The sequence below is a fragment of the Pteronotus mesoamericanus genome, unplaced genomic scaffold (assembly GCF_021234165.1).
Source record: "Pteronotus mesoamericanus isolate MK-2021 breed Mesoamerican mustached bat unplaced genomic scaffold, CSHL_Meso_final contig_347, whole genome shotgun sequence".
NCBI lineage: Eukaryota > Metazoa > Chordata > Mammalia > Chiroptera > Mormoopidae > Pteronotus > Pteronotus mesoamericanus.
The window spans coordinates 3,977,779-4,049,867 of record NW_026555137.1 but is presented as its reverse complement, the minus strand read 5'-3'; the positions used below and the strand labels follow the sequence as shown (position 1 = coordinate 4,049,867).

The following is a 72,089-nucleotide window of genomic DNA, read 5'->3' as shown; positions in this document are numbered from 1 at the left end:
TGCACTTGTGCATGTTACACATGTCAGTACAGAAGTGCAGCGGCTGAGAGGAGCCCCGCAACAAGGAAGTGCTGAGGGAGAAAGGAGCCACCTGGGAGGCCTGCCTGGTGAATGGGGGGGTACAAGGCGGGGAAGGCCTGTGTCGGGAGCAGCTGGGCTGTCGAAGTCCGGGAGCTCCAGGAAGGAGCCCTGGCTGCGGGCTCCAGCACCAAAACAAAAGTGGAAAGCATGCCACCTCTAAGAAATTCCACCTAAATCCTAATTTTTCTGGGTCTCGTTTTGATCACCATAGGATCTCAAAAGGAGCAAAAATCTCCCTACACCACTGCCCCAGCTACAAGTTGCTTATTGATCATGTTTGACTTCTACACAGAGGAAACTGACAAGAAGTTGGCTGATTGGATCCAACTCCCAGAACAGGTCAAAGTGATAGCCTGGTAATGAACCTATACTCCTTTGGAATGTTCCTAGAAGGCAACGGACTCAAAGCCAGAGGTACATCTCAGACTTGTACCCACCATGACGGTAAAACCACCCTGAGTGACCACTAGCTTGTGACATAATGGTGCTTACTCGGGTAGGAGGAGCATGACTTCGTTCTAGAGAATGACATTATAAAGTAGAGAGCCAGTAGGTCTGACATCAATACTGGATTTAAAATATAAATATGTAAACAAACACAACAGCAAACCATTAGGGAAGGCATGAAGACAGTTCACGTCATCACGAGAAATAAGTAGCATGTCTTTGGAAAGGACAAGCAGGTCAGGCAACTCTGACGGATGTTTCTAGGGAAAACCGAAGCAAGCGAGTCGCTGCTGTGAACTCTTTTGATAGTAAAAACAAAGGCCATGCACTGGAATTGTGTTCCAGGTATGTCTTGCTTTTCAAACGTTGGCTTTATGAAAGACCTTCATTACTACCTGTCTCCTCTACCGGAAAGAAATTGATGATTTCCACTATTGGGGGAAAACAAGGTGGAAACAGTGAGCAGCGCCTGCTTTGCAGGGAGCCGCTGTACAGGCAGCGCACCCCCGGCAGCCAGTGTCCCCACCGAGCTCCTTCCCCAGAAACTGCGCTCAGCAGCTCCGCATCAGGCCCCGCGGCTGTGGCCTGCGCCTGTGAACTGCTCCTGTGAACGTCTGCACTTGCTCTCGACTTATTTAGTGCACCTGTTAGCGACATGCATCCTAAGACATTTCTTTGCTTTGCACTATTTCAGCATACCCAAGATTTCCCAGAATGCTCTACTTTCAAATAGCAGGAAAACCTTGAAACAGACGTTTATTGAAGTTGTTCCTTGATCTTTAAAATATACTTTCTTTTACATATTGCCTCTCCATGCTGACCTTTGCGTATCTTTGCTTCTGCATGTGATGTCCTGGGTCATATAACAGAACATTCTAGTCTAACTGCAAATAATGCATCAATGTTCTTACAGTGTAGTTTTCCATTTTTCAACCTGGGAATAAGACACTTGCTTCAGTACTTGCTACATTTTATTTGCAAAGCATAGTCAAATAGAGTCTGACATGACTGTTCTCTCTTGTTGAAATGATAAGTCATGAAGTGATCATAAATGAAAATGATTCCAGTAAGGAGGAGTATTAACAGAATGTTAATCAAAGACCTCTCCAGTACTTTCAAGAGTAACTTCGAAGATGGGCCTACTAATGGGAAATTTACTGGTGCAATGAGATGAGGGTGAATAGGTTTCTAGAATCACGAGAACCCAGTTCACTGAAGCCTGCTTTTCTTACCATCTCTTAAATTATAGAAAGAGGGTGTTGGTGTTGACTATAAGTAGATTAGAACAGTATGGGAAAAAGAAACTAGATTTTTATCTTGTTCAGTGTGCATCTACTGAGATCATTTCATTTCAGGAAATTGCAAGTCTCTTTTCTTCCCTAAAACTTATGAGTTGATTTCTTCCTTTAGAAAATAAAATCATAAGCACATCTAAAATGTTTAAACCTTTTATTCGTAAGTAACATAAAGCCAGCATCAATGTCCCCACAGACCCTCTACCTGGACATGGAAAAGGCTTTCCACATGTCTTGGTGGAAGCTTTTCAAATAAACTCTATGAACTGTAGCTGGAACAGTATTGAGTGGTTATGCTAATGTAGCGAAGTCTTTCAGAGCCTCTGCTGTACCCCACAAAGCTTTCTGGTTATATACAGGGTTCATTCTTCCATGGCTTTTATGCATGTTGAGGTCTCTACTTGGTGAACACCAATTTCTCTTCTTGCAGTGTCTTGTACTTTCCAAGGAGTGTTGATCTCAAAAGCAGAAACAGGCAGAGAATAGATTCATGTTGATTTTCTAGTAAATGCTAACAGCACTTCCAAGGCACACTTCCAGAGTTAGTCACTCCTTACACCTTCCTCTTTGGTGGCATTCTTCACTCTGGTCGCTCTCTTAAATATCCTTCTGTTCGCTACCCTGTGAACCCCTTAGGGCAGATTCCATTCATTTTCCCATTTGTAGTACTTACATCTGATACATGGTAGGCCTCCAAGTAAAGTTTGTTCAATCAAGGCATTTTGTTTCTATGGGTTAAAATTTCTGCTCATATCACTGAGTCTTATGGTATAAATATATTTTTATTAATATTTTCAAGATATAGTCTTGTGGGGAGAGGATCTGGAGAGACAATTTTCCAAAAAAGACACACAGATGGCCAACAGATATATGAAGGATGCTCAACTTCACCAGCTATAAGGGAAATGCAAATCAAAACCACAATGAGATATCACCTCACACCTGTTAGAATGGATGTTATCAATAAGACAAGAAATAACAAGTTTCGGAGAGAACATGGGGAAAAGGGAACACTTGTATGCTGCAGGGGGGTGTATAAATTGGTGCATCTTCTATGGAAAACTATATGAAGGTTCATCAGAAAAATGAAGAAGGAGCTACCATATAATCCAGTGATCCTTCTTCTGGATATCTACCCAAATAATTTGAAAACACTTATTCATAAAGATACATGCACCCTTATGTTCATTACAGCATTGTTCACCATTGCCAAGACATGAAAACAACCTAAGAGCCCTTTGACAGATGAACAGATAAAGAATATGTAGGACATACATACAAGGGAATATTACCCAGCCATAAAAAAAAGATGAATAGTGTCATTTGCAACATCACGAATAGATCTGGAGAGTAGTATGTTAAGTAAAATAAGTCATACGGAAAAGGACAAGAACCATAAGATTTCACACATATGTGGGATATAAAACAGAAAGTAACAATTTGAACAAATAACATATACAAACAAAACACAAACGCACACATGAAGACAAGCGAACGGTGACTGCCCGCGGGGACGGGCGCGAGGGGCGACGGAGAGCACAAGGGTCTAACGGCTGACGGTGGGGGGAGCACAGACCTCGGGGGACAAGCACACGAGAGCCTTCAGACGTCATGGTATAAACTGCTCCGCTTGAAATTCGATGTTACTAACCAATATCTCCCCAAGTAGTGGAATAAAAACATAAAAAATGCAAGCCAATAATGTTTTAAAAGATACAATTTTGTACTTATTATTCTCCTTTTCCCCCAAATTCCTAATGTCCACAACAAACTTTCAGCAGTACTATGAAGGCTCAACATCACGTTAGTCAATATTAATGACAAAAACATTCAAAAAGTGCTCCCTAATGGGATTCAGACAGTTGGAGGGATTGGAACCAAAATGTAAAGTCGAATCAGCAAAGATTAAAATTTTCCCCATCAAATTAATAGCCATAATCAGAAATTGTCACTGAACCGATCTCCTAGACATTTTAAAACACAGCACTGGGATTTGGGGGGCAGGGAAACTATTCCGCATGATACTATAATGGTGGACACGCGTCATTAATTATACATTTGTCAAAAGCTATAGAACGTACAACACCAAGAGTGAGTCCCCACGTAAACTAAGGACTCGGGGTGATGGCGATGCGTCAGTGCAGGTTCAACACCAGCTGCGACTAATGCCGCGCCCCGATGCGGGATGTGGATGGCAGGGAGGCTGGGGTGGGAGGCCTGCGTGGGGGCTCTCGGTACTTTCTGCTCAACTTTGACGTAAACCTAAAGACTGCTCTAAAAGTGACCGTGTATTATTTTTTTAAATAAAATGATGACACTGCGACCACATGAAGTACCCCATTTCCTTAAAATTCTCACCTGGTTCCTTGAGCGCAATTTCACAGAGGAAACACACAAACCAGGTTATGTTTCTGAGGGCCACTGTTTCTTCTATCAGCCTGTACTAAATCCTCTCCAATATCAACTGAAGCCACTGACTCTGTAAAGGGACTCTTTGATCGTTTGTCTTTTCTTAATGGATTTCACAAAGTGGAGACAGATGGGGACATTCTGCCTGCAATGGAAAGGAACCCGTTAATGCCTTGTCATGGACTCACCAACCCTTGCAAATGCGGCTCCCCCAGATTTGCCTAGCTCCCGCACAGACAGCTCTGCATGTCCCAGCAAGCAGCCTTTGCGAGGACAGCTATGTTACTGTGCCATTGAGGTGGCTTCCACAGCCAATCGTGACGCAGGAATTTCAGGCGGACCTGCTCTATACACAGTGGAATCCTCTGTTTGGGCTTGGAAGCGCGCGATGGCCATTGCCTGCGAACACTTGAGCTTGAAAGTTTATACTGAGGTAGCAAAATGCTGGAGGTCCAAAGGCATTAAGAGGTGAATGTTTCTCTCTGTGGCAGACCAGAGTTTCCCACTGTGATGTCAAAGGAGCATTGTTTCTGCAAATGGTTTTCCTGACTTAACGAGGGTTCAAGTCTCAAAAATCTTAGGAAACTGCTGCGTCGGCTATCCTCCTTTTAGACATTGACAAGTGTTCTTCACATCTGAAAGGCTCTCAGAAGACCTGCATTGATCAATGTAAGAACCCTGTTTATCTTTGACCCAACATCGCCCAAATTCGTGTGGCCACACCACCTTTGTTGCTGCGGCTGTTGCAGTCCCCATCCTGCTTGGTGACAACCAAGGGACTCACTTTGTGGAAACATACCTTGGAAATCGTCAGTGTGCATGGATGATAATAATCATAGTGGACCATTCCAAATAAACAGTAAATCATTTCTCCTCTACCATACCCACAATTATCTAGAGGAATGAGAAGCTGCTAGATAAATAATCATGAACAATGCTCAAGATTTTAATAACAAAAGTTAAGTATGGACTGAACCATGAGACATACACAAACAAGCTCTTTATGTCAATGTCTTTGAGCACCATCAGTTCTGTCTGGACCACGACGTGGCCAGCTCACCTCGCCAGTTGCCTGTCTCCATGCATCACGATGTTACCTGTCAAACATCAAATCACACTTGCTGCATGCAATATATATCCATGGCTGTGAAGGAGGTGAGTGTTGAGAGAGCATGAACGTGATTCCTTTACGTATTTTCTATCCTGATGATAGAGCCAAGTTAGGAAGAGAAAAGCTCTCCTGACTTCTGTCAGCTTTGCCCAGTACCAGCAGACACCTCTCTACGGCAAACCCATTCTGTCTTTTCATGGGCAAAGCCCAAAGGGGATTTAAGTTAAACTGGGCATGTTCCGAGTAAACCGCAGTCTGTATATAGGCTCTGTAAGAGCTCACAGAGCCCTCTACCCTGATCAGTGATTAGTCACCTAATTCCTTAGGATTAAAAAAAAAAATCCTTACTCTTAATAAAAGCTGGACTTTAATCTCCAGAGACACTGCCCAAATTTGGAAGATGTATACATCATTGGCCTGTCCAAATACACTCTTGTCTTACCATGAGGAGTTTTTCCTCTGATATGATGCAATTCTTTACTATCAACATATTTACATATTACATCATATTTTTGTGTTAACTTTTACTTGTTTACAGTTTTTTAAACTTTACTTTATTCTTATCCTAAGCAGAAATTACAAAAAAGTATGATAGGTTATTTATATTCCTTATAAATATGAAAATTTAGGTAGCTCTTAAAATCATCTTGTGTATCACCAGCAGAAAGTCTAGCTCACACCTGGGAAAATCCTCGCATGGAAATTTCTTGCCATGAAAGTAAGGAAGAGACTTGGAATAGGGAGAAGTTAAGTTAACCTCTCATAACTTTTTTTCTGCCAGATACATGCACAAATAATCAAACAAGAAAAGATTTGTTTACTTTACAGTGCTTCCTGAAAGAAAGAAAGAAAGAAAACAAGAACTCTTTTTAAACTCCTGTGATCAGACGAATTTTATGGTCAAGAACCTGCCAAAGCATTGGGGGAATACATTCCCACTATTGAGTTGCTATGTGATTAACAATAAAGATACTGAGGGAGACATTTTACTGAAATATGCAGTTTTTATGAAGACACCAGCATCCCCCAGAACCAAATACAGATGCTGCTAAAGCTTTAGACGTGTGGTCTCTGTGTTTCATTTTCTTTCTTTCTAATCAAGCCAACTAGTCTCACTTGGTTAAGTTTCAACCACAAAACATCACTGTATGCTTTTTTTTTTCAAGCTAACACGTCACAGCCAGGCGCGAAAGGGGAACTTCCCGTGTCTGTGGCAACATCACTTGACAAACACTCACTGAGCAGCGCGAGCCTGCCTGCCGTCACCATATAAAGCAGCAGGCCGGTGACGGGCAGACATTCGCCCTGCGGGGACCATGAGAGGAACAGCTGTCTCCATGCCACGGTTAGACAAGATGCCAGGGATGCTCTTCTCTGCTACTCCCAAGGAACTGAAAGGAACTGACCGTGCGCTTCTTGATGATAAAACACAAAAAAAGAGGCCAAAGACCTTGTAAGTTCCTTCAGTGCCTCACTGGGTCTGTTCTGACTGAGATTATCTTTTGTGGCAGAAGGAGAGAGAGTAAACGGGACAAAACATAAGCGCTTAGTTTAGCTAGACTGGAACAATTACCTGTGGGCAGTTCTATGTGTATTCTGCTGCATTTTAACAAAGGTGAATCAAAAGCAGGCAGTAAATGGGGTGGGAATTTTTCCAGACTCAAATTGGCTCGATCTTCATATAGCATAGTTGCATTCGCTGTATTTATTATTGCCTTGTGCCTTGGAGGAGTTTATTTCAGGCTCTTCTTTATTTCATTTCATTTTTTTTTTTACCAATGACATGCATTCTACTGAGGAAGTAGAAATACTCACTGTTGTGTCTTTTGCAGCGGAATGGATGTGAAAGCATACTTGAAGTCCATGATCCCACATCTGGAATCTGGAATGAAGACTTCTAAGTCCAAGGACATGTACGTACACTAATACACTGAACTATCATTATAAAATTCTAGTCTATGCATTCGCTCTGGATTCTAGTAAGAGCTTCATACTGTGCATATTGGACATCATTTATTTTGTGTAAGAAGCTTAAGGAGATTAGCACATTAGTACCAATGTAAATTAAACACAAACATGTGGGTGCATGTATCTGCTATTTATTATACTGCTGGAGCATCTGTACTTAGATTTTTTCACATTTTATTGGCAGATATTTTCATATAGCAATTCTATATGAAATTTTATTTCAGCAGTAATTCTAAGGGAAACTTTGCTTTCTTATAAATTTTAATGAAGGTTTTTAGGACTAGAGTCTTCGTTTGTAAAGTTATCAAAATAAAACAGCCATTCTGTGTTCACTTGTGCTTATGAAAAACATAGTTTACTAATTTGTGTATACCTCATCCCCTGCAGACTCTCTGCTGATGAAGTAATGCAGTGGTCTCAGTCTCTGGAAAAACTTCTTGCCACCCAAAGTGAGTACATATTAACTGCTGAAGGTGCCTGGGCTTAGCTGAATACACCAGCAGGCTGAATGGCTTCATTAAGATCCAGGGGTCTGGGCGGGACAGTGTGTGGAAAGCTTCATTCCAGCTTTCCTGCAGGGCCGGACAGTTCAGCACATTGTGCCTCACTGCCACGCAACGACAGCTTAGCGCTCAACCCTACCACGGACAGAGTTGCCAAGACAATTAGATGTGTCCACGGATGGGGCATTAGAGGAGGAAAGCTTAAACATGTGCTGGGGTTCTGAGGTTTGATGTCCTTAAAAGTAAACCAAACCTCTCCAGACGGTAGCTGCTGTTCTGGAAGCTACCTAAAGAACGCATTCTTGTGAGCAGGGGTCACTTAGTCAATGGATTACTTTATCATTCCCAAGCTCCCTTACTCGCTCCTCCAGCTGCTGGCATGCGGCGGGCATGGGAGACACACCGGGGGCTCACCATTCCTCCATGGGCCCCGAAGGCAGCTGATAAACACAGTGTATAACTGCCTCATGTGTAACATGACACAGAACAACACAGACATGATAAAAAACATTTTTAGACCCAGAGTCTTGTGGGGCATTTCTGATGAGGGAAGGTGAAGAACGCAAGCGGCTCGCCCTACCCTCCCTGCGGCCACTGCAGTTCCGTGGGACCAGGGCTTTGTCCAGAGTTGCAGATGAAAAGTTTGTCTTCAGAGTGTGAGTTCCTCCCACCCTGAAGCACCTTAAGGAGACTTGCCACAAAAGTAGTTTACAATTCAGCCAAACAAATAAACGATATAGAAATGGCCCATCTAAAAGTCTTAGTAACACTCACAAATGCATTCAGTATATCACACACAGCTCATAATATGTAGGCCTCACATTTTCTGACTAATAATAAGTTGGATGGAGAAATTATATTTGTTAGTGATTAACATGATGTTAATGTTCTTTGTCAACGTTTGCTCCCCTAAGATATTCTATAAAAGAAAAGTGATTGCTTTGTAACCAGTAGGACAGGATTTTCAATTAAGGATAAGATAGAAGCCAAGTGCAATTTTGTAGCCACCGCTAAGCAGCTAAGTGACTGCAGACAATTGTGTGTGGCCCCAGGTGAATTCTAAGTGAAGGGATCTCTAATGCCTTTCCATTTCTAAAAGCTATGACGGGGCTATTTCACAAAAGCCCCTTCTCCCCTTTGTACACAGAGAACCAACAGGATCTCCTTGCAAATGTCCCCTTCGAGTCGTGCATTTACTGGTTCAGTTAATGGAAGTGTCTCACCACCACCCCCCTTTTTTTTTCCAGCTGGTCAAGACATTTTTGGAAGTTTCCTAAAGTCTGAGTTCAGTGAGGAGAATATTGAGTTCTGGCTGGCTTGTGAAGACTATAAAAAAACAGACTCTGATCTTTTGCATTGCAAAGCAGAGAAAATATACAAAGCATTTGTGCATTCAGACGCTGCTAAGCAAGTGAGTATTAAGTCCATTTTCATCAGTTTATGTACATACATAGCAAGGTGAAGTCCTTTCTGAGTGTACGACTGCACTGCTCAATATTTGGGTGTATTCATATAGTTCAGTGCAGCGATGACCTAATTTCCTGTATCTGTGAAAAGATTGAATGAAAAATTGATTTGGCAGAACCAGCTAAAGTGATGGGGCTGGGGCAGAGAGCACTGGGCTGCTGGTCAGAACTGCATACTGGGAAGCTCCTAATGAGCTAGCTCATCTGGGATGAGGATTTAACGCACACGGATTAGTGTGATGCATACAATGCAGCAGCAAAAATATTTCCAGTTATTAGCGGCGTCCCCCTTTGAGTTAAATATTTTTGGTGCAAGCAAATATAGCTGAACAAAGTGCCCTGTCCTCCTATAAATCTTAAATGTCCACATCACTTTTTACTGATGCATGTGTTGTCTTGCACGGGCCCTTACATTTTCCACGCCTGCCTCTGTCGCATCGCCCAACTACATGATGAGCTACCCGGGCACAAAAACTGCCTTGCAATATTTCTGTTTAACTCCTCCACACCTAGAACAGGTCTGGCTTTGAACAGACATTCAAGAGAGAACTGATTTAAGGGAGGGATTAAAGGCACTATCTTGAGGTACTTCAAAAAAAAAAAAAAAAACACCCTACAATAATGTCAAAATATACAATAAATCGGAAGTGTATATTAACTAAGAAGGCTTTCCTTTTCAGATCAATATTGATTTTCGCACTCGAGAATCTACAGCTAAGAAGATTAAAGCTCCGACACCCACGTGTTTTGATGAAGCCCAAAAACTTGTATATACTCTCATGGAAAAGGACTCCTATCCCAGGTTCCTCAAGTCAAATATATATTTAAATCTTCTGAATGACCTTCAGGCGAACAGTCTAAAGTGACCATTCCCTGGCGGGAGGGAATTACAGATGGTATCAAGTACAGAAGGAATGTTCCTGGATGGCTCCCGGGGTGAGCAACTTGGCCGTTTTGGCTGAGTAGACCAGCCCAGGGAAGGAACAAAGGACTCACAGTGGATCAACATGGATGTTATCCAGGCGCAAGGCTGAAGACACTCAAAGTGACAAGTAAGAGGCAGTGGAAGGACGGAGGAACGCTGGTATGGTTCTAAAACACAGTGCACCTATGAGCTAGAAAACCCATCAGAACTGACAAGGGTACGCAGACACTGTGAATAAGTGTTTGAAACTGACCGAGACATGCTATAAGCTTCGAGGCTGGCTGACATTCATGCCGCATTTTATTATACAGGGACTGTCTTGAGCTGCTGTAATCTCTTAATTTGGTTGACTATTTGAAAAGTTTGTTGTTTTTTTGAAATCACTATTGCTATTATTGACACAACCTGTTCTTGGTGTTGTTTTGTTTGTTTGATTACTTTGGCTTGAAAGAGATGAAGAAAAGAACAATGTATTTAATTAACTTAAGCTATTGCTCTTAAAACTGGGAAGTCAGAATATATTTGTAAATTAAATTATCAAGTGCCAATAATAAATGTGAGTTTTTGTATTAAAATATACAGAAACAGTTTGTTTCATTTTCCTTGATATATTTTTAAACTGGCATTTATTCCTATGATTCAACGAAAATTCAAGCAAGGGTCTTCTACTTTCTATCATTTCTTCAACATCTAAAACTACCATCTAAGTTCATTTCTAAAATGAGACAACTCAAACAGTTCTTGAAAAACATGTGCAATCACAATTAGGAATTTGATACATTTCATTGGGTCAGTTTACCTTTGTATAACCTAAAATGTTTACTTAGTATGTGTTCAGGAAAAGTAAGAATTCATGGGCATATTAAACTACTAAGAGAACAAACTATTAACATATTTTAATATGCACATGGCTATTTTAAAGTTGCAATTAAACAGTTATTAAAAAACTAAAATAAAACTATGATCCAAATAATCCTATATTTTATGTTATGTGTATTAGACAGAATTCATTAGTTTTGTCTTTTGTCTTTGCTATCAGAATGCATAAAATCAAACAAATATAATATGCTCTCATATAAGCAGGCTTCAAACTGAAAAGAAATTGAAACCTTTGAAAAAGGAACAGAACAGTTCATTCAAGAAATAACCTAATCAACAACAGATATTTTACGGTGGCTGAAGCCACTGTAAAGCTTACAAAACCCAGATGTATTTTCTCATTTAAAGTTCATGGCGACCCTGTGAAAGCTGGGACTGAGGAAGGCTGAATCCCTACTTCCCAGATTTCTCGAACCTTCAAAATCACCTCGAACGTTGACAGAACAAAACCCCCTCTCAGGGCCCATCCCGGCCTGAGGCAGAATCTCCACGGGACCAGGGGTAATGGCTGTATTTTAAAAGAAACTCCCGGGCGACTCGGAGGGTGACAGGGTGGTCCAGGGATGGGCTGCACCAAGTCCAGGATGCCACTCTGGGCTCCTCCCGTGACGTGACACTGCCCCCCACTGACCAGAAGCAGTTCCTAAGTCACTCGAGCCTGCCACAGAGCCAGGGCCTCCTCAGCGGGAGACCCAGCCGACGACGCTGCGGGGATCGCCTACGGAGAGCAGAGAGATAACCAGGACAATGTGTCACCCAGGTCGCCTGCAGAGCGAGGACTGAACCGTCAGCCACCCACAACCGCACCGAAGGGCCCGGGGTGTCCTCAGCCAGGCTTGTTCCGCCGAAGGGCACACAGCAAGGGCAGGGCAGCATGTGGGTCTGATTTAAACAATGTTATTCTTGAGTTTCCATGGGACAGAATCCCAGCTAGCTCCGCCCGAAGCTTCCTCCAAGGCTTCGCAGGTCGTCTTGTAACAGAAGCTCAGGGAGGGAGTCCAGTGTCCTCATCGTGGTGGTTGTCGTCATCAGGTATTTTTCTCCCCCGCTCACTCCCCCCAAGTCCCCTTCCACAGCCAGTGTGGGCAGCTGACTCATCACGGTCCTTGCTGCCTATGCCTCCACCCCCAACAGAGGCTGCCATTGCTTGGCAACTCTTGGGAGTTGTTTTCCCCCTTTCCAGCCTCTTCTCTTCCATCCATCACCTTCTCCAACACTGACTTGGACGTGTCATTTCCCATGACATGCACATCTCTCCTTCTGGAACTCGAAATGCCCCCAGCAAAACCTTCAGGGTGTAAGTCCCATTACTCCCCTCTGGGTGTCCTTCCTACACCGATAGCATATTGGATTAATTACTTTTCCTCGAATGAGCCCTGGTCTTCACTATTTCCAGGCCTTCAGTTAACCTCTATCTAAAATTCTTTCCCTGCCTCTTTCCAATTTCCAGAGTCCAATTATTCCAGAGACCCAGGAAGAATAACTCTTCCATGAAGGCTTCCTGACACCTTACACCACTGTGTAGTTCTTGTCAACATATAAAGGCGGTGAACTGAGCCCATATAAACACAAGACACTCTGCTCCTATTTCTAGTACTGTTGTCACATTACATAGTCCAGGCCCTCCAGACTGCGGAGCGGGAGAAGTCCAGCACACACACGCTGGTCATAGAACGAACGCTCTGGTCTTTGTCTTGACAAAATGCCATAGTAAGAGCCATCCCATTTTTGGAGAGATGGTCAAAACAAACATTTAAGACACCTCTTCATTTCAAAAAAGAAAAAAAAAATCACCCTAGCTGCGTAGATTCAAGATATTACACAATAATACTTCAAAAGATCTATTTCTTTTCATTGGCATTGCTGGTTATGGTGTGACTGTTTTTGTAAGAAATGTGACTAGCTCTTGGGACATCTGCTGTTTGAAGACATCTGATCAAACTGCTCAAGTTGAATTCTCAGTTTTCCGGCTGTATTCTGCTGCCAGGCCAAAGCATTGGCCATTGATAATATGCACAATCAAAAACTCAGTTATAAAAATACAAAATCAATTTTACTTTTCTCAGACTTACTTTACGTTAGTTCTAATACATGTATTGTAGAAACTAGGACTCCGAGAAGGCAGAAATGAGGGTAGGGATATATCCCATGAGGTTGAACAAACAGTACACATTAACCCACTTAGCTCACACAGAATAAACTAAAGTCAACTGTTCTTCCTTCCTGCGTGAAGACATAACTTTGCCATGAACGACTGTGAGTCGTACCATCTACAGGAGCAGCCAAAGTGCCACAGTGGAGGGAGAAGCTCAGAGGCTCTTTAATTCTTCAGAAATCTAGGCCCGACCACATACTGCTAGGAAAGTGTCTAGGTTATTGATTCCTTAACACCTTCACCAACAGTGACACCCGCTATGTGCCACAGGCCGTGTCAGGTGCTAAAGAAACACACACATGAAATACAGCCGATTACTGGGACACTCGCAGTGATCTTAGAAAGAAAGGAGCAGAACGAATTGCCCCAAGATCCACCAAGCATTATGAGAGACGTGTAGGGGACAAGTAAGGTTGTCTAACAGGTGACCTCCCAGGTGGCTCTCTCCAGGTCACTGGTGAGAAGCCAGAGGGACCGGTGGCCCTTCCTCCGCTTAAATGGAAGAGGTCGTGTGGTACCCACTTTCCAAAGGCCTCCGGCGCTGGGCACCTGACCCAGTTTCTCTGGGCACTGAGTCACAGAACGTTTGTCTCCCGAGAGCAGCGTCCCTGTGTCTCTGTCATCACGGACTCTCATGGTGCTCTCGGCTCCCTTTCCGAGGTCCTAGGAACGGGAAGCCACAAGGGAAACTACCCCGGCTTCCTCCTCCTGCTCCCATGGCAGCTGTGGGGTCCACGCCAGCCCGCACGCCACTGCTGGGAACGGGGGCTCTGGGATTGCAGAAGGAAACGTGGTGCTTCCCTCCTGGCTGGAGGATGCGGCTTCAGGGACAGGAAAGTGGCACAACAAAATGTGCATTAAATTCCAAGTAACCCAGGTGATGTTTCGCATTATTCTATCACTGGACTAATTACAAGCTCTGTAACTCACAAATAAATGGAAATTCTAGCATGATTTGGCTTAGGCAAAAAAAAAACAAAAAAAAACAAAGCTGGAATAGGTCTGTCCTACTAACTACAACAATGCTTTCCTTTTCCATTTCAGGAGGCTGCGGGGGAGACAGCCTCGGGGTGCGCTGACCTCGGGCCTCCCGGGGCCGGGGCGCCTGCATTCCCCGGCGCCTCTTACAGGGAGTGGTAAGTGCGGAGCCTTCTGTGACTGTTTCCCTGCAGTCAGTGTTGACTGGGGGCTCCACAGCCCCTTTCCTGAATACGGCATTTACCGTGAAGTATCAGAGCCGCAGCAGGGCGTTTGTTCAGCGGGTGGCAGGCCCCATCCCGGAGCTGACAGTGGACTCCGCACACTGCTTGGAGCCAAGGACCCCAACACGGCAGAGCCACACAAAGCAGTCGTTGCCACACATGCTCAGAGGAGCCCGGCAGCCCAAACTGGCATTTGTGTGGGCAGGAAATCAAAGGCACTGACATCTGCGGACGGTGAGTGACAGAAACTAGGGAGTTTTGCATGCATCCTGATGAATGCAAAAGACACTGACATGTGTTTCAGTTTCCCTAAAAAAAGAAACAATTCCTTATTTCACCTCGGAAGACATATGTGGAGCCGCCCTGGCAACAACTAGGGCAGCTTCTCTGTCACAGTGCAGTGTGATTTCGCTCCCACATGGGGCCAAGGTTGTCCCCCTGCCCTTGTGACGTTCTTCCAGGTAGAGCTGCCTGGAAAAGAGGATGTAAGCTATGGTGAGAGCAGTATGTGAACAGCTTATTTCACATGTAACTTGCAATAGGAAATGCCAAAGACAGCACAGAGAAGGGAGGCGAGGGCTAGGAAGCAGGAAAAGAGTACGTGACGGAAAATTCTGCAACCGATAAAAACATTAGGTGAACGCAAGTCAGCCATGCATTTTCCCTTCACTCGCTGGGACTCAGTTTAAACCTACAGACCACAGCGATACAAATATTCCGAGGGTTAAACTGGCCAGCCACCAAGGAAACGTCAGGACTGCCGACAAACGCAGTGCAGGGTTCTGGAAGGCATGCCAGAGGCTAAGGTGGGATTCAGACAGGAAGTGTGAATTCAGGGCATACCAGGGAAGCTAGAGGGCTGAACTTGCTGGGGCCAAAGAATCGCTTGTGAAATAACTCATCCTAAAAGAAGATGGGTCCCTGGTGCACAAGCTGGCCTCACAGCGGCAGGATGGAGCGGGACCAAACAGGCTGCTGTATGTGCAGCAGGTGCCCGACACGCCGACTGCCCTTGACGTGGGCCCCAGAGAGAGAGTAATGAAAGGGGGGTAAAGGCTAAACGCACAAGCTGCCCGGGCGTTCCGTGGCCCTCTGGGAGCACACGGGGACGGTGGGTTGCTCCAGACGATGACTCACTCTGAGCCCCGACAAGCCAGCACACACTGAGCTGCAAGCAGATCACTCAGGCCCTAGAAGAAGGCCCTGGGGGCTTCCGTCAACATTCCCCGCAAGCAAGTATTCATAGCAGCCTCGTACTTCCGAGAAGGGCAATGGGCTTGAATGGGGCTCTTGAAGGGAAATAATGTCTTCCTTCCCCACTCAGGTTGTGAGCATTTGAGAAATGGAAAGATTAAAGTAGAGGCCAGGATACTGCTGGTATGGCCAGGTCAGAAAATGGAACGTTGGGAGAGAGGGAAGTGGGTCGGCTGATTCACCCCAGAAATAGCCTGCCGTCACTGACCGGACAGCACAGGGTCATCAGTCCTGGCTTTCTAACTTCATTCAAGGTGTCAACTATGAAGGGCTATTCCACCTCCAAGCTCCCTGCTAAAATCATCAGAGACCCTGACGCAACGACATCTGGTATTCGTTTAAGATTTACAATCCATCTACTTTCAGAAATGAAATGGTATCTGGTTATAAAATTAGCATATTATATAAGACAATAAATTACAATGAAGTAAGGCCAAGCAATTATTCAGAGGGGACACTCGTTCATTGCTTACAACAAATATTTGCCAAGGATATCCTGCAACTAGGGTCCGGGGTTAGGCGATCAGCCAGGCGCGTGTTCTGCCCTCTGTATGACCGCAGTTTGATCTATTCACAACGCGGCGTGAGCATAGTCGGTATAAGGTGGGGGGACGAGGACTTCTCACAAACGGTCACGACTCGAACGTCCATCATTTCACAGACTCCAGGTAGCCCTGTGAGGTGCCATAGCTCTTCCTCTTTGACAGTCGGTAAGCCAAGGTTCAGCAAGGAAAAGCAACTGAGTCGCCGAGTGGTAGCACCACCCTTTACTTTAAATGCAGTCACTCTTTCACAGTGCGGGGACGCACGTTAGTGTGGATGATGGCATTGCCCAAACAGATGAAACTTTTTCTCTGTCATCATTAGAAAGTCCCCAAGGGGCATCCATGTTATGGTATCTCACCATCTGGGAAGTCTACTTTCTCTTGCTTCCTATCCTGTATTTTTTTAAATATCTTTAAGTCTTCAATGTCTCTGGGCGACACTGGATATTATCTGTTAAAGGAATCTTTTGAGTGTCCCAGACTAGAATAAGAACTTGGTTGTTTGCTGGCTCGCCCTGCAGGCATTTCCACTGTTACGAAGTAGCTGCTCCACAGGAAGGTGTTCACTGAGTAATAATCAACTGCGAAAGTAAAGAACCGGAATTCTATTTTCAAAAGACTGGATGTTCATGGCAGGCTTTTGTCAAAGACCCCAGCAGTGGCAGATGAATCATTAAATGGAGAAGGCTTCTTTGACTTCCCAAAAGAAGGAAAAAGAGTGGAAAAAAGGAACAAAGAAAAGGGACAGGGAGAGAATTGCTACATGAACATTTGGTCAAATAACGAGTTAAAGAGCTTCTGTTGGGTGTCCGGCCGGCGGCTCTCCTGCACCCCAGCACCGGGCAGCTTCCTCTGCCCTGACCCACGCAGCAGCCGGGGACAGCCAGCGCACTGGCCGGCCACCCGCACGCTCCCCATCACCTCGCACCCTGCCGGCGCAGACGGGGCGAGGCACCCTCCTCAGCGCTGGAGAGGGCCCAACGCCACCAGCCACGGCCGCGGAGCTGCTGCCAGCAACGGTGCGCTGCCGTGGGCCGGACTGAGCGAGGACAGTTCTTTTCCCTTGCAATGACCTGTGTCACCCACATGTTCTCGGTGAAAAACCGCCCAGACCCTAGTTTTTGGCCTCTGTCTACCAAAAACACAGACTTGTCACAGCACTGGTAGCACCTATTGGTCTGATTTATTTGAATGATAGTCACTGGACTGTAATGGCTTTGATGGCAAAAATGTCTTGTTGAGTTTTGCACCTCCATTCCCTATTACTTCTGATAAATAGGCACGTTTGCTAAATGACTCTATCAGTAAGCGTAAATGACAGTGTTCACTACCATATTTTGCGACAGGAATGTCGGGGTCAGGAAGAAAATCACCACACAGCCCCTGTGGGTAGCTGAAAGAGAGAAGAAAGGGGACAAATTTTCCCCTTTGGTTCAAGAAATTTCTCCTTTGTTTCACAGAACAGGAAACAGTGCCTTTTTATCTGCATATCATAGGTTTTTCCAAGTGAAAGCCATATGTAAAGCTGCATTATTTTCATCATTTATAATAAACGTGTGCCCTTTTCACTAGGCAGCCTACTTTATGTTTAATATCTTATTGTTCTTTTTTGACAATCACAGTATATCTAACACAGAGCCAGCGTTTTTCTCAGAGGAGACTGGCACTGAAGGGCCGAGGTGTCAGAAGGCGCGCAGAGAGGAAGGATGTTCGGTGGAGGGGGTGGAGGTCGCCCCAACAGCCTTAGGAGGAAGCGGCAGCTCTGAAGCAGAAGCAAGGAGCAGGGAGGAGGGAGGAGGCCCAGGGAGCAGATGGCGCAAGGGGAGCGCAGGTAGGGAACTCGGCTCACCAAGCATCAGCCGCTTCATTTGACGTTTGACCTGTTGTGACGTAAACCCCCATTTTATCCAATTCCCCAGACAAACCTACACACGGTTGTTTTTTTTCTCCTGAGTAACATCTACTCATTTACCTAATAAATGGTTCGTGTAAACCGAAAAAACACATTTGTCCTTGCTGCTAGTGAAGCGAGGAGTCTGGGCGCATCTTTGCGGAAGTGCTGGAGAACAGGGCCTGCCAGGGACATGGAGAGAGGACACAGGACGCAGGGGGACCGTGGGGTTTGTGGGGGTCTCCAACTCCCTGTCCTCCCCAGCACTCAGAGGAAGCGTGGCGCGGTTTTGGGATTCCACTCATTATGACAAGCACATTTCAGGGACATTTTACCTAAGCCTCAAGGAGGAAAGCAAGCCCTGGGAGAAGTGTGACTTGCCCATGGTTTCTGAAAACAGATTATCTAACGTGAACTGAGATAACATTACATAGACGGTGCACAGAATTTTTCCTAAGCCACACTTGGAATTAGTCTTGACTTCAGACACTGAACCTGTATGCATCTCTGCACTGAAAGGCGATGAGAAAATGCGTCTGAGCAAAGCCCCACAGCAAAGCCCCACAGCAAAGCCCACAGCTCGGGGGCCGCTGCTGCCTGTGGGGAGCTGGCAGCAAACGGCAGGCAGAGTCCATGCACCGCGCACTCCACAGCCTGGTTTCTTAACGCACTAGCCGCTCTGCCAGGCAACACCTCCTCACCCCCGTCCCAGCGCAGAGGGGTTCCCCTTGCTTCAGGATGAACTCGAACCAACAGCTCCTCTGAAAGGAAAGATCCCCAGCGCATGATGGGCAACCCTATAAAGGGGAATTTCTATGGAAAAACTAACTATAGAGTTCAATGTAATTGCATGTAAGTAACATAAATATAAATAACAGGTATAGAGAGACTCATGGAAACCTCAGGCCACTAGGCCTGGAGGAAGGACTACATACCATCTAGGTTTCATTTCACAACAGGTTAGAAAAGCAAAACTACTTCTCCAAGGGCACTTGCTGGTGGTAGAGTGAGGACAACCCACTGGTTCAGAGGCAGGATCTCTCTACTCCTTACAACTTACCTCCGCACTTTAGGACTACTGGTCTTCACATGCTCTGCCCAAAACACTTAGACTGATTTTCTCTCTAACATAACGCAGAGCATACTAATCTCTCTGGTCACTACACGGAGGCCCTGGGGGCAGTGATAGGGTGGCCTGTCTGCCATCCCCGGACACAGATACTCTGCTAAATATTCTCCCTGTGGATTTTCATGGCATCCTCGCCCACAGCCCTTTGCAATATGTACTTTTAGGCTCGCCCTTAGCCAGGTGGGTTAACTCGGGCTTGGCCAGGCCAGGTCACTTGTACGAGGCTATACTGCTCCCTGGCGAGAAGTCAAGACTGGACGCTATTCGGCCTGATGCCAGAAGCCACAGGGATCTGGGAGTTTCTAGACACCACACTCCACCTCCTCTCTCATTCCCTAGTGGTCCGGCTTCCCTGCCAGCCCTTCATGCACTTGGACGCATTCTTCCCCTGATTCCCCAGCATGCTGCCTGCAGGTGACAGCCACCGCCTTCAAAATGAACCAGCCCAAGGCGTCATGCTGATGTAGCTGAGATGGTCCACGTCCCTCCCTCCCTCCCCTGCTTCTTGTTCCTGTAGCTGATGCAGCCGCTCGGGGTGGGGTGGGGAGCAGGACCACCCCGCAGGAGAGCCCTGTGTCCTGTTGCCCAAACAGGACCAAAAATTTCCCTGACAGCTTTTCTCATCACAAAGGAAATGGCATTACCCAAATACGCCGAAAAGGCTGCCGCCTTGACCAATTCTCTTTGCTAGTCTGGTAAGCCAGATCCCAACAGAAATGGAGGAGAGTGGGAGGGAGAGGTCTTTTCCTTCATCAAAGTTACAGCAAAGTCCACCGATGCATCTTTTACATAATGGAATTGGTTTAATTTATTTATTTTGGGGATGGACGTACCAATGGTTTACAACAGTATAAATTTCAGGTGTGTGCAACATTATACTTTAACATCGGCACACACTACATGACATTGTATACAGGACACTATGTAACACCATGAACATATAACATAAAACCCCGTATCCTGAAAAGCTTCACAAGATAATTTAGATGAAAACAAAATGACATCAGGGCTGCTGTTGGGCATGGTCTGGCAAACCATCACCTGAAGATAACAACCATTCATCTTATCGCCAAGTGACTCAACACACAGTATGACTCTTTTCTTTTTCCTGTGGTTCTTCAAGAGGTAAGAAAAAACCACCCCTTGGAAACTTCTGGGGAAAAAAAGGAAGCCAGATGAGACATTTGCTTCCTCAGGTTTATTTTAAAACCCAAGGATGGCGATCGGCTTCTGAAGGGCATTAACCACAGTCTCTCTGTCTCACTCTATTCGACTTCCACCCACTTGACACTATAACTTAGGCCACTTAGTCACAGAATGAAAGGAAGTAACCAAGACTGGTGGTTGCTCAATTGCTTCATGTGTTAAAAAAACTTTAAGTGACTTCAACAGAAACATACATTTGCAACTGAAAATTTTAATACTGCCCATAAATTTTTGGGGCTGGGCGCTATGTTAAGAGGTTCTCTCACACAATCTTGCACCTAAAGAACTGTCCTCTCTGTGAGATGCCGCGCTGAAGGCCGTTTGGCAGCACTGGAAACCAATCCCGTAAACGAGGCTCTTCTTCCTCAAGGACCTTGTTGGTCCCAGAACCTGCTCTGTTGGCTTCACTGTCCCCAGAATGTGCCCGTCACTCAAAATCCCCTAACAAGTGTTACAGAGGCTGAGAGCAGGGGATCTGGCAGAACACCATGGAGGGTCTCCCCGGAGTGCGCCTCACCCCGTCAACACTCTGCGTGTGTCTGCCTTTCTCGTCCAGCCCCACTTGACTGTCACCTGCACCGCACTATGGCCCTGTTCGCTGTCCCGTGAACGTGCCTGAAGGCAGCAGGCCCCGTTGCGGGAGCCTCGGTTCAGGATGGGAATTTACTTCTGCCCCCCCAGGCCAGAGGCCGTGTCACTAAGGACACTGTTTTCTCTTGATTCGTCCCTTTCGCCTCTGAGATGCCCTATCCGCTCCCCAACTCTCCAGAACGTTAGTGTTGAATGCACCCTGAAAAGGACTAACATTGAAGGAATGGTTGTGCTGACAATATAAAACCAGAATTTTATTTAAGCTTGCCTGTGATTTTGGAGAAAGCGGTGCCTCACTATGTCCAGCCTGGATGTGAGCTCAGTCCTGGGGACGAGACCCCAGGGGATGACCAGGGGCATGGCCATCACATCCTTCCGTGCAGAACGTGCCCCCTTCTGAACTCCCGAGTGAGGGAGGAACACAAGAGGCATCACCTGAGTGTCAAGAAGTTGAAGCTTTTTACCTATTATAGGCAGTTGGAGATTTTTTTCTCAAAACGAGGCTAGTCATTTTTCTATAAATACCCAGTCCTACTCCAGGCTCCCCCACCAGAACTCCAGAGGAGAACTGGAACTTATTCAGCATTTCCTACACTCACAGCCTTTGTCCAGTCTATTACTAAACCCTGTCATGGCATTTTTCAAAGTGTCAGTAAGATTCTTGTTTTACCTATATTCTAGGCTCAATTTATTTAATTTACTTAGCAAACACTGATTAAGATCTCACCCTGTGTCAGGTGATACATTTGGTGTTAGGAAATAATTAATTTGTGTCTCCATCTCATTCCAGAAAGTAATATAAATTAGTTATAAGGTTACAAAAGGAGGGAAAGAAGGGAGGAAAGGGAAAGAGGGGAAGAGAGAGAGAGAGAGAAAGAACAAAGGAAAGAAAGAGAGAGAGAGAGAGGGAGGGAGGAAGGGAGAGGGGGAGAGAAAGAAGAGGGGAGGGGAGGGGAGAGGAGAGGAGGAAAGAGAAAAAAAATTAAATACAGGAACAATTAGGAGAAAAATAAGACTAAGCCCATAAAATGGAATCAGGAATAAGGTTTAAAATCTATCCCAAGAGGATATACAAATTTCTTGTGGCCGAATCAGAGTTGACCTTTAATTTTTTCATAGTCAAAGCAAAGTAGAAAAACCTGATAAATTTCACAATCAAAAGTGTTCCTAACATAAAAACAGAATTGCTCCTAAGTGCCATTCTTCTTGGTCCTAAAAGCAGAAAAGTATTTTCCCTCAAGGGTCCATGTGAAAATAGAAATGACCAAGTGCCTCCCATTTTTGGAAAAAGGAAATCAATAATACCTTGAGTTCCTTTCTATCTACTTCCCTGATATTTTTCCTTTTACTTGCATTCTCTTGACTCACTTCCTATTACAGCTGCACTGAAACTTCCATCGTCGCGACTTCTTTGAAACTGCCTACAAAATTTGCTCATCCCCTCAGCCTTCCTTTTCAAGTTACCTTGCACACTCTTGATAGAACAGTTTGCGTCAAGAATACCTTGATGTGGCTGCTCCCCCGCTGAAGAAGCTACCCAGTACCGACTGCATCAACCTGGTCACTGCTCTCCAGTCTCTGAGGTGTTCGGATCCAACTTTACTTCCCATTCTCTGTCACATGTTCCCAAGTCCAGGCACAACAAACGGCACTTTGGTTCCGAATGCCTGGATCCCTCCCACCTTGGCAGCCTCCGTATCCTTACACGCACGTTCCACCCGACCTTATGGCTCTGAGCAGCCCGAGGCCTAGAACAAGAGAATGGGAGGATCCCGCTGTTCATTCGCGGGCGCCGTAGCGACTGGGCTTGCTGCTTGCCTCCTCCCTGACATGAGGGCCTTGCATCTTTTCTTCTGATCGCTAGGACCTCATGCTGACTTAGTTCACTCTGTATCGACCCCATGCACCCAGGCACTGTTACTAGACCTCCACTACTGGATCTCCACAAACTTCCTAGCTCCCTGGATTTCTGATTGTGGACTGCTGCTCCAACCTGTGTTGATAATTCACCTCTTTCCTACTTGACTTGCATGTGTTTTGGACCCTTGATTAGAGTTAACCACTTTGCTCTCTCCCAGAACTCAAACATCCTGGTTCCACACTCTGACCAGCATGCCCACTTCTCAGTGGCCTTGACTTGTCTTCTAGAGCTGACCTAGACTTGAGCTTATCGATCTGAACCCTGGCGTTCTTCCACCTGACCCATCCTGTAAACATCCTGTAAACTCAGCCTCTTCATCACAGGGTCCACAATGGTACCTATTCCACTCCCACGCAGTTTCTATGTCTCTCTCCTTTCCCCAGCTTCCATTGAGGTATAATAGAAAAATAGAAATTGCATACATTCAAGGTATATGATTGTGAAATAATTACCACAAGCTAATGAATGTACCCATTACATCACACAGTTTTTTGGGGTGTGTGAGTGTGTGTGGACAACTATGATTAACTCTCTTAGCAAATTTCAGGAAACCGCAGTCACTGCACTGTTTGAACCCTTTGACCAACATCTCCCAGTTTTCCCCACCCCCCGCCCCAGGGAACCACTACTATACTCTCTGCTTCTATGAGCCCCATGCGACTTTTATTTTTGCTGCTCCCCGTTTTTGGAATGCCATACCTCTCTTGTGCAGATCCAGATCTATCCTTCAAAGCCCACTTTGAGTTACTCGAACGAAAATATTCTAGTTTTTCACTGATATACCACCTCTGAGCTTTATATGAGTTATAATCTGTAGTATATAAAACAATGTCTTAAGCTTGTTTTTATTCCTCCAAGTGTATAACACAATTGTTGCTATTAACACTGCATTTGCATCACAAATGTTTTCTTCCTACATTAAATCACATTTCAATATTTAAAATGTTTCAGAATAGAAGTTACGTGGAATTTTTTATAAAACAAATTACAAAGTGTTGACTGTCAATTTAATACATATATAGGTGGAAAGATATATGGATGGAGGGGTGGATAGATAGATAATTTATATGGTGTCAAAGCTGTAGAAAAATTTGTCTCAAGTTTTCAATCATCTTCCAACATAAATTCCATTCTATTGTTGGTGTTTACCCAGAGAATGTATTTTAAGTAGACTAAAGACAAATTGAGACAAGTAAACTATAAACCCTATATTGTAGCAAATTTCAGATGAACTGCTTTAGGGCATGTTCTCTTTTAACAGATTATAATAATCATTCCAATATATGGTGTTGCAACTTCCTTGTGCATTAAAAAAAAGTATTTCATATCATATGACCAAACTTGCTACAAACTATATTTTAGTACTTTTGATAAATATGAACAGTTAAAATTTGTTTTTCAAGGATTAACAGAAAGGAATTATCATTACAACACAAATAAAATGGGATGGCCAAACTGGATTTCTAGGATCTAGAATCTAGAAACTAGGATTACTTTACAACTATAGGATTCTATGAAATGTTAAACCATCTGCTGACAACAGGTTCTCGGCATAACTTTCACTTCAATAATATGTAGACTGTGTGCTAAAAGCTGGGCCCGGGTAGTGTTTTCTGACGGTTTTTAAGAACAGAGCGTCGGTGATGTGATGGATGACTAGACTGCGTCTGGGCCCAGCGACAGCTACACGACCTTACACAGGCCACTCAACCTCTCCGACCTTACTCTCTCACTTATAACAGAGGGAGAATCAAAACGCTTACCCTTTCTTCCTCAAGATATTATGAAAAACATATGTGTTAGAGTGCTATGCAAATAATGAAGTTTTATATACAGTTTAATTATTATTTTATGAATGAACACACAATGTAAAAGCTAAATCTTTCAAGGTTATATTCTTTCCACTTGAAATAATTAAAATTTTGTCTTAACATCAGATGATTTCTTCCCACCTTGGTTGCTGGTGAGTGGCCAAACTTTGTTGCTGTAAATAGATGGGCACTAGGAGGTTTCTAAAAAATACATGTGGCCCAAGATTAGACTTCTTCCGCTCTGTGGTCTCACATGTCTGACCACAGCAACTATTTTTAACCATGGCCTGTGCTTTATAGTGACATTCACTCTGCACAGCAGAGTCATCGTCCTCAGCAAGACGTAAGGATGTATGACGTGTTTGACTACAATGCCCTTCATTTTTTGCCATTTCTCTCTCCCTCTCTCTTTTTTTTTTTGTTTTTTGTTTTTTGCTTTTTGTTTTCTTTATTGTTTAGCATGTGTTTCTACTTTGGTGATTTTGAAAACATTCCGATTACCTCACAATATTGACACAGCCTTAAACCTCCAGTTCCTCAATCAATAAAGCCAGCTCTTCTTGACCTCACGAATGTAACTGATGAAAATGTTTCCAAGGGAAGTTTAGAAAATGTCAGCGAGCTGTCATTATTTCCAACTCTGAATTTCAGAAAGCACTACGGGCTGAACGGGCGTGTCCCGGTGGCCACCTGGAATCCCACTTCCAGTTGCGTTTCTCGTGCTCTTTGCCGTGTCAGCTGCTCACACATCTCAGTGGAGAAAACATGGTAAAGACTCATGAACATGTGTTTGCTCGGGTTGGCTAAAACATCATTATTATTATGAGATGACAAGCTTTGTGTGGTGTTTTAGAACAAAGAGCTCACACGTGCAGCATTGTCCTGGATGGCACCAACCCCCTGTCCACGTCCAATCATCCTGCCTCCTGGCCCTGTGAACTTGAGCAACGTAATTATTTGTATTACCTGGGAAAAGAGATAATATTTGCCATAAGAGATTGTTTTAAAGCGTCAATGAAAATGTGAGTTAAGATACTTGTAGTAGTTACCTGATATATTAATAAAATGCTATCCTCCCCCTTCTTCCTCTTAGCTATAGAAATTAGGAGTTTAAAAAGGTAGGCATTCTTATAATTATCATTTAGAACAAGGCTCAAAGTTGGATGACTTGCTCAACGTTAAGCTATTTGTAAACAGAAATGGGACAAGAGCCTATGTCTCCCAGACCAAGCCCAGTGCTTTTACAGTATGTCACAGTGCTGACCTATTTTTCTTGAACTGGTTTTGTCATTTGATATCATTTAGCCCCTGCCCCCAAAATACTACCAGTTGTGTATAACTTCAGTGAGTCGCTGTAAAATCTACGTATGAGCAATGACTCAAAACAATGAGTGAGTCAATGGCTGATATTTTCATGTGTATGTATAGGTATAATGTAAACGATTGTTATGAATTGAAATAATGTCATAAAATTATATCTCTATTTCTTTTATATTCTATCTCTAAGAATTGATATAGAAATCATGCCTCTATTTTAGTGTGGCTGTATGACCGTGTAAGAAAATGACACCCCTTAGAAAGAAACACATCAGAGATCCAAAGTTGTTAAAGGCCCAAAAAAACATTTTCTGTTAAGAGTTTTTTCAATGTGTAAAAACATCCACTACTAAAATTTCATTACTAGGAGTCATATTAAACTTCCTGCTAAAACACGAGTGAAGATAGGTCAAAGGAACAAATTTCACACACGCTGAATCATATGGACTTTTTGTAAGTCCATAGACTATTACAGAGAAAATTGTTTTAACAAAACTGTCAGGAATATCAGAAAGAATCTATGGCCCAAATAAAATTCCTACCATCAGGGTCAAATACTTGACATACAAAGAGTCATCTGTGTCTGCCTTTCTCTATGCATTGAGAAACTATAGCTCCCAGAACGCGGTAAGGCTATGAGATGCGGTTAGCATCCTGAAATGCATGCCCTCCACAGGTAAGCACTGAGAGGCAGGTGATCACTAGCTGCCCGTCTGCAGTGGGGGACCAGCCCCCACGGCCATCTCTGCCTCTCAGGTGGAGCCAGTGGGTGCGGGTGGGGGCCGTCGGCACAAAGATGTCTGCCGTTGACTCCGTCTTCACACCAGTCTCACAACCACGATAGTCCGTCAGTAAATTTCTTCCAAATAAATATAATGCAGTTCAAAAGAATTGTGATGGATGAAAATGCTTCTTTTCTACCACATATACATTCCTTCTAAAGACAAATAAATACATCTTTTTTGAAAACCAAATAGAACACTATAAAAGTTGATCACAAAGAAAAGTCTCAATAAATTTCCCAAACAAGAAATCACATAGGCCATAACTCAATAAATATTTGATATTAAAAATACACATTTTAAACAAAAAAATTTGTGATTATAATATTCTTAGAAATCTATTAAGTCAAAAGGATAAAATAAAGGACTATTTCTACAATAACATATAGAACTATTTAGACAACAAAAACGAGAATATTATATATTAAATCATAACTACATTGCTTGTTTTTAAAAAAGGAAAATAAATGTATTAAATATTTACATCACAAAACAAGTTAAGAAATAACCACAAGAGACAGCAGTTATTCAATGAAAAATAGTTATTCAATAAAGAAAATATTAGATTAAAAGCTGAAAATAATAATTGATGGACTTAGGGAAAGATAAATGTAAGGAAAGACAAAGATTAAATAGAAAAAGCCCTGTTAATTCTAATAAGATAGGAAAAAAGTAATTTTATGTTAAAGGAAATCTAATAACAAGGAGATAATATATTCCCCATTTATTCTCTTGTTTATTCAAAAGTCTACTGAACATGAAGTGTTAAGTTTAAATGCTGGGGATACAATAAAGAATGACCCAGGAAAAGTCCTAGCCCCCTAGAGAATAATAATAATAACAACAGAAACTAAGAGGAAGGCATAAAAGAATGGTAGAAGAAAAAAGGGAAGAAAGAAAAAGAAAGAGGAAGAGTAAAAAGTGAAATCAATTGGCAATGAGTGGTAAAATGAAAAATCATGGGATTAACAACACAGAGAACAGGTGGTGGAGAGGTTTACGCCGCGTGCTTGGGAAAGGCCCCGTGATGTGCCAGAACTGGGCCCTGAAGGAAGTGAAGACACAGCTTTGTGTATTTATGGGACAAGCATTTCAGGGAGAATGAAGAACAAGTACAAAGTGCCCAGCCCACCAAGGGGTAGATGGCGGGGAAAGAACATCACAAAAACCCCAGTGGTTCTTGGGAACCCAGGTGCTTGGGGAATGTGCTGAGCAGAATCTGAAAACCCAGCACTTTGGGCAGAGATGGCCCACACCCAGCATGACTCACGGGTCTCAGACAGCTGGGCTCCACAAGCCCAGGATGCCAGGCTAGACAGGACCAGGGGTGACTCGGCTAGCGGGGCGGCTCAACCACCAAGGACTGTTGGAGGGACCCAAGAATGAACAGAGGATGACACCCTAGGACCGGGTGATCTCCCCTGTTAAAACAAGACAGCAGGACCCACATGGAGTCATTTATGCTGAGCCCTACATCGGAGCAAGACTTACAGTTTCACTTTGCCCAGAACTGGAATCTTAAGTTGACCAGTCAGGAAGCGCCCCGTCAGCACTAATTCGGGCAGCTGCTGAGGGACCCCTGCCACCCCCTAAAGGAAAGTAACTTTGCAAGATCACCCCTACTTTTTCTTTCCAAGTATAACTTCCTTTTTCCTATTCCCTTCTGCCCGTAGAAGTCTTTCATTTTCTATAAGCTCCTTGGACCTCCTTTCTATCTGCTGGATTAAATGCTGCCTGATTGGAATTGATTTTGCTCAAGTACAGTTTTAAAAATTTTAATACATCTCAGTTCATCTTTTTACACTCCCTCCCCTGATACCACAGTTCTGTGGGAAACCACAGAACAATGAGAGGTTTTGAAGTTAAGTTAGAGGAGATGAGAAATTTCAATTTTTTGAATACTTAGGTTCATGGGTTAAAATCCATAATCACCCCACTGTTGAAGGCAATGAGAATGCAAATATATTTATTTTTATACAAATATATACTCTACATCTGGCATGGACTATATCCATTGCATGCCAAGACATCCCTTCTCTTGTCCTATTTTCTTTGGGATTCAGGTTATCTAAGCTCTGGATACAGCATCAATCTTGGAGAGACCAAATCTTGGACTTGCCAGGTAAAGAACAGCCTATCGTAATGAAGGGAACGAATTACAACCATGAAACTGCTATGAAGAACTGAACTGAGGGGTATCACGCGAGCCACGTCTGACCCAACCTGGGGGTTCAGGGGGGGCTGCCCCGAGCAAGTGCCATTTCAGCCCTGTCTCCTGAGCGAGGGGGCCTCACCGCAGCCTGTCCTGCAGGTGCCATCACCCCCGTTTTACAGGTGAGAAGAGGGGTGTGATGTTTGCCTCGGGGGAAGGCCATGCTCTGGAAGAGGTGTTGAGGAGCTATCTGCAATGGCTCACTTTTTATAAGGAGAAGAGTTCTGTGTATTACTTGTGTCATTAGAACCCATTTTTATGGAGGCTTAGCTAACTCCTGCCTGAGATCCCGCAGCATTCGGCTGGGACCTGCCCGAGCCCAGGAAGAACACGAAGAAGCTCCTTCAGGGGGCGGGGCGGGGCGGGGCGGGGCTGAGGCTCCCAGGCGTTTGGCGTGGAGAACAGTCCCTGCAGGCCGGCCGGCCTTCAGGGCTCAAACAGCGCTCCGGGCCAGAGCCCGAGGCCTCTTCCATCCATGTGTGAGCTCATCCACTTTCTGCGTAAAAGACAGCCCCTGGCTGCAGGCGCTGTGACTTGGGTGTGTAATGAAGAGAGCAAAGAAAGCAGACAGCGCTTAGACAGACAGACAGACAGACAGACAGACAAATACCGTGGCCTCCGATGGCAGAAAGCCCTCCCTGTCGTTAAATACAAACACGCATGCGCACACACCCCGCTACCACCACCACCATTTCATCCAGCTCCTTCCTGGCAGCACAGAGGAAATCCGTGATCATCTGGCAGGAAAAAAAGGCGGGGGACAGGCCTTCTATCATATCACAACTTAGGCATCAAAGTTTTGTGCTTTGGAATCCGGAAGTACGTGTCAGAATTCTTTGCAGTAGAGAAAAATGATAGAACATAAACCTCATTAAGCACACGAGGAATGAATGTGTGAAAAGGTGACTGGGCCCGGAGGCTGGAAACTGCACCCAAAATCCTGCTGGGAAGCCGTCCCGCAGATTGGCCATGGCCCCCGGCCCCGCCCCGGAACACGCGCGGTTGCGGTGCTCACAGTGCGCACACGGGGCTGCGACCAGACCCCGCACACGGCCGCCCTGCGCCGCGCCGCTCTCACTGCGAGGGCTCTGAAGTTCCCCTCCGCCCGGTGACTCACCTCTGATTCACACTGCGGTGCCCACGCAGCGGGCGGGCGGGCGGGCCGTGCGCCCCGCGCCCAGGCCTCGCGCCAAGGGAGGCTGGGATAGCTGTAAGTTCCCTTCTAGAACTGGGGGGTGAGCGCTGTGGTCTCCAGAAGGAGATTCTGCAAGAGCTTTTGATATTGGGAAATCGAACAGAATCACAAATATCAACGGAAGAGTATGGTAGGGAAGAAGAGAGCCCCCCATTTCTTTTATCCTTGCTTTATTTTCTGAAACAAGTGACTGTGGAAGTCCATGATGGATATGACAGGGCCATTCTTAAAATCCCCTTTGCTTCATTTTCAGTCAAGAGCAACTGAGTATTTTGCTTGAAGAAAGCAACGTTCATCTACACGTAATGTGTAGCGTAGCGTGCTGGCTGCAGGGCAGAGGAGGTGCGGGGCTGGTTGCACGTCACCCAGACATGCAGGCCCAGCGGTGTCCCCTGAGCACGAAGGCTGCATTTTCCTGCAGAGCCCTCAGAGGCGACCGCCCCCCAGCAGCACCGCGCCTGGGGTCTTCCCCAGCCCTCCCTCTCCTGCTAGCAAGAGCGCCCCCCAGGAGGCCAAGACGTGCCAAAGGTTATCATCCCTTAACGGGGATAAAACACCGTTTCTCGGTCACTAAAATCCTCAGTGCTACGATTATTCCTAGTTCGTGAAAAGAACTGTGAAATCTATTCCTAACTAATCTGTCCATCGAAGGCTTTCACATAGAACCACAAGGGTGAAAGAAATAGGCAGTGAGTCTAGCTCTATAAAAATGTCAGTGTTTGGGCGAAAGTGTTGCTCTTCACTTCCTGAAAAATTATCACGCTGGCTTTTAATTACAGTGGCTTATAATGACACCTAGTGGCTAAAAGGAGTATTTTGAAATCCCCCATTTAATCAATTTTCTCTCCCCCCCCCCCCATAAAAGTCAGTCATAGTGTTTCCATTTAATAATTCTGGCACATTTAAAGAAGAAGTTAAATATATAAAATCTCCCTTTTCCATCACAAAGATAGAAATGCGCACAAGAATGACCAGTAATTAAGAAAAACCACCTTTCAAAAGCTTTGCTTAAATCTTTAGATATCTGCTACCAATCATAAATAGTTGAACACCAAAGACAGAAAATAGAATGGAAAATTCAGAGGGAATGCATGTATTGTAATCAGTTAATTCCCCCAAAAGTTATGGAAGATGAGGCAGAATCATTTAACCTAAATTACTGGAAGAGAGGTCACGGACTTACAATCCTGAATGTGCCCCTGATTAGCTATCGTGACATGGAGCAGATGCAGTAGCTTCTCTGTGCCTCAATCCCATCGATGGTAATATAAGGACATTAGAATTTGGATGGCTTTTGAGACACTTCCAAGGTGAGTTTCTACAAATTGCTGTCAGTCACATGGTCTCCCTGAGCTGGGCGCCTGTTCCTAACACAATGGAGTCTAATGCTTTATTCTGAACTCAGCATATAAAGAAATACATATATTATATGTATCACCATTCTGGCATGTGAATTTCTTTATAGAACATAAATTCATAATATGTCCCTAATATTTAATTCATTTATAATCTCAGTCTTGAATAGATGTTTCCTAATTATGTTAGCTGGTAAATAAAGTAACATCAGTGTTGAGTGTTCCCTCAACTTGCTTTACTAAAATGAGAAAGGAGCCCCAAGGATCCTACACTTCATATTTAATAAATAGATCTTTTCTTCACTTGATCCAGATATTCATAATTATGTATATAACTCCACCAAGCTGTCTCATAGGCTACCACTTCCTACATCTGAAAAGCCCTAGAACTGTTAGTTTAACTCATTCTTTCTATTATACTAGAATTACGGTGACTCTCTTTTAAATATTTTCAGGAACCTCCATACTATTTTCCATTTGCATTTTCACCAACAAAGTATAAGGGTTCCAGCTTCTCCACGTCCCCACCAACGTTTCCTGGACAAGAGCCACCCTGACAGGTGTGAGGTGATGCCACACTGGTTTTGATTGGCATTTCCCTGATGATTAGTGACGATGATCATCTTTTTATATATCTGTTGGCCATTTGTTTGTCAAATGTCTATTCAAGTCTTTAGCCCATTTTATAATTGGGTTATTAGGTTTTTGTTTTGGGGGTTTATTTTTGCTGTTAAATTGTAGAGTTTCTTACATATTTCGGAAATTAAGCCCTTATCAGATATATGGTTTGCAAATGTTTTCTCCTGTTCCATGGGTTGCCTTCTCACTCTGTGATTGTTTCCTTTGCTGAGAACAAGTCATTGAGTTTGATATGGTCCCATGTTTATTTTTGCTTTTGTTGCCGTGCTTTTGGCATCATATCCATGTGTAATTGAATTTCAGCTGGAGGACAAATAATAGCAATTCCTTGATATTTTATAAACATGCTTTGGAAATCGTATTATTCATTCATACTGAATTTTATATATGTCTTATAGACAAAGCTGTTCATTGTTATTCAATTTTATAAATCCTTAATTTTTAATTGCTTAGTTTTACCCATTCCAAAAGAGGGTATATTAACATTTCTCATTATTACTGTGGATTTGTCCACTTCTCCTCACAATTCTCTCAAGTTTTGCTTTATATTTTTAATTATTGTTATTAAGTACCTGAAAGTTTTGAATTGCAATACCTTCCTGGGGAATTGTTCTTTTTATCATTATGTGATGGCACCTAATAAATATTTCTTTACTTCCAGAAGAAAAGGAAGAGGTAGAGGGATTATTACATTATTCAAGGACACATTTTCACCTCAGTGAATCTGACGTTCCAGGTGAAATGTCTTGCTGCCTCATTTATTTGTTTCATTTTTGTCATCTCTGTCCACGTGTAGCTTTTTGCCCCTTTTGAGTTCCGTATCTGTGGTCTCTGTACAAAAATTAACCCTTAATGTTTTCTATCACCTCTGAGAGGCCAGTGTTATCCCACCTTCCTCAGCTGTCGGTCAGATTTTTAAAAACAGAAAACATGCTCTGCTCTTTCTAAAAACTATATGCTCTACACGTCACTACCTCACAGAAACCATGCAAGAATCCTTTGTCGTGAGACGTTCCGAAAAGACGAATCTAGAGAGGCAGAAAGCAGACGAGTGGTTGCCGGGGCTTGCGGGGAGGCAGGGACTCAGGCAGGTGGGGTATTTGGGAGTGACGGGTGTGTCCTGAAATCAGACTGTGATGGTGGCTACCTGACTGTGTGCCTATGTACTGAGGCCATTGAATTTTGCAACCAAAATGAGTGTCAGAGCATGTAAATTACTCCTCTATTAAGTTGTTAAAAATAATGATCATTTTTAATAGAAATCCATCTCTACATTATTTGTATTTCCATAGCCAGCAACATGCAGCTGTAGACATGGGAGATGGGACGGAGAAGCTTAGGGCTATGAAAAAAATCTGTTCCTGTAACACAGCTAATTAGCATCTTTAATAGGCCTCTCACTTTCCTTCCATCCGCCCAAGCAATCCTCGCCATGGAAACGTTCCCAGTGTTTGATTTTGAGTGTCACTTTATTTTGCTTTACAATCTTTAATGAAGAAAAAGCTAGCTGATCCAGAGCGAGGGACTGTTTGCCTATTTAAACAGCACCCGCTGTATCTGGCATTCAAGTTATTGCCATTGGAGAAGAGAATATTCACTGTGACAAATTGTAAGTGAGAAATGAAGCAAAATCTAACTGGAAAAATGTTTCTCTGCCAGAGTCATATATGCATTGCAAGAGGGAAAAACAAACTTTCCTTTAAAGTGGTTTTAATTATTCAGCGTCTCTGACGTGATTTCAATATAATGCAACCCCAATGCCGCCTGTTCTTTGCCAGTTCCGATGAGTGTGCCCCGCTGTCGGGCCAGGCCATGAGCCCTCGCCCTCCCCTGACCGTGTGGATTCCATCCTCCACGCCTGCTGATTCCCATGAAAACTGAGTCACTGAACTGGAGCTTACGTTCACTGGGCTTGCCACGTGCCTCTCAAGTCCCTCCAGGTTTTCTCTCAGCACAAACTTTTAAGGCCAGACCCACACAGCCTAAAGCCCAGGCCCCTGGGCTGCCAGCCGCCGACACCGCAAGACCTGACTGGGTAAGATGCAGGCCCCACAGCACCCTCTCCGTGGCACGCTGTGTCAGCATTTCTCAGCTGCTCCCTCCAGCCCACCGCCCTCTGACCTAGAGCTCCGCCCCGGGTGCTCACTGCTGCCAGGGAGTCTTGGCTGCTGTTAGAGACAGAGACGTCTTCATTCATTGTCAAATGCGCGACACAGAGGGCTGTTAGATTCCACCCAGTTTTCAAAAGCCACCCTAGTGTGGCCCCTTCCATAATGTATTTCTGTCTCCAACCAGATACAGTTTCTCACTCCTTTTATATTCTCTATATGGCACCGCTTTTACTACATTTAGCAGGTACATTTAATACATTTGTCATATAGGACTTTGATCACCTTTTATTGCCCAATAATGAAAAGCTTGTGGAAACAGAGGCATATTGTGCCCCCGTGTCCTTCATTCTGTCCCACCCTCATTCTCGCCCAGTACCATTTTCAGAATTAGAAAATGGTCAATAACGCCAATTAAACCAAACACTAATGGTTTATACCATCCTTACCTACCATTATAACATCCATGTGTTTCAGTTCAAATGGCAGAAACAATGAACAAACTTGCTTGATCTTGTTTGTCTGAGGAGCAGTTTGTCCTCCATGAAAAGAACTTCTCTGTGGAAAATCTGAAGGGAACCTGTCTCGCTACCCAAGTCCCTTTGCCAGCGTATCTGCAAAGCCTCCCCGCCTTGTGTTTTACAAGCTTCCGCCAGCATCGGGAGTGATTTTTAAATGGGCCGACCTCCCCATACGTGAAGCGGTGGGGGGAGTAGGTAAGGTGGGTACTTGGCAGTCACACGAACCCAGTTCCAAATCACACGGCTAGGCTGGATGACCCAACCAGGCCGCTTACTCTGTCTGAGTTTCAGATTCCTTATCTGTAATAGGAAGACCAAAATAACAACCATGTGTGATTAATGTGAAAACTGCACGGGAAAACGTGCTTACGGCGCTCTTTACAATGCCTGGCATGGTAAATGTACTAAAAAATCATAAATCACAGGTACGGAGACATGACCTTGGGTGGTAAACCCACAATACAATAGACAAGTGATATATTATAGAATTGTATACCTGAAACCTATATATTGACCACTGCCACCCCAATAAATTTAAAAATTTAATTTAATTTAAAAAATCAATTAAGCAAATACTGAGCACCCTCCGAAGGCCACCCATGACTCTGTTCTGAGGACCTCACAGTAGACAGGACTAGCCTAAGCTCTATTGTCAAAGTGCTCAGAGTCTACTGCAGGAAGCAGATGTCTGAGCATGCAAATGTGGTAGCTTGTGACGAGCCTAGTGATTCAGAAGTAAGTACACGGTGCTTTTAGGGCCCAAAGAACAAGCACCTATGGAATCTGAACAGACTTTTTCACTCTTCTGATATCTTCAAAACACAGTGAAAACTCAGTACCTATGAAGTATAGTCGTTATTAACAATAAAATCTATCGAGTGGACCAATGCTGAGGCCACCAGGCAAGGTGCCAGGTACCATGGACCCACATTCCAGAATCACTGTGCCTTGTAGGGAGGGCATGCCACATGCTAGAATTCACCAGCACAGTCTGGGGGAGAAACAGGAATCGGATCTGCACACGAAGAGCCATCCTTTAGATATACAGACGAGCCCCAGGGTAAAAGCACGATCAGCTTGCACACCTTGCATTTGCGTATTTTCCTATTTGGGGCAATATCTGAAAACTCAGTGCGGAGACACAGGGACTGGTGCATGGTTTCGGCGAAGCAGATGCCCTGCTTGTGCTTCTAAAGCTGCTCTTGTTCTTTTCTAAAATAGCATGTTCCTTTTAAAAGGCAAAATAATAAAAGACATATGGGGTGGTGAGTGGAAAGTTTCAGAGCCCGCAAGGCCAACTTCTCGTTCTAAGTGTCCCCCAGGGAGAGATGAGAAACTCGCCCTGGCAGCAGAGCAGGAAGCTGGGCGGCTGTCTCACACCTCTCTCCACGGCCTTGCGGGCCAAGACTGTTACGGGCGAGGAAACAACACGCGTTTAGGTAAATGAAGTCCAGGGGCTCTCTGTTTAATGCCAACAACAGCGTCGCAGAAGGGCCTTGAGTTCATTGCCAGGGGCCACCTCCTCTGCCTCTGAACAGTGTGACAAAGAGCGGCAGGAGGAAGGCACCCCCTCCCACCCCAGACCGGCACCCGCGACACTCCCTTAATTCACCGCGGTCCTCTCTGCACCCAGCAGAGGGGTGAGGGTGCACGTTCTGATCGATAGCCCAATTCTAAATGTCTTAGGCAAGTACAGCTTAGAAAAGATGCATTTGTCTCCTTCAATTTCTGGTCAGCTCTGCTGAAATTGATTTCAAATATTGTCCTTTCTTATAATCAAAATGTTCTGCTTGACTATGCCTTCCGGAAGGTTAACAAATACACACAAGTGACCATGGTGGTTCCATCAAGTGACACCCTCGTAGCCCCTACCCACTCCCATTCCCTTACCTGAACTCCTTGTTAAAGTGAGCTCGCATGCCATCTGGGAGCTTTGGCCAGGAGGAGTACCTGGAAAAAAATAAGAAAATTAGACAGCATGAGTTAAGCAAACGAGGAGACGCTGGGAGGTAAGCCCCCGTGGCCTGTGCGCTAGTCCTGGCTCAGCAGTGAGGAGCGCGGCAGCGGAGCCCCTTCGTGCTCTGGCGCCTGCTCACCCGGGACAGCTGTGCACAACCACTGAGAGGCTGGCGAGGCCCTGAAACCAATCTTATCAAGAGCCATGGGGTTCTGAGCCCCAATTTCCTCTTCTGCAAAAAGGAAGCTAGTAAGATCTACCTCTTAAGGTCGCTGAAAAGATTGGGTGAAGCTCAAGTTCACTGTGCCCACTATTGGCCCTCTGTAAACAGTGCTTATTATTATTATTAGTCTGATTAATACACTCCATAGTGATAACTTTGGGACATATGTCAACATGTAATGCAGCAAAACCCCTCAAACACACCAACAATGAACCTGATTGCCTGGCAGACATGTAGGGAAAACCTTGAACCAGAAGCTACTAGATCCCGTTACCAGGCAGGGCTCTACCCTCACAGCTGTGAGACAGGAGCCATCCATTAGCCTCCCCTTCTCAGTTCTGTCACCTGAAGTGCAGGGAGGTGGCCTAAATTGCCTGCGATGCCCGGGAGAGCTCACTGACCATCATTTTTTATGGCCCCTCTAGATGAAGCTGGTCCAATCTACCATACCTGGGAGACCTAATGTCTCAGGTCGGACCCCGTAGTTAACGTCACAAGGAAATACAACAATGTAATATACTGGAGTGTTGTTGGGGTGGGGGTAGCCATTATACGCAAGCTATCTCCCTCCAGGAATCTAAGCGGGACACTTGAACTCCTAAATTTCTTCAGGCCGCATCCTCCTAGGCAACTCTACTAGACCCCAAGTGCAGTTATTTCTGTTCACAGAAAACAAGCTGCTGAACCACTTGACAAAGAGCCCATCTCTTGGGGCTCAGAGCACTTGACAGATGCGATCACAATAAACCTGATAGCTATTAGAGGGCAGCTAGCGTGCAGCGTCATTCTGCTGACAAGGAATCTGAAACACTAACAGCCCAGCGACTTCCTCTGGAGCACCAAGGGAGTCCAATGCAACGTGAGTCTCCAAACTCTTAGTCATCGGGCCTTCTCATCAGGTTGATGGCAACCCCAACGTCCCCTGGGTGGACCTCGCAGCTGCAGGTCGCTGCTCTGCGGGTCCCTCTGAGACCCCTCCGCCTCACCTCTTCCATCAGGTAGAACTCCACGCTGCCCAACCCACCAGAGCACCTCCGCCCACGCCTCTGCCCTCACCTCCCTACCAGCAACGCCACGGCCAACTGCCCTCCTATTGGCTCATCCCAGCGGAACACTCAGAGGACAATTCAAATGCCCTCCCATCACAGAGAACGAAATGTTCCAGCGCCCAAATGAAAATGTACAAAATCTGCCTCCTGGCATCTATCCCAACCGTTAGGCCTCCTTCCAGCTCAGTAATGTGTGGAGCCCAGCGCACAAGGAAAATGAGGGCCCTTGATTTAAAGTCCTGAAGAATTTTAAGACCGTGACAGCAGAACATTAAACCAAGGCCTGGACTCAGTGTCACAGGGGGACCTGCCTCCTAATGCCTCTTCGTCTTGGGTTGTAAACATCTCTGAAGATGCTCACTATAGTGTCTTCATCTCCTGGGCTCTCCCCACAGTGACCTCCCGAGGCTCTGCCAGTTTCTTCTGTGCACCCCTGACCTTTGCTGGCTCCCTGTCTCCACTTCAGAGACGTCGCTATCAGCTAGTTAATTCACCAGATTGATTGTGCCAGGTGTAACCCAGAAAGTCATCCTCCTGTCCCTACGCCGAGCGTCGCCTCCATAGTGCTGGATGCATTTTTGACTGACCTGTCACTCACTGACCCAGGAAGAACTCTGTGCGTGGATGCAGTGAATCTCAGTATGTGTCAAGTCCCCTTGGAGGTGGCCCACCTAGGGACAGGGCTTGACCCTGGAGAAAGTAATCTTGGCAAAGTAATCGGTTTCTTTTCTCCCGGATGACAGACATTTGATGTCTCATTATCCAGACCCAGTGAAACATCTGTAGGCCAAGAGGGGCTCTGCCCATTTGCTCAGGCCCAGCCTGAATCAATAAACGGTGGCCTAAAAATAAAGACGCATAGTCCCTTTGGAACTCTGCTTGACTCAAAACAGACCCAGTGGAATATTCCTTAATTACTGCTGTTTCATAATACTTTTTTTTTTTTTTTTTTTGCCCTCTCTCCTCAGGCATGTTTGATTCTCCAGGGTATTTCTAGACATTGCAGTTTGGCAATTTAAACCCATTTTCAATCTACAGATAGCATCATTCATCCTACCTAATAACGCTGTGTCTTGGCAGAAAGTAAAAATAAAATAATAAGAAATATACTGAGTATACTATTGTTTACATGATCTGACAGAACTAGCATTTTAAAAGGTTAGAGTTATTTAGGAAAGCTTGGATGTTCCTCAATTGTCATCAAGTTCAAATACATTTTGCTTTATTTGAACTATTGGGCAGCGACTGAATTTCAGAAATTGAAACTACAGGAATTCACTAAAGGAATCCTTATGGAGTTCTTTTGTAAAGTAAGTGATTATTTTCAACATAAAGGATCATCCTTTAAACCATATTTTTCTCTCGATATTTTACCTATTCTGGGAGTAGGCAGCATGTATTGTGTTTCTTTAGTGATGCCCAAACCACATAATTTGAGACGGGTAAGTTCCCTTTAGAAGCAAACTAAGTCCATTTGTTCAACTCAATAGAAACCATGTTAAAAACACTAAGTGGAGACACCAAGTCCTCAACACGAAGTTAATTAATTACAAAGAATACAATGCACCGAGATCAGGAGAGAATTTGTGGAGCGTAGCATGTGTGTGTGTGTGCCTCTTGTCTTTCTGCTAAAGAAAGAAAAGGGTGTAGACACAAACCCACCTGCGCCTGCGGGCTCCGGGGTACGGACTCCTTCAGCTCTCAGTCGGCAGTGAATCAGAAAGGGGACGGAGGCCTCAGAGCGAAAAGGGCACAAACCTGCGGGGTCACAGGCCTGGGTTTCAGGGTGGTTGGGGGCAATCCATGCACAAGAGGCCCGTGTCCCGGCCACAAAAATAAAAGCTTTCAACTGGATAATTTCCGAAGTTTCTACAAATTCTTAATGTCCATGACAGCACTTTTACCTTAAGATAGGGCCGGAAAAGGCAGCCTTTGATGCAGGCTCTCCAATGTCCTACACAGGGGCCACGATTTGCAGAAGGGCCACCCTCGCTGCAAACGTCTCTGCCAGTGGCTGCGCAGCAAAGGCGACAGAGAAACAAACAGTCAACCTAGAGTTCACGTTCCTAGGTGCCCTCTGCCTGCTCGCAGAGCAGGAAAGCAGGAAGGTGGGTTAAATGTCCCCTAACCTGGGGGAGGGGGTAACCAAATGCCATTTTTTTATAAAGTATTACATTTGAAAATTTTTCAGTAGAGTTCAACCAATCTCAGGTTTTGTTGAGTATCATTTTTTACAGTATTTGAAATGTGTTTGGTGGAAAAATGGATGTTTGTGCATAGCACATCTTTCCATAGGCTTTACAATATAGTTTCATTATGCTATTTTCAGATCCAAAGGGCAAACATTGGCTTTGCGTTTTATTCTAGTTCCTTATTTGAGAGAAAACACAACTCCATTGTCTGAATTTGCATGCTTCATAAAAATACTTATTTGACTGAATTATACTGTCAAAGCATAGCATCTCATTAACTACCACACTAATTGCAGGTTATGAAAATGTTTCAGCAGAGATGCAGGACTATCTCTAAAGACGGTTCACGATGTGGGAAAACACACATCATAGTCCTTCAGTCCGAACTCCACTCCACTCCACGGCACTTGTGTTAGTGAAAATTGGTTAAAAGACCATGAGGGCAGTTTTTTTTTTCTTTTTTATTACGGAGGAATCTTATTGGAAAGGGAGTGTATGTATTCACCGGTCACATATTCATTGCGCATCTGCTGTGTCTGTCTCAGTGCTCTGCTCACATGCGCAGTTGAAACACAGCTGAGAAAAGCAGAGACTCCTTCTCTCCTAAAGGAGAGAGAAGCCAGGCAGGCCAGCCTGAGTCCTCCCCGTCCTGGACCTCCCGTCAGCGGATGGAAGGGCCCATCTCTTCTCAACGCACGGCGCCCCTGCCTCGCCCGCCACCCGCTTCCTGAGGCCCCAGGACGGGACACGGGCCTCCGTGAATGGGGGACTGTGGGGCCATGCATTCACCATTGCTCTGTGTGCAGGCTTGTTTCAAGGCTGTCAACAAGCTTTTAAGCACTGACCTGCAAAAGACAGTTTCACCCCTGTGATTTAAAAATAATAATAATAAAAACACAGGAGATACGGCACAAGTGTGTTTTGTCAGCCTCTTTGCCAGAGGAAAAGTCACAGACCCTGCAGGGAGTCACGGGCCGACATGGAGCCGTGCAGCGGGTTGTTTAGGCCAGGAGACGCCGGGCAGGCCTCAGCAACCACACACCCGTGGGCCCGCCATGTGTAAGGCACGTCTCGCGTAACGATGCAAATGAGGGTGCTTTCTACCTGTGATAACAAGGAAATTCTCAAGTTCCAGTTGCCTTGATAATTCACTGCATTTGGCTTTATTTAAAAATGAACAAATCACATTATTTTACATAAAAGAAAAAAAGAATTATGTAAACAAGATCTATCTTGAAAGATCTTCTCATTCCCAGATACCTCAAGTTACTAGAAAAAAAAATACATATAACAAGTAACCCCCCCACACACTTAAGTGCATAGTTAACTTTGCAAAAACTAAGGAATGTGTCCAAGGAAAAACAGAGGGAGGCTTACATCTGAGTGATAAACTAGCATTTAACATCTAGCTGAGCTAGTGTCTGCCTACCTCAGCTACACAGAGGGCTGTCTTTGAGAAGTCCTTTGCAGCCAGAAAAGGAGCTCTCAGTGAGGGACAGGTAGGAATAGGAGCCTAGGACCCTCCGTGTGCTCCATCTTCAGTGAACGGATAAGCAGGAAACGAGTTCCCTGCAAAAGCTGACAAAGAACTGTGTTTGATTCAGCATGACACCAGGTGTATGTTCTCCTGGGTTTACCATTTAACGTGCCTACCTGTGTGGTCCTGGAACCCTCCTAGCCAAGAAGACCATGCAGCAGTGCTGGGCTGGAAGGCCCTGAGGCTGCTGAACAAAGCCAAGCCCCATCTTCTTCAAGAGGGTGGGCCCCCCTCAGCCTGTTCTCAGAGGGCCCCGCAGATGAACAACATGAGCGTGCGAAAAGCTAATGGACACATCCCACTTCACATTGGACAGCTGCGAGCTGCCTCCTTTTTTCCAGGAAGAGAACATTGCTTTCACAGCTGTTATCGTTGCCTTCGATGCACTGGGGGAACAATAAGGTACTGGCTAATCTGGGATCTCGTTGGCAAGGACACAGTGAGGCCAGTAAGTGCTTGGGAGAGAATGGAAACCAGGTAGGGCCCTGTTCTGTTCAACTGCAGACTGGGAGTCAGAAGCTGGAGGGCATGACTGATTTCCTTGAAAGGCCAAGAGAGTGGATTTAGAGCAGCCGCGGGGAAGAAACTGTAATGACTGGAAAGAAGCTTAGTGAGGGACATTTATAGACTGGCAGAAGCATAACTGTAATGAGGTGTCTTTAGAGTAAGTCATTTGAATAAACACAGACAAAATCGGCATCTGGTTTTAATTGCTACTTAAGTGCACTTTGTGTTGCCAACAGCCAGGCGTTCTAATTTGTGTGGTCACTGTGTCCCTGCCTCACACAAGGCGGGAGCCAAGTTAGAGTGTTTCCTGCTGGCAGCAAGCCAGAGAGGACAAGGCCAGGCAGCGAGTCAAGCCCCGGGCTGCAGAGGGGAGACATCTCTGTGGACAGTGTCCACATCCCGGGCCATGCCCTGAGATGTGGCCGCTGAGTGAGCTAAGATCCACTGAGCCTGCTCTGCAAAGAGGCCCGCAGGAAGGCAATGCAGGCAGAAGGGGTCACGGGGAAAGGCGGGGGGGCCCAGAGTCCGAGGACAGCAGAGGCAGACGCCAACCAGCCTGGCAAAGCGGGAAGGTGGGGCCCGAGGAGGCTGAGAAGGCCAGAGGGGTGTCTCAGGATTTGGGCGAGGCCACTGGGCCCTCACAAAACACAGATGCTCCCTGAAGAAGAGGCAGTGTCGGGCCTCCTACTTGGTGATGTAGCAGAGACTCTGGTGAAGAAACTAGTAGTTTGGCAGTTTGACTGAGGTACTACTCAAATGCTTCTTAACTTTTTGTTAAAAACTCTATGTCTTTGTAAATGAAGACTTGAGTAAAATTTTTTTAATTCCTTTAATGAAGAAATGTACAGCTAAAATATTTTTTTGATTAAAGCCCTGTTAAAGACTCAGGAGGTGGTATCTGACATTCTCACATTGAATATTGTCTTTGCCACTACATCTTTCTTTACGTCTTATCCTCTTAAATTACTGAGCAGCACCCAGCATTTTTCTACAATATTTAAGTGCTAAGTATTACAGTAAATGTTTCCATAATTTATTATCTAACCCTTTAATTTTCAGTTTAAAGGAAATGAAAGCATATTTTAAATGAGTTTAGTTAAATATCAGAAATAGCTGCTGAGTGGTATAATAATAGAAAACTCTCCATAGAAGTTCACGTAGTAACCACAGGGTCTCAAAGCAGGTGATTATGCTTATGGACACATCAGAAATCTCTCCTATACGGGGATAAAAACTGACACAAATCGCTGCCTACTGGATACATTTCACTGAAGAACTCACCAGTGCCTATGAATGAATTTGCCAATTGTTTATTTTGCTTGCAGAATATGTTAAAAACTATGACTTATTACATATACATTAAATCATGATATTATATGATGCATTATATACTAATTATATATTTTAAGAACTATATATTAAAATATGCAGAATATATTAAAAAGGGAAAAGTGGGTCAAACATATGGTAATAGAAGGAGACTTGACTTTGTATGGGGAACACAGGATGCGATATACAGATTATGGATTATAGAATTGTGTACTCGAAACCTATACAATTGTATTAACCAATGGCACCCCAATAAACACAATAAAATTTTAAAAATTAAAATTAAAAATCTAATTTAAAAATAAAAAAATGTAAAGAAAAGAAAGTTAATTTTTATACATTTACACATAGAAAATAAAATAGAAAGTTCCCTGGAAACCATGAACAAATGGCAGCAACTATATCAAATAAGTAGGATGCACTGTAAACAGTAGGCTTATTTCTTAAACCACCACCAATAACAGCAAATGGTTTCTAATACCTCATTATCTCATTCACGTGAAGTTCATTTTGGATTTCAACCATACAAAAGTACTGCATTAAATCTCCTTTAATTTTGCACATTTGAATGTGTTACTTTGGACTGTTTGGCTGAGACAGAAACGGAATGAAAGTGCTCAAGATAAACGGACCCCAGTTCATCAAAAACACAGGAAGGGCCACTCTGAACCGACGCTGAGGGCGGCTCACTCGGTGACCCTGGCACCCACCCAGGCGGCACCTCTGCCTGAGCCCAGCCCTCTGTGTACAGGGGATGGCACTGCTCTGACCCCATGAACGGCACCTGGCCTGCCCTTTTCCAACGACACTAAACATGCTTGGGGGCCAGCCACACCATCTTCCCCCAGCTCTGGAATTCCTCCAGGACCCACTCCTTCCCATCCACTCCCTGACTCTCCATTCCACGGCTTTATTGTTTCTCCGCCCATGTGGATGCCCAGCTTTCACTCCACAAGAAGACATTCACGTTTTATTCTGTTAACCAGGCTCTGAAACAAGCCTCTAACAGGGCATCCCTTCCAGAATCTTCCTGCCCACTCCTTGTACCCAAACTATGAGAAACAGGAAATATGCCTGAATCTCAGGCACAGAGCCTACAGAGATGCTCTAAGGTCTTGAGGCAGGGGATTGGGCAACTAGAAACCCCTGAAAGTGAGGGCATCCAGCGAACAGCCTGAGTCCTTCCCAATGAATCCAATGTCCACTCTGCCCTTCCTGCACCGTCCAACGGGCTTCAGGCTGGCTGAAGTTTGCCGACCTTTCCTGGTCCCCAGCTCATGGACCTCAAACTCTGAAATACAAGTAAAGGTCACCTATCTCGTTAGGCTCCTAGGTACTTGAAGAAACACTCCACCAACTACATCGTCTTTTCCTCTGTTTTATTCCAGAATTTCTCACGCCCTACCACTCTGTTTCATTCATGCACACACACACACACAGAGTTAGATTAGACACAGGACAAAGACATTAACAATCTCGTCATACTCTGCATCATTAGTCCTCGTCTGAAACACTGAGTTCAGTCCAGATTTTAATGAGTATATTAAGAAATTGGAGAGTAATGGAGAGTTCGGAAGTGGCCCCACGAGGACCAGTTAGAACAACTAGAAAGGTTTTACTACAAAAGAGACCTCTAGGTCTTTCAGTTGTTACAAGTCCTTAGTAAATTGTTAGTCATCTTAGTAAATTGACAGACTGATTTGAACAGTTCTCAATAATTTGATAGCAAGTGTTTGCAGTGATAGACTACTTATGGTATTCAGTTCTGTGTTTTAAAAGGGAGAACTTCATTTAAACTACACATTTTCTAAAACTAGAAAAATGAATTATTTTTGGAAAAAAACTTTGTTGCATTGACGACTTCATGAAGCTACTGCTTCCAGTCATATGACACTTCAGATGGGCTGATACTGTCAGATAAAACCTCTTTATCAGCAGTGCATGGAGTCCCTCAGCACTACTTTCCATATTCAACAAAACCTCTCTTTGCATAGATACCAGCATAAAGACAGGACGTTCATTCAGAGACCAGAACGCCATCAAAGGTGATCACAGAGGTGGTTTAGTTCTTTATGCCAGCAAAAACAAAATGCTGGGTGTCTCATAAAATTTCAGAACCTGATTTCAAGAAGATCCTACAAAGGGGTAGTAAAATTTAGCATGGTGGACTGCTCTACAAGATATGTTTGTAAGTATGAGATTCTTTAACATAGCTGATGAATACAATGATATTAGCTTGGTATAAAGGACTGAAGGAATTTTAGTTCAATGGAAGGGCTGCTAGAAATGTTAGCAGGTTTCTTCTAAGGAAAACAAACTAGTAAACCCAGATGTTGGTCAGGCCTAGCCTTTCTATAGCTAAAAAGTAAAGAAACTTACAGTAGGCACACACACATAAATGAAGCTTGTAAATGGGGAACTGAAGGAATATTAGAGTTTTAGAGTGAAGTATGTATGGTCTTTCATTTTATGGAGTTTTTGTGTGTATATGTGTGTATGTTTAGATAAGGATATAAAGTCAGAATTGATGGCTTCAAAAATCATTCATTTACCAAATAATTAGTTCCATTATTTAACTGTACTGATCTCAGGTTGTAAGGTTTATGGGAAGCATTGTTAATTTTGATTTTACAGAATTTCTTCATTCCTTAATGTTATACTTAAGCACAACTACACACAAATTACTTGCTTTTTAAAAGGCAAGAATTTTTTGTGCTATGGCAAACAAAACCTCACAGAAATGTAAATTGCTGCAGGTTTTTCTAAATTTTATGTGACATGCTACACCATAATATAAAGAAACATATTTAAATACAGATACTATATATTAAACAGAAAGGATTATCATGGTAGTAAAAAATTTTAAATATGTGAACAGGCCCAATTTAAGAAAATTCACTTATATTCTCATAGTGCCTTGAAAAAGGTTTCATTTAAATGTTAGAGGAAACTTGAATTTATTTTCTAGCATGATACATATTCAGCTCAATCAATCACTAATGCATTTATAATCACTCTAAGAATTAGATTCTATAGAGGAAATGCATGCTTTTTGAAAATAATCAGAAGAAAACACTGAGAAATAAGTTATTATGGAGACCTACACTGGTTCTAAATACTCTAAGATTGTAAAAGGGCACATTAGTTTAACAAGATAATGTTGAAAAATAAAAAAGGTAAGCAAATCAATGCATGATGTTAACATTAAATAATATATAAACAAAAAATATTTAAAGTATAAGCAATGGAAATACAAATTAAAAGTATCAAAATTTTTACAATATCAATCCATAAAATTAATATAATTCTAGATAAGAAATTAACAAATCAAAAATAGGATTAGCCATAACCAATCCTTACAAAACGAATAAACTGTTTACGTAAAATGTAAGGCAGGGTATTTATAGAAATCTCTGCCAAATATGCATTCTCCAGGAAGCACACAGTAATATTTTTGTTTTCATTTGTTTGTTTGTTTTTTCATAATTTTATTTTTAGGTCAATGGAATTTTTCCACATATCGTATGACCAACATGAAAAAACAAGGATTATTAATGATTGAAGCTTAGTAAGTTTCTCCAATTTAGATCAATTTTATATCAGTTCAGGTCAGGCTTTGACAGGGAACTCTCTTGTTTGCCAAAATAGAATTGTAGTTCTATGGAATATTTTCGGATAATTTGTATTTCTACTAGTAAATGACCACATGCACTCTGACTCCAAGGTTATAATTTAACTGAAGATTATCTTAATTGCAGTTGATGATAAATCAAATCAATGTGAACTTATCAATGAAATATTTTGATCAAATTCTAATCCTGAATAACTATACTTTAAAGAGAATTTAGAATTTACTCTTTTTGGAATTACCAAAATATCTTGCAAGTTCTCGGTTGTGCATGTGGAAGTATTTCACTCTGCCCTCTCCATTCACTATTACTAAACAGATGTGCTACTTCAAATATTGTTGAAGGTAGGATTGCAGAGCTTTCTTTTTAAACCACTAGTTATTTTGAAAATTCTTTTGTCTTCAGGCTGTGAATTATATTTTCTTCATTTTTTTCAGATGAAATTCCAAAGCCTACCTCTTCTCTTCTCAAACTAGAGGTATGCGATTTTCATTTCTATGCCTTCATTTGTTTACCAAAATCAGTTTGAAATAGGTTGTTGTTTTCTGTCTCCTTATTTAATCTTTTTTCCCTTCACGCGTACGCCTGGTATATTCCCTCACTGCACGTCAGCAGTGCTCTGGGTGGAAGGCGTAGTAAACGCAGGGGGCCAGTGCGTCTTGTCTCCAGCAGCTGGGTTAACTACCTGTGAACTGATCCCTTGTTTCAGCGTGGAAGGTGCTAGGAGAGCATGGAGCATGGTCTGTGACGCCCGAGCAGAGGGGGTGCACAGGGAGAGTGAGTCCAGGAGTGACCAGAGAGGGAAGGGCCGGCAGGCGCTCAACACTGAGTCCCAGACGCCTTAGAAGACAGGCAGCAGGGTCCCGGTACCTGACGGTACACAGAGCAGAACTCCAGCCACTAAGAGTGTGCCCAGAAAGGTCCATTTCTGAAGGGACTAGAAACCGGAGAACTTTGAAAAACAACACTGCTTTGTAGTCCCTTTATTCTATGCCTAATGTACCTGGCACGTAATCCTGCCACTAATTTTTTTAAAATTGACTTGCTGATGCTCTTATGTCACTGCAGTCTATTGGTGTTCCGTAATTTAACAAACCTGTGAACATTTGACTTATAGAATACTAGACCATACATAAACAACTACTTCTATGCATGGTCGTCAAAGAGCATTTGACTATAACACTTCAGTAAGAATAGACAAGTCAGAAATATGAACAACATGAGGTTAGTATATGACATATGTTTATATTGCACCCCTTTTCCAATGTCACCCCACCAATGAGACGCTGGGGCCAGGGAACCTCCTTCTGAGTCAGCTGCACAGGCCAGCACAGGGCTCCTCCGGGTCTATGCCAAGCCCTTGCGGGAATCCAGGAAGGGAGCCTCCCCCGGGGTGACGCCCCACAGGGGGCCCGTCGCTCAGCAAGCGGAGTGTGGGCGAATCTAAGCATCTTCTCTCCTCCAGACCAGGCATCTCTGTCGAGGGGACACCCGGTGTGATCACATGTAAGGGGCGCGGGAGCTGGCTGTGCGGTCCTCTCCTGCCTTTGCCCTGTGGCCCTCAAACACGCCTGAGCTCTTCTGAGCAAACAAGCCCCTCCTGGGGGCTCCGTCCCCTCAAGATGGAACATGAATCCCACATGTCGGAACCCCTGTCACAGCCCCAGCTGATTGTAAAGCTCGAACTCCAGTGACGAACAGAATGTGTGAAGGACAGACACACAGGAATACGGTGACAAACAAAAATGAAGATAAGGGTGGCAGGGAGGGGAACGAATAAGCTCGGCTGGGAAGGGGTGCGAGGGCTGGGCCAAAACTCAGGAAGTGGAAGGGACGCAGCCCGACCAGGTGTGGTTCTGGTCCACAGAGAAAGCTCGGGAAACACTTCCTGAGTGCCAGGGTGCCCAAGGCCGAATGAACATCCGATGACCTGCAATGGAAAGTTTTGCACGTACTTTTCTAATCTCTAAAGCTCCACTCTGGGGAAAAGGAAACTGAGAATCAGCAAGTTTTAATTATTATGCCTAAGATCACAAAACTCAGAGCCTGAACTCAGGCGTATGCCTGTTCGGCTTCAAAGCCAGACCTGTTTTCATATGCTCCGTCACCTCTTCGGAGCTGTAGGAGCCCCTAAACTCCAGGGTGTCTGGAAATTACCTTTGCTGGCCTTCTGACCCCAGCGGGTGTTATGCACAGAGTCTGTCCTGCCTTTGCTAAACAACTGCATTAAAGTTATAGAAGGGAATATGGTAACTTGGTAAACAGACATCGAGTTCAATTACAGAAACCACCAATGTGCACACAGAGCTCTAGTAGATCAGTGAGCAGACGATGAGATATAAAAACATCATTACAGGTAGAAGTAGGGAGGGGAGAAGTCAAGGCCTGGTAGAAGACGGGGATGACTGGTTATAGCGACAGAAAAGTCCCGGGAAAAGGACGACCTCGGGCACCCTCCCACTTAGAAGATAAGCAGAGCGCTGCTGGGTAACGTGCAGCTCGGAGGCCGTCACAGAGGTGAGGAGTCTTACGGCCTGAACTACGCAGCGTAGCTCGGGCCCAGGTATACACAAGGTCAGTTACGGACGGCCAGGCAACAGGACGGCCTTCTTCGTCTCCACTGCTTCGCTGTTAATCACCTCCAGTCAGCTGTGCACTTCTAGCAAAGGACTCTTCTGTGCATCACCCTGTCATTTAAAGGCCTCAGTGAATTACTGCTACCAACGGGATAGAGTCCAACTCTGAAGGCCATCCAGAACCTCACTGCACACACAAACATGTCCTTTTAATAAGCTCTCCCTTTTGCTGAAACTAGTTTGAACCTATACTTGCAATCAAGAGCGTCCTGATTCTATGCCTTGCTGCAGATAGACCCAACCGCCTCGGCCCTCGGCCCCCCTCACCGCAGAGGCCCACGCAGAAAATGAAGTGCATCCATGGGTTCCATGAGTCCTCACCCCCAAACCTACAAATATACTTGGATCTGCACCTACAATCCTGTCCAGTTACAAGGAAACAGTAACTTTTCCTGTGCTTCTGCTTGTCCCGTGCCCCAACCCCCACATTCTGAGTTCCAGCTCTCCCTGACTTCTAAGGGGCCTGAAATTCTAAGGTTTTCCCTCTTTCTTTGATGTCTTCAATCTCTGTCTATGGCGACCACCTGCCAAGCTCAGGAGTATCCCCCATATTGAAGACGTTAGGAACAGGAACTCCTGGATTCCTACAGTCACCTCCTAATCGGTCCCCCTAATTCCATAGTACAATCCACTCTCCTCACAGAGCCATTTCAAATGTTACCCTGTCTAGTCCACATTTTAAAACCTCTGATGCATTCCCAGCTCCTTGCCATGACAGGGATGGTGTGTGAGACCTAGCATGCCCACTTCGGCCCCTCTTTATAACTTTCTCCCTCCCCACTTCCTCGCTGCAATGAACATGCCGAACATGATTACTGGACTGATCTTAGCGCTGGCCTTTTCCTGAGGTCCCTCCCTGCCATACTCTAGATTCACGTGGTGACTGCATGTTTGTCATTTCATCAGCTAGGACGTGGCTTATTGCCTCCTGAGCTTTGTCCGAACTGCCCTCTCCCCTCCGCTTAGTGGTCACTTTACTGGGGTGCCTTCTCTCATCGCCCCAAGCCTGGTTTGGCTCTCTTCCTGGATGTACTCACAGGCCCCTCTACTTCCTGTGCCACGGCCCCCTCGCTGAATTCTAACTGCTTCTTTCTGAAAACGGGAAGAACCGGCAGCCAGAACTCACCGCTTAACAAGTGTTCAACAGATGTTTCAATAAATCAGCAAAGGCTGACATAAAAATCTCACTGTTTATCCTTAATAATTCATTGTATGTAAGCGTGAATATATGTTTAGCAAAACAGTTCCAACTCTCATTATCAAGTATGGATTTAATTATTCTTAACAAATTTTTAAGTCATTTTCTCACAGTTCTAAGTTTAAAATGACACTCATTGTTCCGTAAAGCTTTGGCTGGGTAACTCTACCTAAACGTGAAAATCAGAGCCACAAGGCCCAGAGCAAGGGGCACAGGCAGGCAGCACCCTCTGAGAATTGCCGTTAGGGGCCTTATTTTTAATTTGGCTGTATACTACTTTATTGGGCTAATCACGAAGAGGCACAATGCTTCTTCCATATACTGAGTGATCTTTCTAAAAACAAGAATTATTCAAAAAGAGAAATCTTGGGAGTTGACAAATTCATTGTCATGGCCCGAAAGGGCAAGATGTTTTGCAGAAAATTATATTTTTTAGATGTCACCATTTGACAAATAGGTGGGCCAGATGCATTCTAAAGTCACAACTCTAAGCACCTACATTCTCATAAAATATTTATGAGATGAGTTCTCAACCCCCACACCACTGACTGTGTTTCATTAACTTCAAGGTTTAGAACTCTGTGTGCTACTTAAAGATTGACGCTAGCTTACAATTATTTTAAATCACTAAATTATACTACGTGTATGTTGTATTTCATTAGAAAAATGAGCAGGCGGGCTTGCTGGATTTGCAGGATGTGCAGAGATGTGTCTGAGAGACCCCTTTCAAAGTAAGTAGCATTTAAGTTTTATGGCCTTCTTAAAGCATTTCACTGCAGGGTAAATAGGGGTCCATGCATTCCGCTGTTGTCTTCATACATTTTGTTCAGACAGTAAAATTTGCATTTGTACATGAGTAATCCCCTCCCTGAAGAGCAATCATTTATTACACTGAGGTTTCATTTTTATTATTCATGGTTTACCCTGAGAATTCAGCAAGTCAAATGTTTTTAGAGAGCTTATTATAAATGAACATTCTGAGGTTTATATTTTAAAAGTTTTATATCCTCTACCTTAAAATGAGATTCTTTTATCCAAAATCCTGGTTCAAAACTTCCATCTGTAAAGTGACAGAAATCTTCATCCCCCGTTGGGAGAGGTAAGACAGGGGTGAAACCAAATGCCTACCAGGCTCCCAGTCCATTTGACACTGGAGCCACGTGGGGGGAACAGTGCCTGAGTCAAAGTGGCCTGTGGAAAGCCTCAGAACGGTCACAACCCGTCTGATCGGATCTGCTCAGCTGAGAAATGCCCAGGCTGAGGGTCCCTGCCAGTAACCGCGAGCGCCCGACCCGGCCCATCGCAGGCGGCAGCCCCGACCCGCCTCCCTGCCTGTGCGGAGCTGCCCTGAAGCGGCCCGACGCCCCACAACACTCACGTGTGTGGGCAGAGGAGCAGTGAGCCCCAAAGCTCAGCACCTCCCAGGGCCAGGTGTGGCTGCTGCGCTGACAGGCACGGTCAGGGCGCAGCGGGCCGGGGCGGGGCCGGGGGCGCCTCGTCCTCCCCTGCTGAGCTCAGGCCCCGCCGAGTGTCCCCGGCAGGACTCCCACGTCGTCTGCGGCCGGCCGTGCAGAACAGCAGGGCCGGGAAAGCCCAGGAACCCAGCTTCACATTCCCGGCAGGTGGCTGGATAACGGTCCGTCGACTGATGCTTTATATTCAGGATCTCGTTTAGTTTTCTCAGAAAGATTTGATCGTCCCCATTGTACAGACAACAAAACTGAGACTCCGAGACGCTGAGCAAGACCCAAGCAACAAAGCCCAACCAGGGCTGTCAGTTCCCAAACACTCCAGTCCTCCCAGCACGACGTCTGAGAACGTCCCCTCCTTGCTCGGTTCCCCTGCCTATGATAAAGAGGGGAACTTGTACTCAAAAATCGGGCTGGGTGAAGGGACAAAGGTGTGTAGAATGATTCTGATTAGAGCACCCGGAGAGCCATGGGACAATGTAAAACTTGTGAAATACTAAGAAAAAATTACAAGCAAAAATGGGGTTAAACCAAAAAAAAAGTGTAAATATCACAATTTTACCCCCAACCATGATCACTGCAACTATTCTCTCTCTCCATAAATCTGATGAATCTTAGAGGCAAAAGCATTCTCTCTTAGACTATGAGCAACGCCAAATTCTAAGCTAACCGGAGAGAGCAACGGCGCCCTGGCTCAGGCTGCAGGCCATATTCCTCCCTACGTGCCGGGAATGGGTGGAACGGAGAGAGAAGCAACACATGTCGCAAACACTGTCCCCGCCACCAGACTGGAAAGCTTGCTTTAGGCTGCGGCTTCTCAAGTTCTATTAAGGGAAAAGAATAGTGAGTCAGACCCCACTTTGTGGAACTGTGTCTTGAGAGCGCCCTTCAGCAGTACGCTGTTAAGCCTCAGCGCTGATGCAAGCGGTCCATCTAAATCTGGCCAGAGCCGTCTGAGTTTTCAGGAAACAAAACATGTTTGACCTTTTCATGACTCCCAATATTTTTTTTTTCTTCGTATTCCAGGTTACATTTTAACCTCTTTAGCTAATCTTCTCTCATTGTGTCAGGTACCTACTAATGCCGATGGCTGCTCACTTAACACTAATGACTGGGCTACTGTACCAGAACCAGCCAGGGGCAGGGGCAGCTTGTATCTACAGCTGTCTCACGATAGGCAGTTGCTAAAAACAGGAAACTTAAGAACATATCATAAACTGAACGGCAATGACCAAACTAAGTGTTTCAAGAGGGAAAGTAAGATGATTTATACGTAAGTATTGCCAATTCACAATGCTTACAAAGTGAACAGAAATAAAGCCTCAAAGTCAGTATTTTTCACAGACATTTTCTAAATGATACTTTTCTTTTAAAACTGTTTAGGTCAAGTATAATTTGACACTTTGTTCACAGTAATAACATTAAAACCCTCCATGTGAAAAAATTGTAGCAAATAATAGAAAACATCTATACATAAGAGATTATTACATGAATGCATGCAAATAGGGTGTGTGGATAAGTCTTAAGATTCTAGCAGACAGGTGGGCAAACACATCATTGCACACAATGCACGATGACGCTTTAAGAGCAGTTTGGGAATTTGTGCGGAGACCCTTAGCCATGTGCACCTTCTGACTCACTTTGACTCCACTTCTGCTCACCTTCGGAGGAATCGCTCTAACTACAGCCCATGTCAGGTTTCAACGGTGAAAAATGAGAAATAATCAAGCTGCTCCTTGAGAACAGTTATGTAAATTCTGAAATGCCCCCTTGTAGAATATATATAGTCAGGGAATAGCAATGATGATAAAATTATAACTATACATTACAACACTATAAGTGGTTATTAAGACAATTGTGAAGACATAAAAAGTTCATCATAATATACACATACGCACACACAAAGTATGCACACACACACACACACACACAGGCAGAGTGTGATTACTTCTTGGATAAAAATGTATACAAACACACACACAACACAAAGACTAAAAAATAAATCACAATATCGATAGTGGTAATTTGGGAAAAGGGAAATTGTAAGAATAATTCTTTATTGTTTTAAAAATGTATTTGATCATATTTTCAAGACTATAGTACTTCTAAAATGGTAAGCATGTAGGAAATAAAAATAAAATATAAAGGATCACAGGAAAGTAAATGTCCATTCAAAACCTCACACAAATGCTGCATGATGATATTGTGGTGTTATTTTTCAAGACATATTTTTACTCAGTTCAGAAAAACCTTGAGGCTGTTTCAGTGCAACGAGCCCTCTTGTTTCTCTTCAAAGCCTGACTGTGGAGGAAGTACTCGGGTGGGCCCAGTCGTTTGAAAAGCTGATGGCTACAAAACGTGAGTATGATGCGCGTGTCGTCTTTGACTCGCTAGTCGGCTTCATGCTTTGGGGAAAGAGGACCCAGGGTGGTGACAGTGGGCCCCCTTCTCACTGCCTCCGAAGTGGCAACTGCCACAGCTAAAAAAGGAAAACCTGAAAATAGCCTGTTGTGTCAGCCACCGTGATTGTCTTTGGTGTTAATTCAAACCAGATTAGTCACTGTGAATATTTATTCTTCACAAGTCTATGTGTAAAAGCCCTTGGAAAAATGCTTAAATAGTCACATGTACTAAAATATACTGCCTTACCGTAGCCAGCTAGAATACTTTTTAAGTTTGATTTTTTTTTAATTAACAATTTGATTTTCTCAGTGCCTTCAAAAGTGAGAATAAATTTGAGTCTCGATGTTCGGAGAGTCCTCAAAGTTTGTTTCTAACTTGATCAGTGTCTCCTTTAAGTAAGCCTTAGTTGTGTATAAGTATCAACATTCAGACTATAAACGAAGATACCAGCAATGGATGTGAGGGCAATGAAGTCATGGGCTCAATACAAAGAAATATGAAGGGCTGTGTGCATCCACGTGGGTGGTCAGTCACGTCTGAGGTAGGAAACTGGGAGTATAAAGAGATAACTACCCAGAAACGGAACAGAAACAGCAGGGCATGTAGCACAGATCTTGTGTGTGTGTGTGTGTGTGTGAGAGTCAAGGGGTGAGGAGCGATGGGGAGGGGTGAGGAGCGATGGGGAGAGGTGAGAGCAGGCTCCATGGAGTAGGGCCCTTCCCAAGGGCCGGTTGTGAGCTGGGACCTACCAATGTGAATCACTGGAACATGATAAGGAAGTCTGATGGGCAGTATTTTAAAGACAGGAAACTGTTGGCGAAGAGGTAAGCACAGCGAAGATAAATGAGCGCCCCTTTCAGTGAAGATAGTGTAGAGCTCCTCTAGGATCTGGTGTTAAAAACTGGCCTCATTAAAAAAAAAAAAAAAAAAAAAAATCCCCACAATGATTTCAGCAGAAAGTACCCTGCAAAATTTTTAAGTCTACAGATGACAGGAAGTACTCCAAGTTTCCAGACATCAAAGTTTGCAGGACAGTAATTATTTTCAAATGGATGTAAAAGTCATAGTGAGGTTTTTAATGAATCAGGGGAAAAAAATGTATCTGAGCTATTAGTCATCTCTTCATAAAAATACATGAGAATACCTAAAAATTTTCCTGGATTGATGGTGACCCATAACAGAGCAGAGTACCCCAAAACGTTGTCAAAGTATTAGGCATCCACCAAGGAGAAACATGGAAAAAGAAATCGTGTGGACATTTGAGATGGCTAAGGCTGTTAGAACTAGAAAAGGCACAGAGCCATGCCTTTAAAATGACAAGGGGACCAACAGTCACCTAAAACCCAAGGGTTCTTCCTACTGAGAAGGTCAAGACTGAAAAATAATCAAAATCCATATCTATAATGTCAGAATGAAAATACAGAAAACCCATACATATATTGATTGGCCAATTCTCAAAAAATGAGAAGAGAGGCTGTCCGCTGAGATCTGAGCAAAGTATGTTTAATAGAAACAACAAGAAGGTTAGTAGCTCATGCCCCTGGATGACTCACTCAGTCCAGCCCTGGGTCTGGAAGACCTCCCCAACACTGGGACACTGGGGTGAGCCAGGCCAAGCTTACTGTGCTCAGCTCAGGTGCTCCCTCTAGAGGGAGGAGGCAGACAACGAAGCAAATGAATTCACTGATCAATTAACTCTGGAAAGCGGCAAGGGCTTTGAAGAAGGTAAAGCCAGGCAACAGGACAAAGACAGGCAAGTGTTAAGAGGCCAATCGATGATTAGAGAATGCTCAGAAAGGACAAAATCTGAGCTAAGAGCTGAATGATGAGATGCAGCCATGCTGGGACAGGGGGTTAGAGGCCCAAGCGGAGGAGAGCCATGTTCAAAAAGCCCTGAGATATGAGTGAGGTTAGTATTTTCAAATAACCAACAGAAGGCCAGGAGCTTATGGCCTTCTAAGGTGGTGTGAATGACCTTGGATTTAAGAGTAACAGGAGTCAATGTGCTTTCTTCACAAGACCCCTCTGGTCCTCTTCTAAAAAATAAAAGTAGAGACCAGTGAGAAGCCTGTTGCGATAAACCAGACAAAGCTGGACTCTGTGGAAAAGACAAAGCTCGATGCGATTAGCCTATGGACCCTCATCAACACCAGGGGCTCCGAGGTCACTAAGAGGGAGAGTTCTGAGGGCAGGGAACAGAGACGCAGCGCAGGTACGTGCTCATATTTCCAAATTCAGAGAAGAGGGACAGTCAGCGAAGGAGACAGAAAAAGGCTCCAGGTGACTTACAGATGACCCAAACAGTGTGTGACCACAGAAGGCAAAGAGAGCATTTCGGGAGGGGAGCTGTGAGCTGTGTCAGAAGCTGCTAAGATGGCATGTTAGATGAAGGAAGAACTGTGACAATGGATTTGGCCACATGGAAGTCAACGGTGCCTGGACAAGAGCAGTCTCAGGAGCACGGTCGAGGTGGCCAGGACAGGAAGCGAGGCAGATGGCCTGGGGTGTTATTGACCCCAGTTTTGCTGTGAAGGTCAGCAAGGGAGGCCTATCACCTGGATGGGACTATGAGGTCAGAAGTGGGAGGACAGGCATAGCTGTTACTGGTTTTATTGGGAAATATGGCTGCATGTTGGCAGATGATGGCAACCAGGAGAGAGGAAGAAACTGATGACATAGGAGACGGTGGGAGCAATCCTTTTTTCAATTTTTTTTAAATTTATTGATTTTAGAGAGAGAGAGGATGGGAGAGAGAAAGAGAGGGAGATACCGATTTGTTGTTCCACTTATCGCTGCATTGGTTGGTTGATTCTTGTACGCCCCTGACTGCGGACCAGACCTGCAACCTTGGTGTATCCAGCCGCCGTGCTGACCAGCTGAGCTACCTGGCTATGGCAAGAGCAGGGACAACACTAAGAGCAATGCCACAGAGAAAGGGAAATTAGGTGACAGTCAAAAAAGAACTGTTTGGCCACCCAAAGAGGGACAAGGATCCTTCCTTCTTGGGAGGAAAGTTAGGAAGGGCAGGTCCCAGGGGCCAGTGGACGAAAGTTGGTGCCTTCGGCTGAGGGAGAGCAGGGAACCTCCGCCTGACTGAATGAGTGAAGCCTGAGGCAAGAGCCGTCAGCAGAGAGGGGCAGGGAGGATGCACTGGCCTTTTAAGAAGGGAGGAGACGCGAGCAGCTCCTGAAGATTTGGAGAGCTGGGCCACGTTAGGAGAGGCCGCAGGACGCCCGGGGGACGGGGCGTGCCCACTGCAACCCCGCGGGGACGCCTCCCGGTGGCCTGTGTCGCGCGCTCCAGCACGACCGGTCGGGAGCCGCCCTGGATACACGCGTGCTCCGTATCACACAGACTTGACAGCCACCTTTCATTTTGGCCAAAATCAGCCTTGGACGTGCCGCATCCTTCCCTCTCCGTCCGTCGCCACAGTCGCCTGCAGACGCCTCGGCCATGCCCGGCCGAGCAGTGCCGGTCTGTCCCGTCGCTGAAGGCTGCCCACGCCGCCGCTGGCCCGGCCTCCTGCTCCTCTCGCGGCCCGGAGCGGACACGGGAAGGCGCGGGCCGTGCTGCTGGGCGGAGGCAGAGCCGCGGGGAGAGGGTCTGGGCGGCTGGGCGTGGGCAGGCAGCTTCGCGCCCCGCTTTCTGTCGCCGCCGTGGCCGTGGTTCCCTCCCCACCCGCGCACTCCGTCCAGTGGCGCCTCCGCTCTTCCCACTTAGCACCTCGGTCCCCGTTAATCCCGCGTGCCCTTGCTCGGCGTGCCGGGGACAAAACAGGGCAACAGCAAAACCTGGCCTTTCAGAGGCAGCTCTGTTCAGTTAGCGCATTTTCCGTCTTGTTCTCAGAAAACCAACACGTAACAACCCGCCGCGCGCAACCCTCCAGTCGGTGCGGCGTCCTGGACGCCGACCGCGCCGGCCTCGCTTTTCGGAGCCGATGGGAGCCCCTTCGCGACGCAGGAGCACGAGGGGCCCCGGAGCCGGGCCTGGCCCCGCTCGGCTGTTCGGCGCCTGCGGTCCCTCCGGCAGCGCGCGGCCCCGGGCGCCTGGGGGTGACGCCGGGCGTCCTGACCCTCGAGGGGCTCCGGCTGGGGGGACAGGCGCAGAGTGATCGAGGAAGGGGGCGACTGTGAGAGACACTGAGACCCCGTTAAAGGAAATACGAACGAGGCGCTAGTTGTCGGCGGACAGGAATGCGGCTGGTTCAGGGAAATCTTTCCAGAAACGGGAAACCTAAGCTCAGTCGTAGGTCCAGATACAAAGCCTGCGGCACAGAAGGGGCTCGGCTGCAACCGCGGGGCCAGCGCGCTGCCGGGCCGGGAACAGGGCGACCCCGACGCGGACGGCGCCTGGGGGTGACTCGAGGCCGAGGGGGCAGCCCTGTACCCGCGGGCTCTGCAGCCGCTCGCCAGCGGCCGGCTGTCCGCTCGGGGTGATGAGGACAGGTGCCGGGGCTGTGAATAAGGTGTCCTGGCCAGGTTCCTGTCTGGGAGGTTTTTGTCTAATAAAAGTACAGAAAAGATGAAAAGCAGGGTCAGATAGATGAACTGAGGTGTTTTTCAGATTCGATAGTTTACAAATATTTCCCAAAAATCATATACGAAAAGAACGTGTAAAAAGAGAACAGAAGGTAACACTATAAATGTAACAGACAGAGTCTTGTGTACATAAAGAGATCTGAAAATTCAAGAATCTACTAACAAAGAAAGAGGAAAATGAACAAAAAATTGAAATTCACAGAAAGAAAAGAAATGGTCAGTAAAAAGAAAACTGTTTCAACACTGCTATTTTAAAAATACAGATTGTAAAGGATGCAGTGAGCAGACACTCTGACACTATAATAGAAAATAACGAGATCGTTCCAGAAACGAGTTTACAATAGGTATCAAGAGTCTCCAAAAATATTACATTGTCAATCTAGCAATCTACCCCTTTAAATTTATCCTAAGGAAATAATTAGAGATGAAAAGATTTATAAACCAAAACGTTCAATGTAAGATAATCTGTACCATGAAAAGGACAAACGATCTAGTCAGTAACAGTAGGATAGCTCAGTAAATTAGAGCTTAGCCCTGCAACAGGCTTGGGAGGTAATAGGAAAAAGCGCTTCCTTTTCACTACATGATATTAAGTATGTAAGAGTGATAAAAGCTGCTCTCACAGTGTAATGTCAATAAGGTCATTTGCATGTATCTATGTTTGTGCAGATAAATTAATACTAGTAAGGAGGCAGTTAAAGACAGACAAAGGATTCCTAGAATAAAAGGAAATATTAGAAATTGCTAATAATCAGAAGCTTTCTGTATTTAAAAACAACCCATAATACTTTAAGCTTCATTTAATTAAACTAGAGAAAAGAGACTTTGGGGGGAACCAGGAATGATTAGCATCATAGAGGCCAAGCCAGAGAACTTCAATAGAACAGAAGATTCACTTCGAAACCTCACGCAGAGGCTGGTCGAGTTACAGAATGCATTGCCCCTCGTGGCCCAGATGGGAAATAAAATGGAATTGGATTGTTTTAGACGCATTTCCGATGGAAGACTGAGGCACAGCCCATCTTTAGGACCGAATGGCAGGGCGGGCTCGGCTGCCTGGCACCCCTAAAATAATAGTGGGCCTTTGTTCTGACTCAGCCATAGCAATGCCACGCTTTCCTCTGGCTCTGAGATACCGGCATGTGTCATAGGAACATTAATTTCAGTGACCAGTTTAAAAAGAATACGCAAGAGAACCCGCACGGCAGCCCTCTCATATCAGAGAAAAGGGCTACACTGTCTGTGACGTAGACCTAGCTCTTCCGTCTCCGCACCCTCATGACCAGTTCTGCTGTCATCCACTCACTCTGCCCAGGCCGAGCCACTGCCGCTGGGGCACGATGTCGCGGAGGGAGTCCCGCTGAAAACGGTAGGATGGGCTTCATTGCCTGGTTTGAAAAAGGCTTTTTTAAATGTCCTACCTTGTAACTCACTTGTGTGAGTCAATAGCGAGTCTAGACTGAGCAATTCAGTTCTGACTTCAATCATCACTTAGATTCCGGGAACACTTTTGTACATACGTGTTTTCAGCTGCTAATTTGGCTTACGTATAAACATCAGTCTAATGAAGACAGTGTTCTGTAAAACATACCATTCATGTGAGCACTGATTCTACGCACTGGAACCATGTCTGAAACACCAGACAGGTCCCGGTGGTCCGGATCAGCGTTCACGAGGTTATGATGCAATAACACACACTATCAGCATCCTGGTAATTGGCAGGCAGCTTCTGGAATGAACATCTCTAAACATTTTCCTATACAATCAAGCAAAACATGACTATAAACACAAATTCAGAAGAGCATGTCATTAGTTTCCAAATTATCTCCCTGCCCACACCCCCCTGACCACTCAGGCCAGCCAAGTCGCCTGGCGGTTAAGTCTCATTCCAGGGCCTGTAGATTTTATCTGGTGTCTTATTTTTTTCCTGTTTCATAGCTCATTTCTTTACTTTAGGATCCTTGTTTTCTGTTTCCGATGAAGCACTCAGTCAAAATTCCTCTGAGTACAAAATAAATCAAATTGCTTTTTATTTTCTTAAACAGAACTCTGCTTCTTCCTGTGAACAGGGCAAATCACTGGCTCCCAGTGATTTGAAGCCGGAAATGCTTTGCCCGCCCAGCCAGCTGCCTCTCCGCCCGGAGAGCCAACCGCTCCCTCTGGGCCCTCCCGCAGGCTCTCTGGGCCTGGGCTGAGGGGCAGCAGGGCCCAGAGGCACTTCGGTAGGGAAATGAACTCCCCGCTGGAAACCTAAGTTAAAATGCATCCCCCCCACTGGGTAAAAATATTGACTCCACTCCATTTTCAAGGGTGCATTTTTATTCACGATCTACCCCCACCGCATCTGTCCTCTCAACTCAAGTGATGGTGCTTTTGAACCATCTGCTACTGTGTCACAAAGGCTCTACTTGTGCAGGTAAAATGCTCTAATTTGGGGTGTTCCAAGGATGGGACATTTCTTGCAGATTGCCAGCATTCCCCAACCCTAATGCCCCCTTTGAAGGGATCTGCCTCTATGAGTTTTTCTCTTGGATAACCTTAATTGTTATCTTTATTTTTCTTTCACTGCTAACAGAGCCAGCAGAAGCCACAGAGTCTAATGTTAGGACACTAACCTCTTATGTTAAGAACTAGGCGAATAAGATTTTACTCACTGTTGCCATTCCATCTGATTACCATTATTTCTTGTCACGTCGGTGATACTAAATCATAACATTTCTTCATCAGAATCTATGCTCAGTCACCTGTCCAATGTGCCTATACACACATTTCTATTACTATCAATCAAAAGTTAGGTTGATTCATCATTTAGCAATTCAGTTTCTCAGAAATTCCAGATGTCCTCACCACCAAAAGAAGCTGACTATTCATCTCAGAGGGTTCATCTTGAATCTTGAGAAGACTTGGTCCTCCCGAAGATTCTACTCCTGTGTTACATTTGTCTGAGCTGCCTCACTCTCTTCTTCAATCTCTCACTCCTACAAAATAGAGCCTCCAACGGGACGGCTCCTCTCACGTGCTGCCCTCATCTCCCTGTTCCAGAAAGGCTGTTTTAGACCAGAGCTGAGGAAGCCCGTCTCTGGCATCAAGTGTCACTGTCCCGGTTCTGTCGCACCCACCCGCTGTCCTGTTCTGGATTCCGAGATGGTCTTCAATACTCCCTTCCAATTCCATTCTCTCCCTGGTCCTTCATTTCCTACTAAGCCAAGAAATGAAGCTGAATTTTTCATCTATCCACATTCTCTTGCTCTCACTGGATACTGAGAACCACCACAGGCTGTACGAGCTGATCGATCGGTCACGTCAGCATGGATGGGTTATTTTCCTTTCAACCTTGCTCTTACCTTCCATTAGTGTAAGGTCTTAGATCTTTCATGTCAGTTTCATGATCAGGCCTCTATCCACTGATCTGACACTAAGTCCTGGTTCCGGTCCTTGTGTCCTCTCCCATCCTAGACCCACACACACTAGTGGATGTGTTTCTCTGAGTGACTCAGAGTAAAGGAATAAGGGGTGACCACGCCATTGGCTGGCATCGTCAAAGCCCAGGTGGACCGACCTGACGGTGGCATGGTGTGTGTGTGATAGAACAGCCACTGGTTAAATAATTTGGGAGCTCTGATTTATACTTCATTTTTAAACTGTGTTACATATTTCTCAGAGTTTTTAATGATTTTGACCCATGAAAACAAACTGATTTCTCCATTACTTTTAGATGGTCCAGTAGCCTATGCAGCATACCTAAAAATGGAGCACAGCGAAGAGAACATCAAATTCTGGATGGCCTGTGAAACCTATAAGAAAATTGCCTCACGATGGAGCAGAGTTTCTCAGGCAAAGAAGCTTTATAGGATTTACATCCAGCCACAGTCCCCTCGAGAGGTAACTGCCCACACCCGTCAGGCACAACACGTGCCGGGCACTTTGCAGCTGGTGCCTTCTGTAATGCTATACAGTCAGTATTGTCCGTCTTATTTTATAGCCAAGAACGCTGAAAACCAGAAGTTGCTAACTAACTGCTCAGGGGGATGCAGCAGTTAGGCGGGAAAGTTAGGATTCCAAGTTAGGTCCATGTAGCTCCAAAGGCTCTCCTTACTAAGTGATTTTAATTCATAGAAAAGTTATTTAGAAAGGAGAATTGGCCTTGCTGGAAGGAACTACAGGTACCCAGGTGAAGGTTGTTTCTCCACACCAGTGGTCCCGGCTCACTTGAGTCGAAAACCAGCAAAGCCAGCAGACGTTCATATTGATGTCACCGCCCAATTGTTTAAAAATGCACGAAGAAAATGGAGTCCTGCATCAAATAGACACACTGAGCCTCCTCCAGGCAGAGGGAGAAAGAGGAATGGACATTCCTGTCCAGGGGGTAAGGGCAGAGGATGGCACGTGAGATTCCTATCACTCAGGACAGCCCTGCCTTATTGATTGTCCTCAAAACTCTTGCCTGGAAAACATTTGTTTTACTGAAATGATCACTTCCCTGCTTCTCCCCTCCTCTTCACCTTCTTCCCATTTCAGGGCATATTCAGTTAAATCACCATGGATGGCTGTTAAGGAAGATCAAGTTTAAAATAGCACCAACTTCCCTTTTTTTCCTTAGAAAAGACCTCTATCCCATAAACTTCGTTGTTTGTAGTCTCCCCCGACAAACCCACTGGCAACTTCCTAAGTAAGCAATAGTTCCTGCAAGTTGCTGGCTCTTGGGCCTCATGTTATTTTTATCTAGGATGTGGAGGTGGATGTTTACTTTTAAAGAAGTAAAGTGTTTATCTCTTATGCCTTCTTAGATACCTATAAAACTGCAAACAAAATAACCCTATTCCACTGAACAGGATGGCGGCGGGGAGGGGGGCGACTAAACTAAACCCTTCCATTTTGTTGTTGTCTTCAATTCTGCCTACTGATGTGATTTTACTTTTCAGATTAACATTGACAGCTCGACAAGGGAAACCATCCTCAGGAATATTCAAGAACCCACTCAAACGTGTTTTGAAGTGGCTCAAAGAATAGTGTACATGCACATGGAGAGAGACTCCTATCCCAGGTTTTTAAAGTCAGAAATGTACCAGAAACTTCTGAAGGCTGTTCAGCCCAGTAACAATTCCTGACGACCACTCAAAAGCTTACAGGGAAGACAGTATATTGAAAATATTGGCTTTGTTGTTTTCATTTTTTTTAATCAAAAACAGAGTAGGAATAAAGTACAAGGAATCAAACCATAAATTGAGTTCTGCTTCCCAAAGAGAAACAGGTCCCAAAGGGGACAGACTCTAAAACTCTGGCCGCACGGATAACACAAGCTGCAGCTCGCAGACGCCGCGCTCAGCTGACGCGCATGAGGGAGGATGCTTTCTTCCCGACACCAGTACCACAACATTGTTCCTGCCGTGGCCAACTAACGGATGCTTTCTTATTAATGAAATTTCACTGTCACGGTGTAGAGATTAGTCCTTTAGAAGCTGTCGCTATATGAGTGGTGTCTCTAGCATGAATGTAATCTATAGGGTGCTCGTAATAATGTGAATTAGTAGACAAAGTCAGTACCCACCGTACAGTCAATTGTGTTATATTATGAGCAATTTCATAAAGATAGGTTCTTAAAATAACAAAACAAAAAAATGGATTCTTAAGAAATGTTTTACCTGTAAAATTTCCCTGCTATTATGTATAACTGAGCTTCTATGTTATATTTATCTTCAACATGTGAAAAATGTCTGATGATTCTAAGCTGTTAAAAATGTATTGATTTCTTCATTCAGTTCTATATTTTTATCAGTGTAAGGGTAGAAAATTTGGTTCCCATACTTTGAGTTTTTTTTCCTCACAATGTGAATTCATTGTGGTCCTAATAATGAATAAATCCAAATAGAAATTTAAAAACTTATAAATGTGGGTTTTTTAAAGACACAATAAAGTTATTTTTCCAGTAAAAGACTTTTTAATCTGTCTTGTTATAGCAGCTTCTCAGAATTTGTCAGAGATTCCATAGCAGAGAACTCATGTCTGTTTCAATTTGTTCAGCACAAAGCATAGGAAAAATATTCCATACAAATGGACAGTCTGTTTCTAATGAAGAATAAAATACCTAAAATATTTAATGTCATTCTTCCAAAATATTTAACTGTAGGAAAATTTGGTTCAGGATCTTTAGCCTTACCATGACAAGTACCTCTTAGGTCTCAAATTTGACTGAAATAGAATTACTATTGTACAATGCCTCGAAGCCCAAGCTGTAGCACATGACAACACATATTAGCTGAAATTCTTCTCATGAAGCAGAGGATCATTTTAACACTGAATAAATATTTGGGGTTCGTTTCTGAGAAAGGGAATTAGCTAGGCAAGAGAATACTTTCATTTAAAAGGCATCTGATTGGTTTATGGGAACTCTAGTTAGTTGCAGAAGGTGTTACCATGGTAGCCCAAGTTTATCTAACTTACTGAATTTTATTTATTTTCTCTTTAAAATACCAATATAAGAATACAGATTGAAGTCCTAATATCCGAACTTAATGACTTTCCCTAGCAACAATGAGCAAGAAAAAAAAATGCTTCCCCATGTTTCAAATAGTCTCCTCATCTCTATCAGCTGATGAGTATATTTATAGGCAAGTAGGAAAGGTTATGTGTACATGGACATAATACACGTGGCCTGAGCATTTTATGAACACCTGGGGCCCTTCTCATTCAAACAGCAACAAATCAACCAAACACTGATAGAGCTAATAAGTGGGGCTTATTAATTGATAATGAATGATAGGATAACCAGCTTTCCTTACTATCTATTTATCCCCTTGACTCTGTCTAGAACATTGTTTTGCGTATGTGCTGATTTTACCTCCAAATGCAGTCCCTCTGCTTGGCTCACATAGGACCTTCCCTGCATGTTGGGTAAACAAGGGGCCACACTGTGATGTATAAAACAAAGAGCTGAGGGCTGAGAGACAGAGCCATTGGGTTAGTGCCTGTCCACTCACCTGATGCCCTTGTTCCTTTGGTCCCAGGAGCATGCAGCTTCCCCATCTGTGAAATAAGGGGGTAGGACTAGTTGACTGTGGGAGTCACATGCAGTGTTTTATTACATGCCATTACTAATGTAGTCATCATTTTCTTCAAGCTTGGGCTCATTCTGAAGAGTAATTCCTTCGAAAATGGATGTTATCATGATGAAGTGGACAATGAACTATTAGTTTTGCATTTAACACTGGTTCAGGGAGTTCTGAAGTGTCTGAAGAACAGAGAATTTTAACTCAAAGAGCTACCTGTTCAAGAATTCTACCTGATGTGATGTTTCACATCACTGGCAGTTAAGCTGGTTTTCCATCATTTTAACTTAATGATAGTCTGAATCCTGTTTATTTTTCATAGGATATTTTAAACTAATATTTTATTATAACAATTCAAAAACTGATTAATATTTATTAAATGGCTACAAGGATATGTCCACATTTTACATACTTGTTTTATCTTCAGTACTTTGAGATTAATGCATCAAAAATATTAGATTTATGCTCTCATAACCTGTATGTATTCATGATTTCCTTCTATTTTTTAGATAGACATCTTCGAACTCTGGAGATGTACAAGATAAGCCATCATTGCCTCTGCATAGAAACAGTCTCATCTTCAACAGGAGAGAGGAAAGATTTGCACAGCTCAGATCCAGTGTCTTGGCAGAGAGGAACACTTTCCTACTTGTAATTCATCAGTCACACCACCATTTTATGAGCTGCAAAGGGCTTTCTATAGTAATTCTGGAGGAATGGTTACAGAGAAGACATATACAAAGCTTTCTTCAAAGGCATAATAGGGTGTGATTTGAAGGAAATCATAAGATCCCACTGTTCAAAAGTATCTTCAACTCTCAAGCCTGAATTTCCCATCACTGGCCATAGAAGACAAAACATCTGAATTCAGGTTTGAAGTGAGGTTGTCCCAACCCAACCCATGCTAACACCTCACCTGCTGCTGAGCAGGAAGCAAGGCTTGGGAAAGTAGAATGCAGGCTTATAGGAAAGCAGGCTGAGAGAGCAACGATATCAGGGTAACGGGGAGCCACCAGACACCAAACAGGATGCGGGGTTTGGGGGACAAATGCACACAAATTTCTTATGAAAACCTCCCCACGCTGTTAATAATAGAAAGCCAAAGGGGAGGGGGCACTAGTTTAAAAAGAAGGTATTCCAAGTTGCAAATTCTTCATTTTAGTAGGAAAAAATGAATAGCATTCCTATAAAAATAAAACAGCAAGTATTCAATTCCTCAACAAACAGTATTGATAAAGGAGTTCCTTTAAAAAAATCTACCCAGATCTTCCTGAGTGCAGATACTCTACGCATAAATGTTAACTGGGTAAGTTTCTGCTCTTCGGGACACGTGAGCATATCGTTAAAGGACAGAAGAGCAGCGGCGAGGCTGACAGTGACCGTGCGCCGTGCAAGCCCAGCCGAGGCGTCAACCCCTGCCCAGCGGAACCGGGAACGCGCAGAAGGCGTGAGGTTTAAGGTAACCGTTGAAGAATAAGGAAGAGCTCATTCAGATAAAAGGGGGAAGGCAGTGCGGACTGGAACCAGGGCTACAGACGAGAGACCGCGTGGGGATTAGGGAGACTTAAAAGACGGTGGAGGCTCTAGACTTAGATCTAAGTTCTAACCTTGATTCCAATGATTGGCAGCTTTGAGAATTTAAGAAATTGCTTAACCTCTCTGAACTTTGTCCTTTCTTCATCTGTAAAATAACAACAATAACACTTATAACATCTGCTTCATGGGTTCTTGCATATTTAAATATTTAAGTTCGTTTAAAGTCCTGATACTACGTTCAATAAAATTTAATCGTATTACTAGTTGCCGTAAGAGTCCAAATGAGGGGTGATGATAGTTTGACGTAGGCAAATGAGGAAAGAGAGCCGTTTCTGAGGGAGAAACCATGAACTGATCAGATGTGAGAAACGAGGGAGGGATCAAGGCTGATCCACAGGCTGTACTCTGAGTGCTGGTACAGATGCTGTTGTAGCCGAGGAGGATGGGCAGAGTGCGGGGCGAGCTGCGTGTGAGGCCCCGCATGCCCCAGGTGGAACTTCGGGGACAGAAAGAGGGCAGACGTGTGCCCTGGGAACCAGCAGCACAGCGGAGTCAGGGGCCAGAGCAGATACGCAAGGGGAATGGTGCGGAACAGGGAGTAGAAACCTGAAGAACCAATCAAACCTTAGGGTAAAAAAAATACCACATTTATGACTCACATTCTCATCGGAAGACCATCGTGACGTTTATAGTAATGACAATGATCATTTCTTTGGGTTTGCTTTATAGTGGATATTGTGCTCAGTGTCTGGATACATTATTCACTTATTCAGCAGAATTTATTGAGCATCTACTATATGCCAACCTGGTTCTGAGAGATAGAGGATCACCAACAAACCATGCGGAAACCATGGCCACCCTTGTGGAGCTTACATTGCCTTTGTGTAATAAAAAAGTAATCAAATCAAAACACCACATCAGACTATGGTAAGAGCTATAAAAAAGGAAAACCAAATAATATGTTCCTCCCTTATGACTACCCAAATCAAGAGTGAGGAATCTAAGACTTGGAGAAGTTAAGTAACTCTCTGTGCCTCTCATCTAGAACCAATATGTTTCCAAGTCTAATCCTTCAACCATTGTTAAGTACAGCCTCTTACGAACAAGCTAAATGGGAAGTAAATGTACAATGATCTAATATACAAAAACATGCATTCAAATTTATAATGCCATTAACCATACAAACCTTTTTACTATGGAAGGTCTCTACCATAGCTATTTCTATTTGCTGCTTCTAACACATTCACACAGATGGGTTAACACCTTGACACTTCGGTCTCTGCTGGAAAGAATTACCTGACATAATGATGCCCAGGTTCCACTAATAAATGAAACATCTTCCCTTTTACTAGCAAAGATGATGTTTAAGCCAGGAATTTAAGCACACCTATTAGACAGTCAGTACATACAGGACTGTGCAAAAGAAGGCTTACAGTTGTTTGTATGGCAGATACTATAATCATTAATAAATAATAATACAAGAATAAGCCCTGTTTGCTCTCCTCACAACTGCAAACCCACTTGTGCCTCGCCCTGTATGCACGGCCGTGAGGATGGAGGCCACGGTCCTCCGCCTCCCACGGCCGTGACCATGGTCCTGGCTTGGGGCCCTGGCAACGGTCCATCCGCACCGACTGGATGCCCCGTCAGCACGCGATCCCGGAGGGACAGGCATGGGGAAACAGTGAGAATGCCATCGGGAGCACCAACAGCCGCAGAAGGGGCTCCAGAAATGTAGAACAGATGGCCGTGCATTTAGAGAAAATAAAGGAGGAAGTCACGAGCGCCTTTCATTTTGTTTCAACAAGCAGCGCCGCCGTTCTCTTCTGAGGTGGCCTGTGCCGCTGCCGGCGCTGCACTCGCAGCACTGCCGCTCTCTGCAGACTCCATGCCCGACGACTTGCCTGAAAACCAGTCACTCCGGGCTGCGGCCACTTACCTAAGTATTGAAGAAGCATGTTTACAAAGAGGGATTTGCCCAGTAGCACTTTTCAAATTTTAACAACTCATAGGAAGAATGCCTTAGAAAGGACAATTTGCTTTCAAAAATGAATCAAGTTTTCACAGTCCCTGACAATACAGATGCGCACTGTTTTCCTGGAGCCTGGAAACAGCCCTCCCGGCATGCCCGGTGAGCCCTGACAGGCAGGGGCAGAGAGCGGTCAGCCCCAGCGCAGGGCATCTGATGCACCACGGGCCACTGGTCCAGCCGTGGGATTCAAGCAGGGGAACCAAAAGCAGGCCGCAGAGCGGCAACAGAAACCACCCTGCAGCGCCGTGTGAATTGAGTGAGTTGATGACGTCCAGGCCGCCTTCCCTGCAGACCCTAGAAAGCAGCGACCAGGACAGGTCATGTGACTTTAGACAGGAATGGCTGTGCATGAAGACACAGATGGCGCAGTAGTTAAGCTACAAAATAAACAGAAGGAAATACATCAGGGGAAACAGAAGAAGTTGCCAAATGAGGGGAGCAGCAGCCTTCACTGTCAAATGCTAGGAGGGAGGGAGGGAAGGAGGGAGAGGACAGGAAGAGACAAGCCCCCCCAGAGGAGAGGGCTATGACAGCACACAAGTCGCACTTCTGACGATAAACACCCTTCATTAGAGAGCATCCACCCTTAATAAGGGAAGGAAACTTTCCAATACAAACCAGGGAGATGCCAGGTCTATAAACATCCTAAGTTTGAAACTTAGACTTTAAAAGGAATAGTTTACAGAGAGAGGTGGGAAAATCTGGATAATTTGACTTCTTGACAGGATTATAGCTCTCTCGCTGCTTGGAATCACGAATGCACTTAGCCGCGTTACAGGACACTGCAGTGTGTTCTCTGCTGCCGGCCCTTGGCGGGGCGCGCTTCCCAAGGCCCTGCCAGCGAGGGCAGCGACAGGCGGCGAAGGCGAACACAGCCTGTTCCCACGTGGTAGTGCTGCTCCTCGGCGGCTCACACGCAGGTTACATCCCCAGCAAAGAAGTCTCAGATTGGGGTGTCTGTGCTGGCGGCGTTTTAGTATCTTCATTTCGGGGCTTGTTTCTAGAGTTGCCACAGATGAATGTTACTATAAGCTCAAAGTTTTGGTAAAAAGTGTTGTCAATGCTTATTCTTTCAAAAGAGAGGTAAAAAAAAAAAAAAGATTCTGAGCTTCTGAAGTTCCCAGGTGCCAGGCTCAAGGATGGTCAGTTTGCATTTCTTGTCTCATTTAAGTGTCACGATTAATGTGCAAAAAAGTTATTACTCAATGCATTTTACCCATGAGAAACCTGAGGTTCAAAGAGATTAAAAATGAGTCTAAGCTCACGCAAGAAACCAAGAAACGAAGCCAGGTCTAACACCAGAACTTTCTGACTCTGAAATCCATGCTTGGCTGCTAAATCCAATGAGATTTTGCTCATTAAAGATCACATTTGAAACTGTTTCAGGCACGTGCTTGCAGAGCAGCTTCTGACCCTGGGAAGTCAGGTGTGGTGGAGTAATGATTGATTTCCTTGGGTAATCTCAAAAAAGCCATTGTCATTCAAGTGACCCCATTAAGGGTGGCCACCGGCACCGTCCTGAAGAAACACAAGCTAGAAAAGCCTTTCTATGCCATATGCAACAGTCACTGATCTGTGCATGCTAAGGTAAACTTCAAAGAAAACGATTTTTTAAAAAAAACCTCACTTTAGGTGCAATTATTGTCTTTGGTAATTCCCTGTCTTCCCAAAGGCAAGGAAATTGTTCAGATGAACAGAGCTGAATAACCTGCACATTCTGAACTGAGTAATCACTCAGATAACAGGAAGACGTTAGGAATCAGCAAGCCTCCTCTTGCTCGCTAGCTTGTCTTTAGGGGGAGTCTCTGACCAAAGGCGGCATCGGGCATCTGTGTCCCCCGAGCCTCGTCTCTCACCTGAACCCCAGGCCTGAACTGTGGAACGTCACCA

General features: G+C 44.6%; 2 protein-coding genes across 2 annotated transcripts; both read left to right on the top strand.

The window, feature by feature from the left end:
* The first annotated feature begins 6,613 nt into the window (after positions 1–6,613).
* On the top strand, positions 6,614–10,146 carry RGS1 (regulator of G protein signaling 1). The gene is made up of 5 exons (XM_054576579.1): positions 6,614–6,796; positions 7,176–7,256; positions 7,699–7,760; positions 9,062–9,225; positions 9,961–10,146. The coding sequence occupies exons 1-5, from the start codon at positions 6,660–6,662 to the stop codon at positions 10,144–10,146; spliced, it is 630 nt and encodes a 209-aa protein (XP_054432554.1). The 5' UTR covers positions 6,614–6,659.
* A 41,695-nt stretch (positions 10,147–51,841) lies between these two features.
* On the top strand, positions 51,842–64,693 carry RGS13 (regulator of G protein signaling 13). Its single transcript, XM_054576581.1, has 4 exons — positions 51,842–51,906; positions 54,941–55,002; positions 63,301–63,467; positions 64,508–64,693. Exons 1-4 carry the CDS (start codon positions 51,842–51,844, stop codon positions 64,691–64,693), a joined length of 480 nt encoding a protein of 159 aa, XP_054432556.1.
* The last annotated feature ends 7,396 nt before the right edge of the window (positions 64,694–72,089 follow it).

Bases quoted from the DNA above. Each gene is read 5' to 3' on its own strand.
- RGS1 (XM_054576579.1), top strand. From the start codon at position 6,660: ATGAGAGGAACAGCTGTCTCCATGCCACGGTTAGACAAGATGCCAGGG. The intron at 6,797-7,175 runs GTAAGTTCCTTC...TGTCTTTTGCAG, and splicing joins AAAAAGAGGCCAAAGACCTT to CGGAATGGATGTGAAAGCAT. The intron at 9,226-9,960 runs GTGAGTATTAAG...TTTCCTTTTCAG, and splicing joins ATTCAGACGCTGCTAAGCAA to ATCAATATTGATTTTCGCAC.
- RGS13 (XM_054576581.1), top strand. From the start codon at position 51,842: ATGAGCAGGCGGGCTTGCTGGATTTGCAGGATGTGCAGAGATGTGTCT. The intron at 51,907-54,940 runs GTAAGTAGCATT...TTCTCTTCAAAG, and splicing joins TCTGAGAGACCCCTTTCAAA to CCTGACTGTGGAGGAAGTAC. The intron at 63,468-64,507 runs GTAACTGCCCAC...TTTACTTTTCAG, and splicing joins AGCCACAGTCCCCTCGAGAG to ATTAACATTGACAGCTCGAC.